This window comes from Callorhinus ursinus, unplaced genomic scaffold (assembly GCF_003265705.2).
Source record: "Callorhinus ursinus isolate GAN/ISIS: 27379988/994484 unplaced genomic scaffold, GSC_fseal_2.0 scaffold47, whole genome shotgun sequence".
Taxonomy (NCBI): domain Eukaryota; kingdom Metazoa; phylum Chordata; class Mammalia; order Carnivora; family Otariidae; genus Callorhinus; species Callorhinus ursinus.
Window position 1 is genome coordinate 1,363,337 of NW_027397109.1, and position 58,656 is coordinate 1,421,992.

The window sequence follows — 58,656 nt, forward strand, 5'->3', positions numbered from 1 at the left end:
CACATATCCTGTAAAATGCTTTCTATTTGGGAAAACTCCTATAATTATTATCCAATGATCTATAGAAGATATGTACTCAGAGTAGTAACTGTAAGATTGCCATATTAACTTACTCCATCCCTATGCATAAAAGAAAACCAGCTTCTCTCTTTTACTTTAAAATCAAGCATTTAATTTTTCCTGTAAGTCTTCAAAATATTTTTTGAGCGTTCCCAATAAAATTAAATTTCATGAAAACATGTATTCATTTTAGTCATAGGGTGATTATTTTTTTTCGTTTCTTTTTTTTTCTTTTCTTCTTCTTCTTCTTCTTCTTCTTCTTCTTCTTCTTCTTCTTCTTCTTTAATTAGAATAAAGGGAGGAGAAATACTCTTCAAGAATTCAAGCCGGGTATTTTAAACCCATCCATCATAAAATCATTGGCATACAGCGGTCAACTGGAAAAAGGATACCTTTTAACCTCAACTGGGCATAAATGTGTATATTTATTTTTAAGGAGTGGAATATAAACAGACATGCTGAGAGCCAAGTGTTTTATGAATAAAAAAAGATTCCACACACACACACACACACACACACACACACACACACACAACTTTCCCCAATGGGCCACCGAGGATTTATGTGGATGTGAACTCTATTTACTGTTAGTATTAAGGAAATAGTGGCTTTTTAACAAGTTACTCATGCCTGGAAAAAATCCCAGCTTTGCAACTTATCCAAGATCCTTTGCCAACTGTCCGTGGGAATCACAGGGATGGGAAAAGTTCAAATTTGTTTTAAAAGGACTTGCTTAATGGAAAATTAAAAAAAAAAAAAAAGTAGAAGAAAACCAGCAACCCACTGTGCTAATCTTTTGGTTAAATAAGAGAATCAAGCATGACTTGGTTGCTTTGTTTTTCTTTAGTATTATTTTAAGAAAGAAAAAAAAATTAAAATTTTCCATTTTTATGTTACCCATAAAGTCACTTTTAGGGCTTTTATTAAGTTTGCCAAGGGCATGATGACTTGCTGGCTTTGGTGAGCCTAAAATTGTATCAAAAGGGGCAGGAAGGTCATTGGTCAGTGTCATTAAATGAGAGATTTGGCTCCTTATCTTCTGTCATTTTCTTAAAGCTCTTTTATTTTCTATTCCACTCAAACAGCAAAGTCTGGTTACATTGTTGCTGTCAATTTCAAAACTGCAAAGGGGCTAAAAAAGCCAACCTTAGAAGCTATGGGATGCACAGTTAAAAATGGCAACAATTCTATTTTTTCTAGCGCCTAAGGGGTGCCAGTCCCTGTTCCAAGCGCTCTTAAATCTTTAGAACCTTATCAAATAGGCAACTTTTTTTTTTATTCTTTTTCAGATGTGGAAACTGAGGCCCAGGGAGATTAAATAACTTTCCTGCATCCACAGATTCTAAGAGCAAAGCTGGGGTGGGAACTCAGAAGGCTGAGATTTTTTTTTTTTTTTAAGATTTTATTTATTTGAAGGAGAGAGAGGAAGTGAGCACAAGCAGGGGGAGAGGCAGAGGGAGAGGGAGAAGCTGACTCCCCACTGAGCAGGGAGCCCAATGTGGGGCTCCATCCCAGGACCCTGGGATCATAACCTGAACTGAAGACAAATGCTTAACCACTGAGCTACCCAGGCGCCCCCAGGCTGGGGTTCTTGCTTCTTACCTTTAAGTTGTGCTGCCTCAGAGAAAGTACATTTCATGAATTCTTTTACCAAGAGATTTTACTAGAATGTGTCACAAATTAATGTGGCTCTCTTCTGATAGGACAGAACCTGCTTTCCATACAACAGGGAATGAGAAAACGAAAACTTTGCTTTTCCATTTGTGATAAAACAGTTGTGAAAGTTACCTTAGAGCCCCCCACCCAAGACGTGTGCTTATTCTCGTTTTAGTCTTCAAAAAGACACTGGGCGAAAGCATCAGAGGATCATATCTAGAGATAGTTCTTATCTAAGAAACAAACAAAAGGCCAACCCTTATTCCAATCAAAATAAACCTAGATAGTTTACTGTCTAGAAAAGTAAGGTGGTAAAAGGAAAACTCTAGGTACTTTCTAATTCAACCAAATTATTAATAATTCTTAAGGAAATTGGTTCTTCCGGGTAGACGTTTGATTAAAAAAAGTGTTTTACTGTCTTAATACTTATATCTTTAAATAGGACTAGTTGAGGATGTTCTAGAGATTCTGCCCATCATTTTTTTTTATTTTTAATATTCGCACTCATAGAAAAATAGTACTTCAGTTTCCTTTTCCCCCCTGCATTTATATTCCTTGATTTTTTTTCAGAATTTAATATCGAGGTGATTGCTTTTACTTGGCACGACTGGGAAACACTACCAGTCCAGATCCAAATATTTTCACATACAACAACAACAACAAAATTGTGCTCTGCTAAGCTCCGTTGATTTATAGAGCTTCAAAAAATGGATTTCAGATGCGATTTTGCCAAGTTGTAAACCAAGAAGTCTTAATTTAAATTTTTTCCTGACAGGAGTGCTAATTCTTCATCTGAGATAAAGTATTTTAGTGTTTTCACACTCATAAAATAAGGTTTATAAATTGCATTCAAGCTGGATTATTCGTACTATGGCTTTTTTTAATACCTTGATATGCGACATAAGCATACAATATTTTCACTGGGTAGAGTCCCATCGGAATGACTAGGACAAAGTTTATGTCACTGATTCTAGTTATAATTTTTATAGTAAAAATACTAGTCAGCATTATTTTATGTTAGAGTTGAGGATGCAACTTTAAGTTATAAAAGGAAGCTGAACTTTCTAATTGCTTTCAAGGAACATCTGTAAGGACTATCCAATTCACGGAAGTAGCAAGCATGTACTTATATTTTTAAAATGTGAAATTAACAATAATGTCTCCTACAGTCAAGAAGGATCTCATGTATGACACTTGATTGCTTTGCAGACTGCTATTAAAATACACATGATAAAGGAGACATTTCCAATCAAATGAGAAAGATCGGATTATTTGCTAAATCCTTTTAAACTGAAAGTCTCTCACTGGGCAAAAAATAAAGTTAGATTTCTCCTTTGCATCATTTACCAAAATACATCCCAGACATATTAAAACTTAAATGAAAGGAAGAGAAAGCAAAGAAGAAATAAATCAATAATTATTTTCACTCCATTAATATGTAAGGCCTCAGTAAATGGTTTAGTTACAATTATCACAACAGTTAAGTCCTTTCTAAGCAGGACACCAAAGGAACAATGATTGATAGAGATCATTACATTAGAAAACAAAATGTCTTGCATTAAATGATCACTATAAGCAAATGTAAAGCAAACAAAAACCTGAGAATAATATTCAAAATATTTGACTTGTCAAAAAATAATATTTTTTATAAATGGAATGTTCTTACAATCCAGTAAGAAAATGACCAGTACCTTGATAGAAAAATTGGTCAGTACATTTATGAGTAGAGATACAATTTTACAGGTTAAAACAGTGTGAATTTATATAATTTGTTACAGTTTTCATTTTCTGAGATTGGCATTACTTAGTGTAGTGAGTGATACATTGTGTGTGGTGGTACAGAGTGATATAGGCCCTTTGGAGGACAATATCCTTGGATCTAGAAATTTCACTTTTCGGAATTTATCCTGTGGGGAAAAAATTAGGGATATCCACTAAAACATTAGTAGCCATTGCAATAGCATTTTTAGTAGCAAAAGTCTGAAAACAGCCTAGACTTATAGAAATATTAGATGATTTGAAGAAAACATTCGAATGTTGAATATAAAATAGCCACACATAAAAAGTATATGTAAAAAAGTCCACTCAGTGGCATGAAGAGTTATTCATGTTACAACATTAAGTGAAGGTCCTCGTTGCAAAACAATATAAATAATGTGATTTCACATTTGTGTGTCTATGCGTTGTGTATAAAGGTATCATTCTCCTCACATGCATACAAACTGGCAAGAAACAAAATTGAATCCTTGAATTTTTTCTCTTCTCTTCATTTCTGTCACTTTTTTGAATTTTCTATTTTTCCTCATATGATCACATCCTGCCTTCGTAATTTTGAAAGATTTTAATGTAATTGTTCGTTATTTCTTTAGAATTAAAGACAAGTGCCTAAATCCTGTGAAAGATCAATAGGGATTTTCATTTTTGATCTTATCTCTTGATGAAATTTCAGTAGACTCATGGGAACTTCATTGTGTCCTACACACTGTTATTTTTCTATCTTCAGTAAAAGTCTTACATAATTTTATATCATATAAATAACAATTTGAGGTACACCCAAGTGAACGGCAAGAGTCTACTCTTGCTTCTGAGCTCTGGGAAATTAGAAGCAATGATACTTTTAATGACGGAAGTGACATTTTTATGAAAACCCAGGACAATCATTAAATTATCAACTACTTCTTTTTGGGGTTTTTCTTTAGAAGGTCACAATATTATTTTAAGCAAGGTTAGCTTTTTTTCCCTAGCTTTATATTGTTGGTGTGGAAAGTAATTTAAACTTTATGGTCCATTTGAAGCAAGATTATTTACATCTGTGTGGCAATGTCTGTGTGTGTGCATGTGATTTATACCCCACTGCTTTTACTTCTGAAATGCCTCCTCCTTGCTTGAATTTATTTCCATTGTAAACTTGCTACTTTTCACTTCGGTTAGTTAGAAATTCGAAAACATCTTTTAAACGCTTTCTAACTAAGGACTAACAGAAGTTTTAAGTGTATGTTTGTTTTGTGCTGTGCTTTTTCCTTCGTGTTTTCAATGTTTGAAACGTAGTGTTTTGTAGGTGGGAAAAGAACCACCCCACAGTGAGTACTACAACATTGGGTAGTTTCTAATTAACTTACTTAAACATCCGTTTAGAAAATCCTAGCAAAAATATGATTACAGAAGATGCATTGGCAAAGCATTCCTTTGAAAAGAAAAAGTATATTTTTAATTAATAAGGCAGCCAAATATTTAGAACCGAAATGAGAGCTTCATATCTCTAGTACATATTGGAAGCCCTTCACATTAATTTTAATTCTAGAACCTTGACTTCTAGAATTCAGCTTATCCTACTATATAACAAGGGGAAATTTTCCCTGAGGGGTTAAAATTGCATGCTGAACCAGAGTCATATTCCCAAACCTAACACCATTGAAAGATCCCTGATTCGATTTGAGAAAAGGGATGTCTATGACAGCCTGTTCACTGGGCTCCCTGCATCCTGTCTTCATGTCTCCTGACAAAAAAACTGTGTGTCATTTCCTGTGAGCTGATGTGTGTAACCATGAAAGATTTTTTGAAAATGCTTTCCACTTTAGCGTCTGTGATTACACAATACGGTTGTCTGAGGAAGAATTTTAAATGAGAACTTAGGGTCTTTAGGGATTCACGGTATGATCGAAAAACCTCCCCACCCTTCCGTCCTATCACATCATGAGTTTCTATATCGCCACACGATGACCTCAATTGAGGAGGTGTGAGTATCGATTGTAGTAGGTCTTTACTTCTTTAATTTTCACATTCTTAATTTTTTTTCCAAAATTGTAAAATGTCCTAATACTCTGTTCTTCCAAGTTCTTCCGGGATCATGACTAAGATTCCAATTTTACCCAATCATGAAATTTCCCTTGCAAGTGCTCTCTTTACCTTTCTTTTTGTTCTTTAAAAGAAACAGAGGGGGGAAAGGGCTAACCGTTCAAAACGGAAGTCGAGGTAAATCCTAATACTCAAAGAAATTTGGGGACAACAACCAAAAAGAATAAAAGGCTTGTCGCTCTTCTCCCACCAGAACTCTTCAAGAAAAGAGAATTAATCAAAGTTGTGGTGATCCCCATCTGAGGTCATCTTGCTTTCCATTTGGAAGGAGAAGATGAAGTGGAGTGGCTTATACAGAAGAATAACCAAGAGCCGGGGCACGGGGTGGGGGGCTTGGTGAAAAACAACCTCTGCAGAAATAATAAATGATGTTTGGTTTTAGCTGTTGTTTGTTTTTTGCTGTTTGGTTTTAGGCAAAATTCATTCTGGAAGAAATCTCTCTTTTATTCTTCTAAGTGGCACCTGATCCAGGTAAGAGGACACCTTAATCTCAATAAGCTTGGTGCAGTGGCACAAATTACTGGCCTTTGTTTCGTCATAAATGTATGAGACTCACAGCATTACGTGGTTGGTTGTTATAGACAACTGAGTCAGGTGGAATTTCTGCAGAAAAGGTGAAAAACGAAATAGAACAGAGTCCTTAAGACAGTGAACATCCATTGTTCTGTTGTAGAGAAGCCATGTCTTATACATTCTTGTAGGGGCCGGAGAGTGTATTTTATATAAACACTCCGGGTTCCGTTGCCATCTTGGGCTCTGAATCAGAATTTTTCTCCCCAACTGATTCAAACCCTCGACTGCATTGGTCATTGTTAATTTTTATAAAAAGCCGAGGGGCGCCTGGGTGGCTCAGTTGGTTAAGCAACTGCCTTCTGCTCGGGTCATGATCCTGGAGTCCCGGGATCGAATCCCGTATCGGGCTCCCTGCTGGGTGGGGAGTCTGCTTCTCCCTCTGACCTTTCCCCTCTCATTCTCTCTCCCTCTCACATAACTAAATAAAATCTTTAGAAATAAATAAATAAATAATAAAAAATAAATAAAAAGCCGAACAATTGTTCTTGCCTCCTCCCTGTTACTTAGAACTATGCAGTCACATTTCCATGGGAGGATTTCACAAATGAAACCATCTAGCATGCTGTTTTCTGGAATAAGTTCTAACGGCCGTTTCATTATTTGGGAGAGAGAGAGGTTCCCAAAATCAATGCAGTGGGGCAGGGTGAGGGGAGGAGGGGAGAAGCTCTCACTCTACAAATGCATTTGCAAGACATTGCGATTAAAATTGATATAATGCCTCTATATATCCACTTGGCACCTGTTGAATTGTTGTACTTGCCCATTAGCACTCCATTTAATACCAGAAGGCAGTTAATAAATTCTTCCTTCCTGTGCAGGAAATTGACTAAAAGACACAAAATTAGCTTTTAAATTTTAAAGAACTGAGATCTATACAGCTTTTTCCTTTATTCAGTTACCTTGAGAAGGAGCTCTGGACCTTGTTCTTTATACAGCTAGACCCTGTTAGATCCTCAGACCTCAGGCTTTGCTCCTAAAAGACGCAATATCTGTCTTTTCTCAGATCTTCCCTGCAGCGGTTCTCAGGAAAGATCGCAGGCTGGATGATTGTCTAGGCCTCAGGCCCCAGAGGCCGGAGAGGTCAGGCTTTTGTCCTGGGATGTTGCCTGGACTTCTTTACATTCTTTGTCTGATAAAAGATAGTTTTGGCATTTTGCACCATCCATACTCCACCCCCAACTGTATGCACAAAGGCATACCATCCCAAAAGGGGATAAACCAAAGAGGGACATCTTTATGGCTTCCATGGAGATTTTATATGGCTATTTTGAATTTAAGAAACAAAAAGGCAAATTGTCCAGGAAACATAATGTGAGGATTTTGATTCCTTGCAACAAAATCCCAATGTGAGAAAACTATGTGTATGGAAAGATAAAAATAGAACCTCTGCATTGATAAAACTCAAAAAAGAAGAACTTATGAAACTTTTTAATAAGATTCACTTTATGCATGTTCACTAGACTATTGTGGTCTACATCTATGTCAGTTATATCTCAATTAAAAAAAGAATCAGTTTAATTTTAACTTGGTGCTTCAAATGTTGAGTACAGAGGAAAAAATCTGAAATAAAATATATCAAAACATTTTTTAAAAATAAAATAAAAAATAAGACCCAGAGAAGTCTTTTGAATTGATGTTATGGACACTAATGAAAAACTGGCAGTGTCTTGAAGGATGATGCTTGGATGGTAGTGGGCTTTCATTGCTTGTTTGTTTGTTGTTGTATAACAGTTTAAGCATACATTTATTTATGATGCCTATTTAGTTCACAAGGAGAGAGAAATATTTATTATTCTTGTAGGATTCAAAGGAAGGTCTGAATTCTTTGTCTTCCCTATCACGTCCTTCCCCCAAACTTTGGTAAAGCACGCGTCTGATTAGAAAATCCAACATAACACATCGTTGTTGTTGTTGTTTGTCCAGCATCATCTTCTCATCACCTTCTCTCATCCCTTCAGTGGTTGTGGAAATCTACAAATAAACCCACATCTACTTTAGAACAAGAGGATTTATACCTCCTGAACAAGAATGTCCCATTATCATCAGAGACACCCATAAATTGTGGAAATGCCACAAAAAAGAAGGGCAGGTGTTTACTTTAAGCTCTCCTCAAGGCAGCCTTTGTCCATCTGTTGAGTATTTGTGTATTCAGCTTCTGAAAATTAAAGAAAAAAAAGAGAGAGAGAATAGATGTAGGATGGAAGTTAAAAAAAAATAAGAAATTAAATTAAATTAAAAACATGCATTTTCATTTTAGCCCCATCCATTTCTACTGTATCATCTTAAGCCTTTTAGTGGAAAAATAACTGTCCCCAGAAATTAATGATTTCCACCCCCACCACCCTGAGGATATTTCCTTTGACATCATAGTCATGCATACATAAGAAAATTAAATTTCTCTTTAGTAGAAAAAACAGATTTTTCAAATATTTAAGAATAATCCATTACCATCCATTGTCCCCAAATCCTTGACCTCATTGCACTACACAGTTCCAGCATGGAGTCATATTTTTGTATCTTATTTCTTTGGTTTGGTTTTTCAATTCCATTTGTTCAAACTGATTTTTTTTTTTTTTTAATGAAGTAGTGGGAAGTGCTACTTTCCAAAGCTGGAACCACTTATTAAGCTTCCAATAAGCCCAGAATTCTAAGAATTTTTCTTAAGTTATGGAGAAATTTACCAAGGTGCCCATTCCCTTGGGCCACATTTCTCAGGTAATTATTACCTAGGCAGGAAAGATACTGGCAGGGTAAGACCAGATCGTTGAGAGTGATCCTCCAAAGGATGGTGCAAAGACTTCTCAGTTGCCACAAATACTTGGTATTTGCCATTAACATTGAGCCCTCTGTAGACTTTGTATCTGATGCTTTAAAGTAAATCAAGTGTCCAGGACTGAACCATTGCCTTTAACTGGCACCAAGTACAGCCAGTGAGTTATCACATGATATAGACGGTGTCTTCTCAAGGAAATTCTGGTCTCAGTAACAGAGTGCCTTTTGGGCGAGAACCTAGATGTTTCTGCAGGCATGCTCACAACTGTTCATGTGCATCCATCATCTGGGTTTCCAATGCGCCATGACACTTCTGCCCTGGCCCGAGGACCATCAGCCATTCATCCATCCAACAGGCATACTGAATTCCTACTTTATTCCAGGTACTGTGTTAAATAATGGGACTATAGTGCTTAGCCAAAATCCATATATTTATTCCACCAATAAATAATCAAAGAGTAACAACCATATGCCTTGCACTACGATAAGGAGATATAAGATAAAAAAATTCCTCTGCCTTTGTGGATGTTAGCCTGGTTGAGAAAAAAAAAATGTTCATATTCAAAATTATTATATAACAATATAGTACAGTATTCTTTCCCCCATTCTGCAAAACTTTTCTCCCTTTCCTTAAGTTAAAAGAAAAATCTATCAAATGTCTATGAAATTAAACACTTCTAGGATGATCCAGGGAGGGAAAGTCTCTCAGATCCAGAGAGCTTTCCAGAATATTCTTTTTTCCATTATCGTTGTGCTTCCCTGTGCAGCTGAAAGCAGAAAGTCTGCTCTTACTCTGGCTGGTTTAAGTTTCCTAAATGTCAAGCCTAAACTGTAAACCAACATCCCCATAACCAATGATTGCATTTTAATGTCCTTTTAAATGTGCTTCTAAAAAGCACAGTTTTTGTGGGTTGAACATGTTTTGGAGAAGTCATGGAGACTCAGATTAGCTTGGTTTTCTGGCCCAAACAGTAGGGGTTCCGTTCTGTGAGGTGAGTACTGACATGCCTTTGAAATAGAGGCGAGATTTGTGTCTTTCTGAAATGTTTTATTTTGTCCATAGATTTAACAGGTATACTATTCCTGAGCTTGTCTTTGACCTGTTTTCATTGTCTCCTCAGAAACATCTCTGACTTTCACCTGTGCATCTCACATGAAGAAGTTCAATATTCCATTCAATTCTGTCTCACTCGGAAGTCGAATTTTGGCTCATTTTGCAATGAAAGGCTGGAAGACTTGACCACCACGACCTCTTCCAGTTAAAGTGGATTGCACAAGATTATTCTACCCCATCATTGTTTTCCTGGAGGCAGGGGACAGGAGCAGGGGAATGTCTTGTGGCTGTTGTGTACTCAGACAGCGATTTCTTGCTCTCTTGTTTTTAACCACTCAAGTGCTGCCCACAGTCCACTCTGAGACTGGAGATAAATCTGAATCCAGAAAGCATTGGTTTCATCACTGCCATGTTGTTGAAATCATAAAACTACATAACCAGAGTGCAGAAAGCCAAATTTTATAAACACCCTAATGTATGGCACATGACTAAGTGATAAATCTTGACAAGTTTACCAAACAAAGTGAAAATCTTCATTTGTCTTAGGGAAAGAGAAGTGCTCCCATGTGTTTGGACATCTGCACAGTCCACATGTGGCAATTATTGTGCGAAAAATAAGATCACTGTAACTGCTGTTGCAAATTACGGCCTCATTGATTAGTATCTTATTCCCCCCCCCCCCCCCCGCCCAACTCTCCACCTCATCACAAATAAGGAGACACACAGTCTCCAAGCCTTTGAAGAGATTTCCCCAAAACCACGTTAGAATAGATTGGCTCCCAGCAAGCTCCCAGCTTCACCATCACCCAGTCTTTGCTTTTTGTTTAAGGAGATCTTGAGTTTTTCTTACACACCCTTAGTGTATATTTACTTAAGCACTAAAATTAAATACACATAATGAAGCCATCTGTGGCAAACAGAATTAATAAGTGGAATACCATATTGCTGTGAAGATGTGTATTCAACAAACATGTAACGCACACCGTTCTCTGCGGAACTTGGCATTTTTCATGTGTTGCTGAGAATATTTGAATAAGTCCCAAGTTATTTTGGTGTCTGAGGATTGCATACTGAGGCTGGAAACCTCACCAATAAGTTCACCCCATAAAATGTTTCCAATTCCTTGTACTAGAGATTTTTCATCATGAAACTGTAATGCAATATGCACATGTTATGAAGTCTGAGAAACTGATCGAATGAGGATTATGAAATGCCAATTGTACTTACTCCGAAGATGACGCTTCTTAGATTTCCATTCTGTTTTCCTTCCACATTAACCAGACCTGATTTAGGCTTGATTATTTTTCAAGAAATATGGGAGGGACATTCCCCCATGATGTCAGACTGCCCCAGTCCATCTATCAGAATTTCTTGGAAAAGCAAAGAAATAAAGTATGCAGCAATCATCCATGAGCTGCACCTGGCTTCTATATAAATATATGAAGGATTGATTATTTATGCCATTTCTGTCAAGCCGTGTTTGTCTTTATTTCACAAGCAAACTTCATATTATGCTGAGGATACTACAAAGCCTGCCTAAGGTAAAAAAAATGGAATTTAGCCTTTGAACCTGCTGCAGAGGAGAGGTAAACTGAAGTTCAGATTCATTTCCTTCATGCAGCCCTTAGATAAAAGAGGGCATAAGCTGATATGTGTGCAGCACAGCTCCTAGTCTTAGAAAAAAAGAATGGCCCTACAGAAGGGGGGGTGTACCATATGGACCGGCTCTGGATAAACAAACTCCAGGGTAACCAGAGCTGATTTTCTTCCTGCTTGCAGGGTATAGCTGTCCTAGCAGGGTGGCTCCACCGGAGGTTTTGGTTGGGCATCACTAGGACTATTTGTCATTCTCATGTAAATTTCACCACCAAGACATCCTTTGCTACAGCAATAGATTCTGTAAAAAGCACACAAAGGGGAAATCCTGCAGCCACTCACTAGCCAGTTTGTCCAGAATCTGGCACACCCATTTTTCAGATTTCATAAGCATGTAGTCTGAATTTCAATATTTCTTTGAACCAAGGCTTCAGGCTACATTTTTGTGTGTCTATCCTCCTTCAGACACCTGGATGAAAATTCTATCCTCTGGCTCTCTTGCTTTTTCCACCCACAGAAAAATTCCCATGGACACAACAGGTTATACTAATTAAAAGGGGAGCCTGCTCTGGTAACCAGCCTCATCACCTCCCACTGTTTTTTGTTTTTTTTAAAGATTTTATTTATTTATTTGACAGAGAGAGACACAGTGAGAGAGGGAACACAAGCAGGGGGAGTGGGAGAGGGAGAAGCAGGCTCTCCGCTGAGCAGGGAGCCCGATGCAGGACTCGATCCCAGGACCCTGGGATCATGACCTGAGCTGAAGGCAGATGCTTAACGACTGAGCCACCCAGGTGCCCCAACCTCCCACTGTTGAAATCTCTGCCCAGTTGGGCTAGTCCTGATCAGATCTCCCAATTTCTGGTTATTGATGCGTGCCTCATTATAGGGAACACCGTAAATGTTTTTTTCTCTGGAGACGTTGGCTTATGTGAAGAATTTAACATCTTTATACTTGTAAGATCTTATTAGAGAATGGAAAGTAATCGCCTGAGGGGTTCAGTCGGTTAAGCACCTGACTCTTGATTTCAGCTCAGGTCATGATCTAAGCATCGTGAGATCAAACCCTACCCCCCCTTTCGGGCTCCGTGCTGGGCATGGAGCCGGCTTAGGATTCTCTCTCTCCCTCTCCCTCTGCCCTTCCCGCCTCTCTAAAAATAAATAAATAAATAAATAAAAATAATGGGAAGAGAGAGTAGAAAGCAGACACTTGATGAGCACTCAGCACATGTTGCCCTAGGCTGAGCTCTGACACAGACTTCCGAATTTAATCCCTCAGAACACCTTCAAAGACAATGTTTATTAACAGATGATGAAAACGAGGCTCCTAAAGACAGCCAGTGGTAGACCCTGAACTTGAATCTATGTGTGTTTAAGTTCAAAGCTTTTTCTTTCCTTCAAACGGCTTCTAATTGTTTTTAGTGATTCTTTTTAATAGTCATGCCTATAGCTCATCATTGGAGAGTCTCCCCTGTATAGTTGAAGGCTAATTATGTAGCAAATCTGCTGCAATATGATAGAATGTTCCAATGCCAGAAGTGATGCTGGCAGTCAGCATACTGGGTGGAAGATCAAACTAGCTGGTGAAGAGCTATATAAATTGATCCATAAATGTCCTTCTCTGTGGCTTGCTGCTTGTTGTGTGATCTAAATGTAAGAAACTGTATATAGGGCTCAGCTCAGTGCTTGGCACCCAGAAAAATACTTCCCTGTAGTTAGAGTCCCAGATGTAGCCAATAAAAATACAAGACACCTAGTTAAATTTGAATTTCAGGTAAATAAATGAAAAACTTTTTTAATGTAAATATGTCCCATGTAATATTTGGGATATATTTATACTAAAATGTAATTTTTTTAAATCCAAAATTCAAATTTAATTGGATATCCTGTATTTTACTGTCTAAGTGAGCCACTAGCCCAATGTGGTCTTCATACTTTCTACAGAAAGGCAGCTTAGTATCTTAACAGATTAGTTGTACCTACTTCATAAGTGGCCAGGAAGGTTGTAGGTGATTGTGCCTGTAAAGCACTTATATATGAGAGGGAGTGCACACAGAAAATGAAAATGTTTATTTCTCATTTGTTTAATCAGTTTAAGTCCTGCCAGCTTTCCATTCTCTCACCCCTTATCCTGGGCCGCTACTGGAACTTCCCACTTTCCTGCTTGACTTGTGTCCAGTGGTCTCTCACCTTGGCCAGTGATCATCCAAACTACCCAGAGAACTGTTGGAATCCTGGCCTCACCTCAGACTGATAAATTGGAATTTCCAGGATTGGGTTGAAGCAGGTATTACTATTCAAAAGCAAAAGCAAAATAAACAAAACCACACACAATCTCCCCTCTTCCCCCAAAATACCTCTTTAGGGATGTAGACTCTGTACTCTACAGAGTAGAGTTTCAGTTAAATGTACTGATGTTCTACTCTAATAATAGCTCTCCTGCTATCCGTCCTTGGAAACTTGAAGACCATTTTTCCCTCCATGGGATGTTTACCTCTGATGCCTGCTTGTTCTTCTGACTGTCCAAAGACAAAGGAATATAAAGAGATAGAATGCTCTCTCAACTCAAAATCTGGGGGAATGGGAAGAAGATAGAAAGGGAGAAGGGGCGATACAGAAATGCTCACTATGGATACTCCATTTGCTCCCCACATTTCCTCAGACTCTCTTCGTGTTGAGGGCCACTAAATTCTGGCCAATAGTTTGTCAGGAAACATGACCAGTGTCACTTCTAATTCAAGGTTTCTAAGTGAGGACATGAATTCTTTATGCTCTTTCTTCTACCACAGAGACCAAGAAAGAGGTGAATCTCAGAAATTATACGTACCAGATGGAAAGAGCACGAGCTGAGGATTTTGAGGAAACAAGAAATCATCTTTTGTGTGACAAGCCACCGAAATTTGGAGTTTATTACCACAAAGTAGTCTTTCTTATCTGGGTCAGTATAGGAATTGGTGAGGCTTTATCATAACCAAAGTACAAAATACATGCCTTTGGCTTAGCAGCGGGGCTGTAGAGGGGAGAGAACGAGTACTGTAGGCTGGCGACACGGAGATGCTCACCACGCAAAGAAACTACATGAGACGACTGCTGTGTGGGTTCATTTGGAAGATGGACTCCCTTTACTGAACGAAGAGAAAAAGCTGGAAAACGGAATGTGTGGTGGCCATTAATTGAGTTTGGTAAGATATTAAAAGAACGAGATGAGCTCAAGGAAGAAAGTTGTCAGTTTGCAGGCAGAGATGAAAAGAAACAGGTTGATTACAGATATTCCAGGCATTGTGAGGCTAGACAATAAGAGGGCTTCTAGAAATAGGGTTAACAAGGCTTTGAGGGACAAATGCCAGGTATACAGTTAGGTTGATTAAAAAATTTCCAAGACAAAGGTCAAACATAAGGCATAACAGGCGCCTGGGGGTGGCTCAGTTGGTTAAGTGACCGACTCTTGCTTTCAACTCAGGTCATGATTTTGGGGTCATGGGATCGAGCTATGCATCAAGCTTAGTGCCTGGCACAGAGTCTGCTTGAAATTGTCTCTCTCTCTCCTTCTCATTCTGTCTCTTCCCCACTCACTCTCTCTAAAATAAATAAATAAATCTTAAAAATAAAAAGGGTATGAAACCTTTGTGGAACCTTGTCAGGTCATCAAAGTACCCCAGGGAGAAGACTTCATTATATCTGGAACTTCTCCAGTGAAATTCGAGGGCACCACCCAGCTACCATGGAATTGAAAGGAAGGCCTGAGAAAGGCAGATGAACAAGCAAGAACTCAAGACTTGAGAACATTTGGGAGAAAACTTGAGGTATGGTTTGGACACATAAAACTTACAGAGAGCAGCGAAGACACTCCAGATGCCTTGGCAGGCTTGGAACACAGCAGTGGAGAGACAAGGTCAACGAAAACACAGCCCTGACCTTCAGACTCGGGATCTCCTAGGACATGGAAAGGGAATATTAATCACCACTGTTTATTATGGGCTTACTAAGTGCCAGTGTCTGAACTAAAGGTACATATCTTTGTGAAGTGAGCATCATTATTCTCATTTTATGAGTGGACAAAATGAAGGCTTAGGAAAGCGAATTTGCTAAGGACCACTTAACTATTAAGTAACAGATCTGGGAATCTACCACTGTTAAAAAGAAAGTTCCCTGGACACCTGGTAAAGGTGCCAAGACAGATTTTGTTTGGACTGCTGCAAGAAGGGAGAGAGACTCCAGTAGAAATAGAACTCAAGTTCAAGTTGGACAAAGATAATTTTTTAAAGGCAGAACAGACAGGGAACTAAAAGGGATTATGGGGAGGTGATAAAGGGGATACAAAAAAGGGGTGTGGTGGGCAATAGGGAAATGGAAAACTACAGAAGGGGGGTAAATAGAGACTTCCTGAAAATGGGTTGGCAAAGTGTGTAGGGACAATGTGTGTTCTGTGGTTTGGCAGTATAGTGTTTTCATGAGCAAAGATTCAGTGTCACCTTTAAGGGCATGGCCTAGTGCAGGTGGAAGCCAGGCTGAAGTGTCATCAGGTTTCTAAACACAATGTTTGGGCAAGTTCTTTGTGTTGCTTGGGAGTTAACAGTTCACACGCTAGCCTGGCTGACTCTAAAGACCTTGCATTTAATCCTGTTTGTATACTATGGACAAATGGATACTTGCCACACCATTTGAAAATTGATCCAGTGCCACATTAAAGTAATACTGGTTTGTCAGATGAGTAGGCGTGGAAGTAGAATTTAAAAAGTACATAGGGAATGTCAAATGGTTTAATATGAAGTAAGTTTGGGATGAAATGCAGAAACCAGGCAAAGCTAGTTGAAAGTCAAGCCAAGGCATTTAGGTTCTCTCCTGAAGGTTATGGGATCTGTTGTTGGATTTTGATGATGGGAATAATATGATCAGATTTGCATTTTGAAAAGTCACTTTGTCATGGAGATGTCTTTGTATCATTCCACCCTTGTTGTGGATTAAAATATTGGCTTCAGTACAGACTGTGTGATTTGGAATGAATCATTTAACCACAGCACTTTTTATTTACCTTTAGAAGGCAGTGATCATTCCTACTGTAAAGGACACTATTGGCTCCCATTGCATCCATTGTACCTCTTCCTAACTGGTAGTCGCCATCAGTTTGGTGGGACTGACTCAAGGATTCAGCCCCATTCTAGTCTGAATTAGCCCACTACAATCAGCCTAATCTTGTCTACCTTGACACCCTTATGGGTTCAGGGCTGAGATATTGATTCAGTTACAAGGAAGCCTAAGATATCACATAAGAATAGGGCAAAGATTCCACTTTTTCTGGATGGTTCCATGCCTGGATGTGAATTCTGAAACTCTGCAGCCATTTCTCCATTAGTGGAGCTGAGGGCCTATGGGCCAAGCCAATGGGCAGAGGAGGCACAGTATAGAGATTCTCTGAGAAATGGAGGTGAGCTTGGGATCAAACCTCCCCTCCCCATACCCCAGGACTTTCTATTTGCACAAGGCAATACATTCCACTTACTGTTCATAGCAGGTTGATTGGACTTGTATCCCTTGCAGCCTAAATCATCAAAAGTTATCTGTAGATAACTTTTGTAGAAGAGCTCAATAAATGTGTTTTGCCCTCAAATTGTATTATGCCTCCATAGTACCCCCCGGAAGTAGATATGTCTCATTCTTCCAATCCAAAGTAGGACTCTCTACCTCATCAAACCTGGTCTGATATACATGCCGTGCCTTCTCTCTGCTGTTCTTTAAAATCCACAAGAATTAATTAATTACATCAACTAATGTTTGGTCGCCGCGTCGATCTGTCTAAAATTACCTTCCAAAGTATAAATGCCATGACCAGAGGCCATGAAGATCTCTCACTGCTTTCACAGTCTTAGGTAACTGTACTGGTAAATGAAGCAAGAAGGATTCTGCTCAAGAGGATTGGACACACCTCAAATGACTTGCCTATAAATCCCACCTCTACACTTCGGGCTGGACAGTAATTACTGCTTTAGCTCCATTCATTAGACCAATTAATCTTTTCAAAAAGAAAGTGAGATGGATCATTTTTGTCCCTTTGTATCAGTTCCAGAGGTTGGCCTCCATTTTACTCCTCAGGCCACCCATCAAGTGAGAAAGGAAGCTGGAGTCAAAACACTGCCAATCTCCTGATTCTAACCTCTATCCTGAGACCACCAGGCGAGGCTGCCTCTCCCTCCAAGAGCTATTTTAACCAGGGAAGGCCAAGCCTCAAAAAGTTGCTGGTTCTGTTTTTTTATGAAGTTCCCAAAATTGTGGATGCTTATCTGAATGCTATCTGAACTATTCATGTCTCTGGGGAGAGTGTAATTGGGCTGCAAATTTCCTGAAAACAAACTTTCTTGTAAATGCTTCAGGCTGGCCTGCTTTGGTTCAGGAGAGAAATATTCTTTCTATATCCCTCTGGCTTGATTTCTACACCTCTGCTGATGATGTCAGGTAAGACAGTAGGAGTAAGTCCCTAGAGGAAAATGACAAGGTTGTTTCAACACACCCCCAAAAGTTTGATGCTGGGTCCCACCAAGATCTGGATGTTTTCCCATCATCTGAAAACAGGAGTTGTGGGTCCTCTGGGCACCTCTCCAGGTGACCTCATTAGTGGAAAATTAAATAAAAGCATTCTCTTACTTTTCCCCATAGAAAATAATGATATTTTAATAATGCTATGCCATCACTTTTTTAGGACAACAACCAGAGAGAATAGCGAGGGACATCAAGCCTGGAAAACTGCCCAGGATATAGCCTTATATATCTTATAAGATATATAGAGATATATCTATAGATATATATATCATATACCTGATGACAGGTGACAGCAGGAGCCAAAGAAGCAAGGCAAAAGCTGAGAAATTCGTCGACCGAAAAGGAAGGAGAACATGAACAACTATGTGTAGGTCACACTGTGACATCATCATTTCTTAATGTTCAAAGCTCGATGAAATGACTGGTGTTTGACTCTCACAAACTCGAGATACTTCACTTCTTTTTCTGCAACAAGAAAGCGCAGAGAGAGAGAAATGGCTTCTCAGGCAAGTCATTCTCCCTTTCAAATGTAGATGTCAATTTTCCTTCTATAGGAGGTTTATTGATCACTTTCCAAACAAATATAATTCAGTGAAAATTGAGACAGCCTCGTTTTGCTCACAGTTGGTACTTTCTTTTAGGCCGTGGCATATAGCTGAAAAATGTGTGGAGGTAGGAATTGTCGCATTATTGTATCTGACTGTTGAGTGAAGTCTGGTGGGATTGTGGGTGATTTGTGACAAGCTGAGGAATTCCTTTTGCAGCCCACAGTAAGCGCAAAGCACATTATTTAAAACCTACCTAGATCATTGATATATTGTCATCTTATGCTTTTAAGAGGGCCCTTTTCCCCCTAACATATAATTTCCTGTATGACCTTTAGCTTTTTTGTTTCAGATCTTACTCTTTGATGTGATGTTGCTTTTATCAAGATAAAGAACCATTGGAAATAGTTATCCATTTATTAATTTGATTATAGATTTTTTTGGCTTTTCATTATTTTCTAATTTATTTCAGTAAACATTTATTTAACTTCCATAATCAAAGTAATAAATACGTAATCATCGTAAATGACTCATTTACCATTTACAGCGGAAGCCTTCTCCTGAAAACGTGGCTCACATGGATTCTGTTCTTCTCTGATCCTCTGCCGGCTTTAATTGTGTTTTCTTTGGGCCATTTTACATGGTGGCCACGCATCTCCACTGATCCCCTCAATGGCCCTGCTTTCCATTATTCGTGGCCTTGTGCAGTCTCTTCCCTCCCCAGATCGCTGCTGGGCTGTCCCTGGTGTCAGCCAGCAGACCGCAGCATTGCCCACTCTGACTCTGAAGTGGACAAGGCCAGACAGAGTCACCTTTGCGCCCCGGGGAAACTGGAACCACTGTGTAGCTATTCCCACTAACCTGTGGATGTTTTAAACCCCTACCGTTTAGGAATTGTTGTTTATGTGGCAACTGATACATCTCTAGATCCTGAACTTCCTTTTCTTTATGTTTTATCTGGAGGTCAGGGACCTATAGAGTCTGTTTCTTTGGTATCTGAGCACATAACTGAATGCCACACACACAATGTCAAATGAACGAACAAATGAACGAATGAACGAGAGCATAGATGATTTGATATTGCTGAAAGAAAAATTAAGCACGGATTGACAAGATGTTTTAGCTGACATATCTGAACCCATCATTCAAGTTTTACTTTTATTTTGCCGTCGTGGACCCAATCCAATAAGAATGATGTATCTTTTACCTATTAACTTAATTACCTATCAATTTATTACCTATCAGTTCACTTATCGATCTAAACTCTTGTTACTCAGACCGTGGTGAGGGATAGGAAGCCTCAGTGTCACCTGGGAACTCACAAAAAGTGCAGGGTCTCCGGCACTCTCTAGGTCTCCCGAATCAGAATCTGCATTTTAATAAGATCCCAGGTGGCCGTGCACACACGTTACAGTCTGAGAAGTGTGGCTCTAAGCCACATGTCTTTCTTTGTTCTTTGTGAGCATACCAAATGAACACGCCTCATAAATGCTTAAAAATATATGACAATAAATCAGATTCTTTGAGAAAGATATTATTTGTGATTGACTGTGTTTCACAAACAAGTGCATTCTGATGTCAACAACGTCCCCATTCTCTAAAGACTCCCCGACTCAGCCCCAGTGTCACCCAGCTGTGACAGCCTGAGTGATTTCAAACACCACTGATTGACATCTTAAACGTTGCCTGGAAATGCCGCGCTCTGCAAAATCCTTCATCACAAGAACACATCTGCCTTAAAGTCGGCTGTCCAAATGGAGGGGCATTTCCTCCAGAAAGCAAAACACCAGGCTTTCATCTCTTCAAAGCAAACCCACGGGTTTTGAGGTTTTTTTTTTTTTTTTTTGGTACAAAGAGGAGTTTTCCCGCCTCTTCCCAGCTCCTCAAGTGCCCCTCCTGGGTGAGCAGAAGCCCTCAGCTTTGGGCCCTGTCCTGAGAACAGCCTGGTGGAAGGATTATACAGATGATAAACCTCCGTGCTACCAAGCAGTTGCCATATATCCCAGGATCAAGTTGTGTGAGTGGCTGACAGGAAAAGCCCAGGAGGATTGGGTTACAGGAAAGGGCTGCCATTTATTTATTTATTTTTCTCCTTCTGTAACTAATTCCAAAAACAGACCCTTGCTTGAGAGCCGGAGTACCAGAGAACAAGAGGAACTCTGCAAAATTCTAATTGGGGAACAGTTGACTTAATTGGTGTCCATTTGGCAGACAATGGGAAAGACTCCCCAGCTGGGCTGAGAAAGGACCCAGGGGGAATATAGGCTTGCAAGAAGCTGGAACACTCTGGAGACCGATTGTTTCCTGAGGTAAAACCTGGAGACCAGGGCTTAGATTAACTCTACAACTGTCAAGCTCCATTAGGGGCAATCAGAGGAGACAGAGCATGGGTTAAACACAGGAAACAGAGCTGACAATAGAGACATATGTCTCCAAGAGCCGGGAAGGGAGACAGGCATGTATATGTCTAATAACAAACATAAACATTTTTCTTTCAGGTTCAGATGTAGCACTGATGGGTCAAAGATAGTCCTCAGTATGAGGTGTTAAATGTCAAATATTAGGAACCTAAGTGGTTCAGTTGCACACGCTTGTTTTGTGCAATTCGATGGTGTTGAAGACATTTCCTGAGCGTCTCAAATCTGCAGAGAATAAAGCGGTGGCTGAAAATCAAGAGCTGAGGGCCGGATGGGCTGGGACCCAGGAGGACCCTGTTCTGTTCCCTGTTCGGCCGTTAACCAATTGGCTGCCACTGGACCGCCTTCCTGAGATCTCTAGAGCCCTGTTAAGTCATTTGTAAAATAGGGGGTTGTTGTTGATCATTTCTGGGGGCCCTGTTAGCACTAACATTCCACTAGCTTATATCTTACTTGAGTTTGAAACACACAGAATCTTTTTCTCTTTGTGTGTGGCCGTGCATGCACGGTGTGGAACATGGTATGCTGTATATTTGTAATATAGCACAAAATCTGGTGTGATGTAATTTTGTGATATTTTGAAATATTAAAAATGAGGTACAGAACATGCGACCCCAACGTTCGGCACCTTGGCATATTGAATCCTTTAAGCTGAAGGAGTTGGAGAAAACAGAAGTCATTCTGCCCTTGCCCTTCTTCCCTGAAACAGGGTCATAGAATCCTCAAGTGAGTCAAATGGGAGGTGTCCTCCTTATACCAGAGGAAAGGAACATCCTTATCTTTGAGGATAAAGGGACACCAAGAAGAATCTGGACATGCCTTGTTTAGTTTCAATCAGTTTACTACACTTACCTCATGCTCTCTGGCCTACCTATTTTTCCATGACTGTCCACTCTTCATCAAATCTAGCATAAAAAATACTCAAGTTTAACCATTTCTTTGTGTCTCTATTTCCTAATGAAGGCAGTCATGTTGCATACAATTTATATTAAATAAATGTATATGCTCTTCTGTTCATCTGTCTCTGTCAATTTAATTTTTAGACCCACCTGTGGACCCTAAGAAGGCTGAGGAAACGTTTTGCTTCCTTATATTACACACATATCTCAAAATACCACAAAATATATCACTGTAATATATGATCTTTTTCTATTACTATTTACAACATCATAACAGTAAAACTCCTATTATATGCCAGTGTAGAGAGAGCATTTATAAAACAATTAGGCCAAATTTTAAAACTACCCTCAAGTGGATGTGCTTAGAGTCTATTCATATGCACATGAGATTAAGTTGGCCAAGGGGTATCTCAGGTCACAAGAGAATACTTCACTGTTTGACGGACCTTTAAAGATCTCCAAGAACAGACTGCAGAGCGAGTGAGTGGTCTGACAGATGAAAGCAGGTAGGTGTAAGTCTCATCCTCCCGAAAGAGGAGGGCAGAAACATTCAAAACAATTGACCCCAATGGGCTGAAGCAATGTAGGCTGGAGGACAAGGTTATCTCACGTCATTTTTTCCAGAGTGGTCCAAGAGTCATAAATTCAGAAATCAAACATCCTTCCTCTACCTCGAGAAGAATGGCACACATGACAGGAAGTCACTTTGTTGTCCTCATGCAGGCGTCCTCTGCAGGCATTGGTAGTCCCAGGGTGAGCAAAGGAAGAATTCAAGAACTCTTTTCCTTTTGTTCATGGGCACTTCCCCCAATGCTGGAAATGAAGAAGGGAGCTTGAGACTAAAAACACAACACAAGTCTGCCAACAACCTTGACCTTTAAAATGGAAGGTTGGCAAAATCCATTTTGATCTGAGTTCACCTGTCTGCCTTGCCTCCTCTTCTGAAATGTCAATCTTACAGAAGAATTTGGTTTTGTGAGATATGAAGAATCTTTATAGGCAAAACAGATATTTAAATGCAACCTTTTTCCCCTCTCCTGTTAGGCTGTTTGACCAGCAAAGGAGAGCTGTGAGTTTTGGGTTTTGGGTTTTTTGTTTTTGTTTTTGTTTTTCTCTTTTACTCTACAAGTTTAACTTTGAATTAAGGGAAGTACCTTCACTTTCCCCGAGAGGAGTAATTAATTCAAAAGGGGCTTTTCTTATTCGGGTCAAGATATTTTTAAAACAGGTGAGCTGCTACTGGTGACAGTAAGAGATTAAGGAAAAAGGAGAAAAGCTTTGTGACTGAAAGTGGATTAAACTGACAAATACAAAAAAGCAATAGTAGTAAGAATGAGTATTCTCTGGCCTAATTAGACCTCAATTATGCAATACAGTCATTGTTTTGTTTTGTTTTGTTTTGTTTTGTTTTTTGTTTCTCCTAAGATGTTAGTAAAAGGTGTTATTCTCTCCAGATCAGATTGTTTGTCTTGGTGGTGGCTGTTTGTTTGTTGTGCATTCTGAGTAGATCCTTCTGCCTCTCCCACCTCATCCGATTGCTATTTCTTCTGTTGACATCAATTCTCCCTGTCTCTGCATACCTGTAGTGCACCTTTATCTTTGTTCTCTGCATCTCCTAGACCAAGCCCACTCAGCCCCAGGGCTTGTCAATTTTATGATTCATGGGCATATTTTTCCTGGCCTCCTACAAAGAAGGTCTTGGAGTAATTTAAAACGGTTACTTCCATTGGCAAGCTGGATTGGAAGAAAAGTCCCTTATTGACTGGCCTCATCTTTTATCATATAATCTAATAGTAAGACCTGTTCTCAGAGGAAATATTCAGTAGGTATTATAGTGTTAAAGCAGATTTTGCATAGCATGCTTGAATACATTAAATATAACAGAACTGTCCACTTAGTCTCTATGTGCCAAGCCACTCAAAAAGAAAGGATATGATAATATTCCCGAAGTCTGAGGTGGTCCCTCCCCGTGGTAACATTCCGCAAGTCTATGAGCCTATGATTTGCATTCGCTTTAGACATACCTGTAGATAATAATTAAATGGCCACTCATTTGTAGAGTTCTTTGCAGTTTTTCAGGTAATTAAATGAAGAATAACAACTCAGTTTACTTATAACAGGTGGATAAGAGCTGCTTCCCTCTCATGCCAATAAGTTCTATCATCAACTATAATTTTCTGAGTGCTTACATGGGGAAAATCGCTGCACATGCATGATTTCCTTCAACCATGTAACTGTGTGAACTGGTACCTTGCTTATCTCCATGGTACTGGGAGTCATAGAAAGGAAAGGAGGTGGTGATAGCAGTTACATGGTTAAGGAGCAAGGCTCAGATAGAATCCATGCGGTCAAGCTCCATTCCTGTGTGCTCTTAACTTCACAATACTGCTCCAAACCTTGGATCGTCAGTCTTTCATTAATTTCCAAATGTGATTATTTTATCTTAGAAATAGTACTTGAAACGACAAGAGAGGAAGGGGACAAGAAGTTGTATTAGCTGAATATACACCCTATGCCTGATTTTGCTCAGCTCTTTATGTATCTAAAATTACCTTTTTGTTTAATTCATACACAAAAGAAGTCTTATTTTATGTATTTTACAAGCAAGGAAACTGAGGCTTAGAATGTGAAGGAACTTGCTGGAAATCAGTCTTGTTTCTGTGCTGTGAGACTTAAACCTAAGTATGTTTGTCCCTAAAGGTCATATTCTTCCCACTAGATCCTCACGTTGTCCTCTTGCCCTCCTGGGAATATACCCTCTGATTTCATTTCATGAAAAAAATCCTTCTTGTTTATGAGGATATCATCTCTAGGCTAGCAGTTTTTGCACTCCCGTGGTCAATATTCTTAATTGGCTTTCCTCATTTCATCCCTTCTGTCATTCATTCAGCAGGTCTTTGGGTGATTCACTTACTCTGAACCAAAACACCTTTGTCAAAACATAGATGGTGGCCATTTTCAGAAATCCAAGAAAAGGATGCTATGTTGTTGAAGTAAAAGGAGACTATTCTGAGTTCATTATCTCCTGCTGTACCAAAGGTCAATTAGTCCATAAGTAATTGTCGAGAGTCGATTGTGTGTGAGATCCTGTGCATAGACTTTGCATTAGTTGTAAGGGGAAGTTATTAACTTCACAGACTTACACTTTTTCTAGACCCTGTGTGCCTGCCATAATGATTCTAAAGAAGTTTCAAAAAGCTGATGGTGACTTGTGTCAGAGGGCCTATGGTATTCCTCTGCCCAGTCTTACAAAGAACACAATGCCGGACACCTGGATAACTACTCAAAAAACGCAGAACTTAACTTATTTTCCCAGACTCTCAGTCTAGAAACCTCCAAGTCCTTAAATCCTGAAACTTTAAACTATCTTTTCCCAAGCTTTTGTCATTAAGTCCTAGCAAGTTTTCCTTCTAGAAAGTTTGAGTAGATCTGTGCATTCTTTTACTTTCTTTATACCACAGTTTAGTCTCTATCATTGCTCAGTTAGCACTCTGACTTTCTATCTTCTGCTGAAAGAGGCATGATCCATCATCCATCCTTCCAGATTGATCTAGCTGTACCACATGATATTTTATCCAAGAAGCCACAATTCTTCATTGTGAAACTTGCTCAAATACGTTCATTTTCCCACAATAGGAAATGGGAAATGGTATTCATACAATGGTGTTCACTGAAGAATCATTTAGGATTGTAAAATGTTGTAAATAAATCTTAGTATGCAACCATAGGAGATATTTAGATCAATTATGTGCATTCATACAATGAAATGCCACTGCAGCAATTAAAAAGAATGAGGCAGTATTATAAATGGAGAATTTTCAAGATTTCTTATCTGAAGAAAATAAGGAGCCCTAGCGTCTGAGTTAAGAAAAAAACAAAAAGAAAGGCTTGCATAGATGCTTATATATTTATGTGAGACTCTCTTGGAAGACTCTACCAAAAACTGATAATAATATCTGCCTCCAGTGACTAAAGAAATAGGAAGGGAGACTAAGTTTTACAATGAACCCTGTGGAAAAATTTGTATTATCATTTGCATATATTACTTCTTCAAAGATACAACTTTTTTTTTTAAATACTTTGCCGTGCTTTGAAAGTTTCCCTTGCTTTGTCCCTATCCTAACTTGTCCCTTCCAAAAAATATATATTTTAGGAAATCCTTTATAAGACCATACATTTCATAAACTGAAAATCAGTTATCTTTTTTATTGTGCTAAACGTACATAATGTCATTTACCATTTTAACCCTTTTTAGGTGTACAGTTCAGTGGCATTTAGTACATTCATGTTGTTGTACAACCATCATCATCCTCCGGCTCAAGAAGTGTTCCATTTCCTCTACCTGAAAGCTACCTATTAAATAATAGCTCGCCAGGGCGCCTGGGTGGCTCAGTTGGTTAAGCGACTGCCTTCGGCTCAGGTCATGATCCTGGAGTCCCGGGATCGAGTCCCACATCGGGCTCCCTGCTCAGCGGGGAGTCTGCTTCTCCCTCTGACCCTCCCCCGTCTCATGCTCTCTTTCTATCTCATTCTCTCTCTCAAATAAATAAATAAAATCTTTAAAAATAAATAAATAAATAAATAAATAAATAAATAAATAAATAAATAATAGCTCCCCATTCCCCTCTCCTTCCATCCCCTGGAAACCACCATTCTACTTTTTGTCTCTATGCATTTGACGCTTCTAAGTACCTCATCTATGTGGAGGCATATAGTATTTGTTTTTTTGTGTCTGGCTTGTTTCACTTAGCATAATGTCCTCAAAGTTCATCCAAGTTGTAGCATGTGTTAGAATCTCCTTCCTTTTTAGGGCTGAATAATATTCCATTGTATGTACATACCGTATTTTGTTTATCCATTCTGCATCACTGAATATGTGGGTTGAAGATCAATTTTGCCATAGAGAATATTTTTGATTAGCCATGTTTCTAGGAGGTCTCCTTTATGAATTTTTGAAGGTGGTGATATCCAGATGTCATCAATGGGTTGTACTGCTAAGGCTTTGCCCGGCTGCATCCACAACATCTATTAGTATCTTGTGGGTGAACATGATTTTTTTTAATTATTCATAATTAATGTAATCAAATTAAGAAATCCTTCCTCCAAATGAACACTGCTTACTATACGTATATGTGTGTGTGTGTGTGTATATATATGTATATATATATAAACAAACTATATATATATAAACTGAAAATCAATATATATACATATGTAATATATATTTAATATTTGGTTAATATTGTTTAACACAAAATATGGAATATACTTTAGCAGTTCCTTAAATTAATAATACAGATATCTTTAAGGGCCTTATTAAGCAGAAATATCTTCACTTGAGAAATATTTAAATGTTCATCTTAATATCTTAACAGCATTTTTAACACGAAAGAGCAGAGCCTCCCACATAAACATATCTTTATTAAATTGTAGTCTAAAATTGACAAAATTTAGTTATTGTTTTTTATAAATTTACTGTGCATAGAAAAATTAGACCATTATTTTAATTGAAGCCTGTTTTAGAAATGTACTTTTTTCATTATCATCATTATTATTATAATTATACATATTTTATCTGGAGTAATCCTGACATACCTAACATATTTGGGTCATAAATCTGTAAAGAGTCTTACAATTGAAAAACAGTATTTGGAGATGGAGTGAGTTACAGAATGGCTGGATGTCTGAAAGAATCTGAGAATCCAGGATTGGGCCAGACATTCCTTTTGGAAATAATACAAATGAAGAATTCTTTGGCTCCCCTGTTTCTCTACCGAGATCTTTTACTCATTTTGGGTTTGCATTTATCACTCCTTGCTTTAACAATCGGTTCTATTACATATGCATGGGGTGCCATATATCTAGTTTCTTAAATAGGACATCCATTGGGTTATTTTATATTTTAAATTGCTGCATGTGTTAAAAAAAAGTCAACCTTACGTGGGATCTTGGTATGGCAGAAAGAGCATGAGCTTTGAGTCAGAGAAATTAGTGTTTGAAATACAGCTCTAATTCTTATCAGCTTGTCCTTGGGAAAATTACATAAGCTCTGAATCTCTGTGAGCTGGGGAATAAAATAAGAAAATTTAAAATGAATCCATAAAGAATTGTTGTGAAAATCAAATGAGATGAAGCCTATGAATGCTGAGGACCGTGACATCAAGAACATAGTAGGCATTCAGCAAACGTTGGTTCTCTTTACTCTTTTCATGTTGTTATTGTGTAATTCTCTGGTGGGTTCCCTTAAAGAGTTATTTTTATTAAGATATAAGATATTTAAAAACCCACAAGCACTCCTGATGTCACCAAACTCAGTTCTTTGCAGTGAAAGTTCCTAAAATTTTCTACATTGATTTATAACCTTTGAGGGGAAAAAACATTTCTTAATTCTCCATGGTTTCTGATCACTTAGGCTTTTCTGGACTGGGGTAACACAGCATGCCACATGTTTTCCTAACAAATTGCATTCGGACACTTTCCGACACTTTCATTATTTTAACTCAGGTAATAATTAGTCACTGTCAGAGGAAGGACTTAGGTTGTGCAAATCAGAATAAATTTACCTTGCCGTAGCAGCAGTCACAAATGAAGCAATAAATTAGAAATAGCAAATTGTTACGGACTTAAGAGATCACAAATCAAAATCACTCCCTGAAATCCAGGAAAAGGTAGAGGACTGCCAAGATTTCTTTGAGAGCTTAATTTTTCCAGAAAACTTTTGAGTTGAATCAGTTTGTGACAAATCCCAGAGATGTTACAGACACTGATCACAAAGATGACATTCTGGGACTTCACTCCTGTCATGGAAGCTTTTGCACAATGCTTCTTATTAAAAAGGAAATGAATTTTCTTCTTAAGATAGCTGGGAACTCCTAAATCTTTTATGTACACACACACACACCCACACACAAGCATGCACATGCACATACAGAACCACCCACCCACCGACTTCCCGTCACCCACAGAAAATTAAGAACTCTTCTGAAAAGTCTCATTGAGTATACAAAGCCTTCCCTGGTATTCCAGTGATCAAAATGGTAAAATCTGAGATCATCAGCAGGTTCTGGACTTAGGTCATATTCCCAGAAGTGGGCAATTAAGTTAATTAATGTGGAAAGGGGGAGATGTTTCTAGAAATATGTCATGGCCCCCCTTGCACAGCCTCATCTAGTTCCATGTTTTTTTCTGGGATCAGAAAGATGATATGGAAGGCATGTTCCACAAATTTTCTTCAACTAACCCAGAAAGGATCTTGAACACAATGAGTGAAAGAATGTGATTCTGAGTGAACCGTGGCCAAAACACATAGTGAAGTGGAAAAGAATGGAAGGTCCCACACATTCCTCCAAAGACATAAAAGGCCTGAAATTATTGGATGAGAAACCCATGGCTTAATCAAAGCCTCTTTGGAAAAGATTAGTGGCTTCGACTGTGAAAAAGAGCAATATGTGTTAACTGTGTGATGTGACACCTAGTAAGCTGACACAGCATTGCCTTTGATTACGGAAGTAGAGGCAGTGTATCGAAAGAGACAACCATCCTACTTAAGCGCTGATCAGGTAACAACAGGAGAGGTGTATTCATTTTTGTGTGCAACATCCTAAGTAATACACGGAAACATTGGAACAAGACCCTGTGAGAAAACATTAGTCCCTACCATAAGAAGAGTGTAAGTTGGCTTCACTCAGAGGAGAGAGCCTCTGGATCAGGGTGGATGTTCATGAAAGTTGCCTTCCATTACTGACAGAATTACCATGCAGAGGAAAGAATAGATGTGTTCTCTGTGGAACGAAGATAAAGAATAGACTTTGGTTGCCAAAGATGTAACTAAAACCAGTAGGTGTATTTCCGGTTAAATGACCACTTGGTGGTGAGTATCTAATTTTCCTGCCACCCCGGGTGTCCAGCAAGGTTATCCATAAAATTATCAAAATTTCTGTTACTCAGGAAAAGTCTGTGTCATCCATGCAAACAGAGACCGGTGTGGCAGAAACAAATTTGCTGTGTATGACACAGGTATGAAAACAGACCGAAGGGAGACTTTGAGAGTCGTGATTCTTCTTCTGGAGAGAGTAACACAGCCTCATAATCAGAGAAGCCCTCACAGAACCCCACGAACATTTCTGATTTGTAGGAGGTGGGCCAGTGGACTGCCAGCAGCTGGTATCCACTCAGGAGTTTCCCTGAGCACTGATGCCCTTACAAGCCTAGATGTCAGTCTGTGGCTACAGAAGGAAAGTGGGTGGGTTCACAGCCTTCAGTCAGTTGGGTTGTGATATATGGATCTTTCTTGGTGCTGTGGGAATCCACACCAGGGAGAAAGCCCCCATATCCATATTGGTATCGAGAGGAGGTTTGTAGGAAAGGTGGCTGTGTTTTCTGTTCCTCAGGTGCCATTTTACCAAAGAAGATGTTCTAGGATTTCCCAGAGTTCTGGCTCTCAACACATTCCTCCCAGCCTCCTGGATCAGGTCGCAAGTAGTGTTACATAACATCAACCCGCCTGCTGGTCTTCAGTCTCATAGGATCATCCTAGTTGAAATGCTTGAGCATTATAAAAAAGGGAATGAGCATAATGGAACAGCAGCAACAACAACAACAACAAAAATGCAATCATAGAACTGAAATTTTCCCTAGGCCAAGAAAATTGATCCGGAGGTGGAATTCTCACTCAGAATGCAGAGGAAAATATGAAGATTTTAAAATGTGTGCAAGAGGTCAACAGAGACCCAATTCCTTAACAATGGGCATTTATAAAAATGAGGCCAGAGAAATGGAATTGAAACAACAAGCAAAGAAACATAACATAGAAATAGTAGAAATACTAATAGAAAACAATGTTGAGGGACTGAGGAAAGCCCTATGGATTCCAATAGCATCTTGTGTACAGAGAACTTGATCAGAAGACATCCATCGCTACATAACTTGGTTAAAATGTTTGTGTGCAAGAATAAAAGCAGAATCCTATGAAATAACCAGGAAGAAGATATCAGTTATGTATTTTTTTAAGATTTTATTTATTTAAGAGAGAGAATGACTGAGGGAGAAAACACAAGCAGCGGGGAGGAGCAGAAGGAGAGGGAGGATCAGACTCCCCACTGAGCAGGGAGCCCGATGTGGGACTCGATCCCAGGACCCCGGGATCATGACCTGAGCCAAAGGCAGATGCCCCACCGACTGAGCCACCCAGGCGCCCCTCAATTATGTATTTTTGTCAGTCACCCCAAAAATCAGCTTGGTATTGTACTTCTCCTTTACAGTTCTAAGAGCCAGGTATAGTTTAGAAGATGTGCAAATAAAACTTCTGCCATAAGAACCCTATAGTCAAGTTGTCATTCCTTATAGGAGGCAAAACAGACATTGCCTGTGCATGAAAAACACTCAGAAAATTTACCACTCACTTTGCTTTTCTGATTTGTCACTTAAACATAGGTTCTAATTAACATGAATGGTAAAACTGTGGAAGAAAATAACTAGCAAAACAGATTAAACAATGTCTAACTATGATTTAAAAGGAAATTGGTGAAGGTACTAATGATTCGCAAAGGTGAAGTTTTCTGAGATAAATATTTTTTTCTTTAAGATTTACTTATTCGTTCTAGACAGAGAAAGAGAGAGAGAGAGCACATGAGCCAGGGGAGGGGCAGAAGGAGAGAGAGAATCTGATTCCCCACTGAGTGTGGAGCCCGACCTGGGTCTCAATCCCAGGACCCGAGATCATGACCTGAGCCGTAACCAAGAGTTGGATGCTCAACCAACCGATACACCCCGGTGCCCCTACAATTTTCTAATTCATAGTAAATAGGACCTAGGGCAACACTTTATATTTTTAGACACAGTGAGTTCTTTTTGCTTTTAGGAGTTCACAAACAGTTCCTTGTGAGGTCAGAGCCATGCCAATCTTTTCAAGGATATGATGATTTCTTTCTCTCGACCACCATAAAACTGCATTTTAAAACTTCTTATTCAGCAATTAATGTGTTTTGGCTTATGTTTATTCCATTTGCTCACAGTCTTTCTTACAACTTTAACAAAGATTTAAGCCCCAGGAGAGTAAAGTCTCTATTCTGTTATGTTTTGGCATTCACACCCCCCAATCCAGCATTTATATGGGCCTAACCCTAGAAATTACTGAATAAATATTCAGTGATTTGCATTCTATTATGGAAATAATGAATATCTAGCACTCTGCCCCTTGCAGGAATGCAAGTTCCTTTAGAAGATTTAGGAAAACCCATGAGGTAATGAAAAAACACCATAAAATCATACAACAGGAAACAATCAATTGCATAGGGGCACCTGTGTGGCTCAGTTGGTTAAGCGGCTGCCTTCAGCTCAGGTCATGACCCCAGGGTCCTGGGATCGAGCCCCGCATCAGGCTCCCTGCTTGGCGGGAAGCCTGCTTCTCCCTCTCCCACTCCCCCTGCTTGTGTTCTTTCTCTAGCTGTCTCTCTCTGTCAGTTAAATAAATAAATAAAATATTTAAAAAATAATAATAATCAATTGCATAAAGATGACTGCCTTGACGTAGGGAAAAGCTATCCCAGAAAATGGTTGCTATCGGAGAGTTGGTGTGGGAAGATATGGTGGCTGGCTGGAGCTTCGACAGAATGCTTCAACGGAGGAGTGAAACGAGATAAGATCCAAAGAGTTTGTACAGTTTTAATGACAAAGACATGTGAGCGGGATCTTTTAAGTGAGGGCTTTAAAACCTGAAGAATCTCAAGAGGAGAGAAAAAGTTCAACTTCCTGGCCATGAACCGTAATAAAACTACAAATATGAGAAAAGGGAAGAAAAGTTCAAGCAGCAAGAAGTAGGTGGGACTAGAAGCCCTACTCTGGGGGACAAGGCACAGCCATGAGCCATTAGTAGAGACAGGAGAACTCTCTGCCATTCTCCTCTCCTTTTTTTTTTTTTTTTTTTGAAAGAGAACTTTCCACTCTGTCTCCCTCCTACTTATGTCAGCCTGGTTTACTGAGAGTCCTTCTGGACATCCTTCATCCCAGAAGTTTCCTTTTATAAATGGTATCTCTACAAATCTCCATGTTAATCACAAAGTCACACTTAGCCACATCACATATCCTTAAATAATCTTTGTTGGTTCCTTGGGTGCATAGCCATTGCTGTATTTTTCTTTTTTGATATACTTTATATTTAATTAACACCCACACTTCAAATATCCCTTCATTCTGAGTTTAGGCTGTCACGATGTCCGCCATAGATTTTCTGCTGTAACCTCCATCTCTTGGAGCCCATCCATCCAGTCTTTCTTACACATCAATGCTAGATTAGTTTGTTTCTTCTAAGACATACTTTAAGACATAATAATTGAATTTTAAAGCTGGCAAAGATCTTGGACACCTACTCAATTATTTTTTAAATGGTCTTCCTTAGAATACTGGTTGCTATAAATATTCTGCACAAAAATGTACCCCCAAAAAGCTTGGGACTTGCTTCAATCAAGAACTTCCCTTTGAGATTCACAATTGGTATTTGCACACTAATGGCCAACAAGTCCTCCAGTAAAGAAGCCAGCTGAACTTTGTATAATTCAAAGTGACTCCCAAATATGCTGGCTCACATTCTGTGGAGGATATTGCTTGAGTCCCATCACCTCATTTTCCAGATATTCTCAGACCAGGTGAGCTTAAGAAGCTCAACGTAGCCTTTCCTGACCAGGCCCATTACAGAAAAGTGTGAGGTCCCTTTTCATATACTTTCTCACAGCTCCTAGTGTTTGTCCCTTGGACCACCTTTTCACTTTAAATTATTTACTCAATCACTTAAAATAATTCATTCTACATTTGCTCTCCCTGGTGAAGTCCAATCTATTATGAGGGCAGAGGCCATACTTCTTTTATCCACTACTCTCTTTAGTGCTTAACATACATCTGGCACATAGTAGGTGCTCTGTAATTTTGACTGACTGTGTGATCAATGGTATTCTGATGAGTTTGTGGGCAGGGTCTGTGTTATACTCAGCGGCTCCTCCAAATTTGTATAATTATGGCATAACCTTCTTCATCCAATTTGGATGGATTAGTTTTAGGAGGTGACCTTTCATGTTCTGAGTGCTACATAAGCTGATAGAGTACTCAGCCTGAAGAAGCCTTGTGAAACAGGGACGCCTGGGTGGCTCAGTTAAGCATTCGACTCTTGATCTCAGCTCAGATCTTGATCTCTGGGTCATGAATTTGAGCCTCAGATTTGAGCTCCATGCCCACGTCCCTGCTTAAAAAAAAAAGAAGAAGAAGAAGAAGAAGAAGTAGTAAAAGAAGATATCGTGTGAAATGGCCATATTAGTTATGGGGAGACAGAGCCACATCACATACAGGCTGGGAGGAGACCATGGCTGAATTCTTATGTCCTCATAAGATTGTCTAATAAACAAAGGAATGCACAAGGCAACAAAGACCCATGAACCACCCCCAGCTCCACCTGACTTGGTAGTGACTCCAAGAGGTCATGTTGAAGAATAAGTATAATTTGTACTGAGTGCATTTTTATTCTCCTGTTGAACCTCCTGTTAGATCACAGTGTTCCAATTGTACACCTCACCTGGCACAATATTGTCAGCCTTCCAAGATTTTAGATAGATGTCTGACTCTTCCCATTCTTTTTTTTTACCTCCACTTCCCCAAATCCATAACCCTGAGTCCTATTCACTTCTTGCCCTTGTGGTCCCCTTCAGTTCATTCCTTTTAGCTATGGGAGCAATGGCATTTGTGGTATAACAGGAAGATCCCGGGACCTAGAGTCTAAGAAAACAAACAAACAAACAAACAAAAAAAAAAACAGTAGGAGTCCAGAAGTCTCAGTTCTTCCTCTTAGAAACCTTGTGGGAGTGAACAAGGCATCTGCAATTCTGAGCAGCTGCTTCTTTTTACTAACATGTTCATGGTGAAATCTGCCTTGCACAAATCTTAAAACTCTTGAGGGAAAGTGCTTTGTTAACCCCAAAGCCCTCTGTGTATCAGAGTTTTACAAAATTGTCCCTTAAAACTATAATCTGTGGCCCAATATATTTGAGAAAAAACAGATACTATATCCTTCTTGCAGATATTGATAGTGCCCATAAAGAATTAGAGGCTGAGGGGCACCTGGGTAGCTCAGCCGGTTAAGCGTCTGCCTTCAGCTCAGGTCATGATCCCAGGATCCTGGGATCAAGTCCCACATTGGGCTCCCTGTTCAGTGGGGAGTCTGCTTCTCCCTCTCCTTCTGCTACTCCCCCCGCTTGTGCTCTCTCTTTCTGTCAAATAAATAAAATCTTTAAAAAAAAAGAATTAGAGACTGAAAATTCTTGCAGCAAATAAATCTGCTTGATCCAGAGATTCCCCCAAGAAATCTTATTACAAATCCTTTCTGTTTGTTTGTTAATATAATCACATCAACAACTGACGCACACTAGTGTTCCACACAACACACTTTGGAAAATGTTGCCCGAGGCCAGTGTAAGGTGATATCATTGATAATGGGCTATGCTTCCCAGAAACCTGTTTTTGTTTTGTTTTATTTTATTTTAAGGGACCCTTACTTCTTGAACTAATTTGAGTGAGATGCAGTGGGATTATCAGGTACTTTGGCAAAGGAGGAATTTGGGATCAGAGAACCTTCTGGCAACAGGAGAAGGAAGACAGCTGATGCTTTGTCTTGCATGAAAAGCCAGTCCTGTGGAGGCCAACACAAGTCTGTTGGCTCCTTTCCATCACCACCGTGCAGTTCAGGCTCTCATTCTCTCTCCCACAGACTAATTTAACAGCCTCCTAACCAGCCTGTGTCATCTATCTTACTGTTGGCTGTTGCAGGCCATCCTTACAAAACATATCTTTACCATAACAATCCAGAAATCCCACCTTTGAGTCTTTATCCAAAAGAATTGAAATCAGGATCTCAAGGAGATGTTTTCACTCCCACATTCATTGCAGAATTTTTAACAATAGCTACAATGGGGTGCCTGGGTGGCTCAGTCGGTTGAGCTTCTGACTCTTGATTTCAGCTCAGGTCATGATCTCAGGGTTGTGAGATCGGTCCCCATGTCTGGCTCTGCACTTAGCCGAGTCTGCTTCTCTCCCTCTGTCCCTCCCCGTGCTGTTTTCCTCTCTCTCAAATAAATAAATAAATCTTAAAACAAACAAAACAATAGCTACAATGTGGAAACAACCTAAATGCCCACCAACAGGTGAATGGATAAAATAAATGTTGTGTGTATGTACAGGAAATATTATTCAACCTTAAAAAGGAAGAGAATTCTGCTGTTTGTAACAACATGGATGAACTTGAGAACATACTGTCAAGCAAAATAAGCCGGTCACAGAAGGACAAATATTGCTTGATTCCACTTGTATGAGGTATCTAAAATAATCAAACACACAAAAACAGAAATAGAATGATGGTTACCTGGGGCTGCAGGGAGAGGGAAATGGGAAGTTGCTCTTCAACAGGTATAAAATTTCAGGTATGCAAGAGGATCAAGTTCTAGAGATCTGCTGTATGACTTTGCGCCTTTAGTTCAAACTACAGTACTTATATTTAAACATTTGTTAAAAGGGTAGATCTCATGTTAAATATTCTTACCATAATAAAAAGAAAATCAGCCTTGGCCCTTGTTTGCATGAGAATCCAATTTGGCTTTTCTTGTTTTTGTTTTTATTTTTGTTTTGTTTTATTTTAATGAGATGAAGTCTAAACTCCTTAGCAAAGAATCCTTGACCTTTCACCATCTGATTGTAACCCATCTTACCAACTTCATCTCTGATCTGATCAAGACTATACCTTACCTATTCTGAACATTGACAGTTCCCTGAATGTGACACACCTGTCCACGTTGCCAGACCTTTGCACACATCTGCCCAGAATGCACTACATCAAGTTTTTTTTTTGGCACATGCCTTCAAAACCTGTTGTCAATATTCACTCATCTGTGACTGCTCCAGGCCGTTAACTTCTCTCTTTGTAGTCATTAGGCTTATTACTACATTGACTATAGGTGATGTTATATATCAACCCTTAGCATTGAGATGTTGATTCACTTTAGAGTTCGTCTTCGTCTGCTCAGGCTGCCATAACAAAATGTCATAGATGGAGTGGCTTAATTGACAGAGATTTATTTTCTCACAGATCTGGAAGTCCCCAATCATGGAGTCAGTATGGTCAGGTTCTTAGTGAGGGCCATCTTCCTGGCCTGCAGACCCCTGACTTCTTTCTGTGTCTCCACATAGTGGAGAAAAGAAGCTTTGGTGTCTCTTTCTCTTCTTATAATATCACTAATCCCATCAGGAGGGCTCCTCCACCAAGACCTCATCTAAACCCAGTTACCTCTCACAGACCCCACCTCATGACACCATCCCATTGGGGGTTAGGCCTATAACATCTAAATCTGGGGGAGACACAAACATTCAGTCCATAACAGAGTTAGTCGTTTGTGTTTCCTAAGTGTGCGGCAGACAGCAAGTAGATGACATGTGTTAGGCACTTAGTAAATTTTCATGGATAAATACATGGCCAAGCCAACCAACCAACCTAATTCTAATGAAGAAGGGGAAGTGGTGAATTACTTCAAGAGAGTCACACAGAGAAGATGAAGTTGTCTCTATCAGCCCAGGAGACAGAAGCAAGAAGTATTAAGTTAGCAAAGAAACCCATCTAGGGGTCTGGAGCAGAAGGAAGTCAGAGCAGAAATGTGTCTCTCCTAAGTGCCAGAAGCAAATGACACAAAATGACTTTACTGGACATCTTGGATTTATCTGTTCTGTGTGGTTAATATATCATTTTTGCCTTTATATACTTTTGGAATCTCAGTGTAAATATGTTTGGCCTTCTCTGACTTAAAAGGAAAAATAAAAGGATGTTAGGCAGCTGGGCAACAACGTTTTCAAAGAAAATTCCCTAGCATTTCAGTCTTGGGACTACAATATGCTAAGTTTATCTAATTGATTAATTCTGTTAAAAGAGTCCTTTGGGTTTGATAATTTCAAAAGAAACAAGAAATATATTCCTTTAAAATCATTGCACATAGGCGCCTGGGTGGCTCAGTTATTAAGCGTCTGCCTTCGGCTCAGGTCATGATCCCAGAGTCCTGGGATCGAGCCCCGCATCAGGCTCCCTGCTCCACGGGAAGCCTGCTTCTCCTTCTCTCACTCCCCCTGCTTGTATTCCCTCTCTTGCTGTCTCTCTCTCTGTGTCAAATAAATAATTAAAAATGTTTAAAATCATTGCACAAATTGCATCTCCTCAGGTCACTATGGGATACGGGTTCAATCCTGTTCATTTAATACATGTTAGTTGAGTGTCTACAATATGGCACGCTCATAGGTACTGGGTTCAGGGCAATGAGCAAAGTCAATGCTAAAGAATGAGCTGTTTGTCTCTGGGCAACTCAGGAGATAGTCTCTACCAATTAAAGAGGCTGATGCCTATTTGTTACTTCCTTAAATGGCTGAAGGAGCTGTTGACTGCTGGCTGCTTTGCTCAGGAAACCACCATATTTGCAAATACGAATGCATATTTACATTCTGATGAATAATGAAGGTTATTTATTGCATGTGTTTGAAATAATGGTTGATTTTGGAGTGTTGTTCATAAAACCTGCATCAAAAAGTGTGTTATGGCCTGACGTTTTCATTGCAGTTCAAGTAAAATAGTCCTTGGAAATTGTCTTTCTACCAAATTGCAATCATAAAGGCAAGGGTTCAGACTGGGAGAATCACTTCATATTGTGAACTTCTGGATAATATATAACATAAAGAGTTTAATTGAATCATTCACTTGGGTTTTTGCCCAGAAAAGTGGGAATTTAAATGCTGATACAGCTTCAGCTTCCAATGACACCAGTCAGCACTCCTTAGATTAGATGTAAATAATCCTATTTGTGGATACGCAATACGATAGGAGTATGCTTGTCTGTAAACTTGCTAGCAAAGGTAATTAAATAATTCCATCATGTCTTAATACATGCGAAAAAAAGTCACTGACCTCAAAGTAAGATTTGATATGTATTTTCCTCTGGCTACTAGAAGAAAACACTGAATTTTTAGCAACCTTTATCTTACTTTGGAACTGCAGAAGCAAGATAAAAAGCACATGCGCTCCTGAGTGTGCACGCACACGCGAACACACACACACACACACACACACACACACACACACACAGAGCTCAGAAGTTACCATGGCAACATTAATATCTGCTCCTGACCCATGTTTGGAGAAGTTTGTCACAAACACAGTCCAACCTGACTGGACCTTGTGATTCTTCTTTCCTGGGATTAGAAACTTGAATTTGGTTCAAATTCTACATTTTAAAGTTCATCTTGATTTAAATTCTGAATTTCTCAAGTCCTGTTCCTGAGCCCCAGCCTTATCTCAGTGTTCATAGGAAAATAAATCAGCTACAGTGTCACTTAGAACGTTGTAATCCAGTGAACACACAACAGGAATGAAATGCATCTCAAAATAGAGGTTGTTCCAACAAAGTTGCTTTGGGGGGGAGCTTGTTTAGAAAGAACTCTCCTCGATATGTATAAAATAGGGCCTTGTTCATGTGGTTAGAAATGGAATCAATTTATAGACAAAATATTTTATGGAAAGAAAGGAAGATGTTGATTGGAGCACTCTTTCTCCGGAAATCCATTTCCCTGGATCATAAGGACAGTGATATTAATCAGTGTATTTTGGCATCAATTTAGATCCTCATTCTTGATTCTTCACCTTCATTATGATTATTCCTTCTCAGCCTCTGTTTTTGCTTCCTCATTCATTCATTGTTTGAATGTTGGGGATACCAAGGGCACCATCCCTGGTCTGTTTCCCCCCTTAATGGGTGTTCTTATCCCAAGTGATATTAGTCACTGAAAAGCCTACAATCTGCAACCATCCACATCACTCATAACTGTGTCTCCAGCAAGACCTCCTTTCAAACTTCACTCTGTTTCTAAGTTTATTGTCTCCATCTGATTTTTTAACCAGCACTCACCATTGCTTTCCTCAAGTCAACTTCTCCATGTCAGTCAGTTGCTCCTCATTCTTTTTGATATTTAGACTTCCATATTTAAAGTTATATGACTCATTCTCTTCACCTCCAGGTTTTCCTTTTCGTGCAGTATCAGTCTTTTTTGTCCTACTTCACTAACATGTCTAGAAATGTCACCCCTTCCATGTCCTCGATGCTGCCTTTAGTCTTTCCCTCATCATCACTCTCAGGGGCTTTTTCAAAGGATTTCTTTTTCTTTCTTTTTTTTTAAGATTTTTATTTGTTTATTTGTCAGAGAGAGAGAGAGAGCACAAGCAGGAGCAGTGGCAAGCAGAAGAAGAAGCAGGCTCCCCACTGAGCAAGAAGCCCGAAGCAGGACTTGATCCCAGGACCCTAGGATCATGACCTGAGCCAAAGACACACTTAACTGACTGAGGCACCCAGGCGTCCCTCAGAGGATTTCTGAGATGGATTTCCTGCTCCCTCCCCCATACCGTTCTCTACACTGGCCCAAATAATCTCTAGAATAAAATTTGTACTATGCTGAGAATTTTTCCATGACCCTCCCATTGTGGGCACCACGAGGGCCATTGCCTTGGTCATTTTGCCGTTTCTTAACTCTCCCCTACTCTGGGCCATGTGCTTCTCCTGCGCCCTTCCTTTCTCCATGTCTTAGATCAGGAGTCTTGAATTGCAGTGTCTCCTGGGTACTTAAGCAGGTGTAGGCTGATATGAAGTCATGGGGGAATATGATAAGCTAGAGACTGTGTGTGCAATCCCAAACAATTAAATATCATTTTAAAAACACTGCTAGGCATCAAACTCCTCTGTGGGCTAGATGCTGTCTTTGGGAGGCTGTCATAACCTCTGCTTGTGCTCTGGCCACACTCAAAGGTTTACATCCTGTGAATGAACTAGGCTCTCTGGAAGCTCTGGGCATTTTCATGCACATTCTTTGCTGGATATCTATAAAGGTGAAATCTTCCTCCTGAAGAAGGCTATCTCTCTCTCCATTTCCTGTAACTAATTTCATCAATGAAGGAGGCCACCCAATCTCTTCCCCACCTAGTGCTTCTAAGTCCATCTGTGTCCTGCCTCTCTGGGGCTTTAACTTTGCTGGAATAGATGGGCCAAAGTGGTTAAGGTGGTGTACAGTCTCTTTCTAAACTTGCAAATAACAACAATCAAGTTTAACATTTGTATGGCGCGTGATGTCTTCCTAAGCACCGTCACACATTCTTCTGGAAAGAAGAACTTTAAGAGGCATGAAGAGAGCAAGAGGGAAGTGAAGAAAACATTTGCAGGCAGTGGGCAGAGGACTGTGCTGTTGGTATAACAATAGCAAAAAAAGAACAAATTAAACCATCATTTTATCTTATAGAGGTCTCTAGAATCACTTCCAACTTTCAAAAATGTGAATGATCACCCAGAATCTACTTTATGGATTGACTACAGGTACAATGTGCCCTAAATTTGTTTTTCAAAAGCACATACCAAGTTTTTTTTTTTTAATTATAGCCATATCATGCTTCTATGAAGGTTTCATATTTGAATTTATGGAATTGTTATATTGAAATGGAATTGTGTTACACCTTTAAATCTCAAGTGGCTACTAATATTTTATTAAATACAGCTGCCACTAGGCAATAAAAATCTCCAAGGGGCCAAAAAAAAAAAAAAGTGCGGTGTTTTTCATATCTGCTTTCTTCTTGCAGAAGCCATATGCTAGTAATACGTATATGCTGTCTGGCGTTCAATATACACTCCAGCTCTGTATATAGTTAGCCTAGAGCATTACACACCACCTGCATAATTTCAAAACACTGAACACTAGATGTCACAAAACAAAACCCTGTGCTGTGCTCTCGAGCACAAATGCATTTACAGTTGGTTAATGAGATATACAGAAAGCTGCTGGAAAGCCAAAGAAGTTAATTTCATTATACAAGTTTAGGAAATAATGGTGGACTTTTGAGGACAGATATTCTGCAGCCATAATTAGCTTTAAGATAAATCCATTTGGTATGCATTTGGTTTTTCATTAGGACATGCATTTTTCCTCCCATGTGCAGTGTTTGAAAGGTTTACATTACATAAAATTAGGGTTGTATAAACTGTGTGCTTCATCTCTTTTTCTAATGTGATTGTGCCTTCCCCAGAACACAGTAGCCTAAATGAGAGCCCCCATTGTATGCCATGCACGTCAATAAATACAGAACATGAATGTGAATCAATATTGTGTTAGTATTGGGATTAAGCAAGCTATTTTCTCCTCCTATTTTTTTTTCTTTGGGGGAGATGAATATGAGTAAATAAAATGAGTGTTTGTCTGAAACTGTGTTGGGGGATTAGGCTTTGTGTTTTCCTTTGGAGGAGCAGCATGCCAACTGGCAGGCCCTGGCTAGCTACCTGGGCCAAGCCTAGAAAACGAGATGCTCACCCTTGTAGCAGCCAGGACTGCTGCTTTGAAGGACGCAGGGAGGCGGGCCTCGTCCAGCCCAGAAAAACCAGGTGCTTCTTCTGTAGCAGCAAAGGTTATGCTTCATAGGACTTTGTTTTCTCTCCGCAAATTAAAGGACAATTTATGAGTGTCTAGACAGGAATTAATCGGAATAATATTGGCTGCTTTTGACCCGAGAGTGCTATTACAATAAAGCATATACAACACAAATATAGGACAAAATCATTTATATAGCCTATTATCATGCCAGCATCCAGAGGCACCTTACAATAATAAAATGATTTACAAAAGAAAACACTAACAAAAACATATCTCTGATGATGAATGGCTTTGAAAAGCAAACTTAATCTGTTCCTGAAGTTATAGTTAGAGAGAGAGTCTCTGTAAGTGCTTACAAGATAAGGAGATTTTAAATGATGGCAAAATAATAAAACAGATTGGTGGGGGAGGGGGGCTGCGGATCTAGGACAGAACGAGTTTCTACGATTTATACGAAGTCAGTATGTGAGACTCTTCCAAAATCCCTGGAAGTACTAAACCAAGAGAAAATATGTTCAAATCTAAATGTATTAAATGCCCGTGAAATAGAAACAGAAATTTTGTGCACATACAAAGAGAGAAGAAAAATGCAAGCTTTTTCCATGAAAAAAAATGTTATAAAGTTCAGATATGGAAAAAGTATACAAATGTCTTATTTCTCAGGAAATTAAAAAGAAAACAAACAAAAAACAATGTTCTTGAATTTGCCAGGTAAGGGTAGAAAATATTTGAAGAATTAAACAATTCATAAAAAAAAATTCAATATGTTACCATTCTCCTCTGCCAAAAACAACCTCAGTTGTGATGAATACACCACAACCTGACTTAGTTGTCTACTTTCTGAATTTAGATAGTTTACTGAATGAAAATGAATTTTTAAATTTAATCTGTTTTTCGATTGAATGCAACTTTTTTTCTAAACATGAAGAAAATATGATGTACTGTTTATCATTATTTCTTAAGGAACACCACCTTATTCTACAAAGCTTGGAAAATACAGAATAGTATCAAAAAGAAAGCAAGATTCATACATGATCTCCAATTCCAGAAATAACCACTGCTAATATGTTGATGCATTTTTTTCTTTCCAAAATGGAATTTTTTTCAAAATTAACTCGAAATTAATTCCAGCTTAATTTCAAGCTGGAAGAATGAACTACTCCTATAAAAACTCCTGCCACATCAAGGAGAGGTGAGAACTATGGTATTGGGGCAATTGATTTCCCTTCAATATTTTTTCCTATCCTGATAATTGTTGCGAAACTATTTTAATTGAATTATCTTAGTTTCAATGCTGTCATTTCATTTAGGAAAGAGAGACAAAGCTATCTTTTTTAAAACTCAATTTTAATATTTATATTTATATAAAATTATTAGCTTCAAGGTGTACAATATTTTTCCATTTACATTCTTTTTTTTCTAAAGTAATGTTAACTAATAAATTTAATCACTTATGTACACACACCATATATACTGGTATATATTACTGATATATATATATATATATATACATAATTTATCTTCTTCCTACTTTCCAACTTTAAGAATAGAAACGTTTCTACTCTTCTCTATCTGCTTGCACAAAAAAATTTAAAAAAAAATGGGGCAGGACACAAGAGGTTATATTTCTGGTTTTGTTCTAGCAGCCCAGCCCTGAATGAGCTTAATCAGCTGAGAACATGACTGTAAAGGGTGGGCTCCTGTGTCTAACTCTACTGAGCGATGGCTTTCTGTGACCTGGGGAGTGACACCCTCTGTCTTACTTCAATATGAATTATTTCAGAGGGGTTTGATTGTGAATTGCTAACGGGTTCTAGGGAGAGAAAGATCAAGGCCAAAATCTTCACAAAGAAGATACAATGCAAATAATAATGTGAATACTGTCAGACAAAAGGCTCTTAATTTGGATTTTTCTAAATCATTTGCTGCCTCTTTGCCTCTTAAATTTGTAAATCACACTTAAAGATGGGAGAAAAACTCACCTCTCCACCCACAACACAACTTACCCTCTTCTCACTTATTATGTGATTGCCAAAATCAATTCCACGGGCCCTCTGAATCATCTCGCTTTTTCTTTTCCTATCCCCCCAAAGACATAGACCCAGTTTTAAGGGCAATCGTACTTTATCATATATTTGCTTTTTCTGTGTATTTCTTTACTTATTTTGCCAATCCATGGCTTTTGATGGTGGTGATTACCCACTTGGTCAACTACTTCCTTTTAAGAAAATGAAATAGAAAATGAGCATTCGTATTAGAGATCAGAGGGACAGACTGATCTATCGACTCTCATCATCATCTAAATCTTGATCTGGCCTTTTGAGGACTTTAGGATTACAGATATAAACTCAATGCCAACAGATTGTTGTGGTTTGCTGCTACTCTCAAGAGTCGTGTCAACTGAATTGACTTCCACTACCTCCTACTAACTTGGAAATCCTTTGCTTCTTCTTCCTGCAAACTTGACTAAACTACCTTTCTTAAGTTTCTCAATTATGTTGTGTTCTTTGTTACAGCAGCTTAATCCTACCCTAATACATTTAGGAAATAGACCAGCTTCACAGGGACCCCAAAGAGTAAGGTGAGAAGATAGTCCTAGTGAGAAGCTCTTGGAACTGAACTCCAGTGGGAGCCTGCAATATCTCAAAACTAAAAGGATTTGTCATTCTTTTCTCCCAAAATGGTTCTTTATCTATGATGATTTTTTAAAACATAAGTGTTCATATTTCCCATTCTATGTAATGATTTACTTGGAAGAATTCTGTGTTTGCTTGTTCCTTCTAATGAACTATAAAATATTAGGGTTTCATTTGTTTTCTTTCAACAACAACAAAATGTCCTTTGTAGCTCATCGTAATGAGTTCTCATTCCCTAATATGTCCTGGTGGAGAGAGGAGTTCCTGCCCACCTCAGGCACTTTGTACACTTGCCTGGGATACACTCTAAAGAGGTTCCCAAGAGCACCACAGGGGGTTGAAGAAATCATTCCAGAGCTCACAGCAACCTGGAACTCTTTAGAGGCAACACTGCATAGTGGTTAATGGGTTGGACCCTAGAGTCAGATAGCCTCAAGGTGAATCTTTGGCATTCAATATATCAGCTGTGTGAGCTTGGGCACAGAGTTTAAATGTCTGTGCCTTGGTCTAAAATGGAGATAAGAGATAGCAGCAAATATTGTTAAGATAATTTATCTATACCTAAAGAATTTAGAATTGTGCCTGACCCGGATCTTGGTGCTCAAAAAAATGCTAGCTCTTATTAGTAATTGCACCCCACCTCATACTGGTCTAATTCTTTCTGAGCCACTTTTGAAATGTTTTTTCTTTCTTTTTTTTTTCTTTTGTACAAAGACTGTTCCATCATTTGGAGAAATAAACTCTTTTAGATAAAAGTAACCTGGAATGAGGGGTGCCTGGGTCGCTCAGTTTGTTGAGCATCTGACTCTGGATTTCTACTCAGGTCGTGATCTCAGGGTCCTGAGATACAGCCTCTGTGCTCAGTGGGGAGTCTGCCTGAGATTCTCTCCTTCTTCCTCTGCCCCTTCCCCTGCTCATACTCTCTCTCCCTCTTTGTCTCCCTCTCTCTCAAATGAATAAATAAATCTTAAAAAATAATAATCTGGAATTATTGTCAGACCTACTTAAATTGGGATTTCTGCCCTTTATCCAACATGTGACCTTGAACCCAGGAATTTAGCTCTTGGAATGGAGATTTTCTTATCTTTTCTTATCTGTGGCTCTCTCTCCAAGATTTTCTGAGAAAAAATGAGACAATATACAAAAAGCACCTAGCACTAAATAAATGTTGACTTGAACAAAAATCTGTTTTATCCTTCCCCACGTATGTAAAGTTGGAATGCTGTACTTGTTACATGCACACTTTTTTGAAGTTTGTTCTTGTGTTGGCCTGGGAAATCAACCAAGCGCTACCTACTCAAATTATCTCTAAATTATTGTGATAGACATTACTAGTTGCTCACTCAACAGCCAATACCCACTTCCTCTCCAGCTCATTTTTTCCAGTGCAGTGATATACCCAACCCCAAGCCACTAATAACTGCTTAACTTGATCACAACAATCTTGGTGAATTATCTGGTGTCACTTGCAGCTGGAGGTAGGCAATTACACAGAAAAAAAAAATTGTTAGAGGGCTCCAGGAAAAGATTTTACTCACTGATAAAAGAAAAGGCTCCTTCTGTACTTGGCCTTCACTTTCTGTCTTGAATGCATTTGGGGAGGGTTGAGCCACCTGGATGTGTGGTAGGCATCTTGTAATCAAGAGGCAATACTAGGGGCGCCTGGGTGACTCAGTTGGTTAAGCATCTGACTCTTGATCTCAGCTCAGGTCTTGATCTCAGAGTCGTGAGTTCAAGGCCCACATGGGCTCCATGCTGGGTGTGGAGCTTACTTAAAAAAAAAAAAAAAAAAAAAACGAGGCAATACTGAAGAAGGTAGAGCAAAGTGTTGGAAAGTCCTTAATGTCATTGTGTAGCTGCTGCACTGACTGTGGAACCAGCCCTGTTTCTGAATAGGAAGATAATTAAACTGCTTTAGCCACCATTAACCCATTAACTGGATATGCCGTTAGTTTCAGTTGATACAATTATCTATCTCTAAAGCTCTTATTTGCTCAGTTTTGCTCTCTGGCTTCTTTTATCTGCTGGATAAGTGATGTGTCATGGTATTAGATAGAAAGATAGATGATAGATAGATAGATAGATAGATAGATAGATAAAGAATTCAAAGGAATAAAGAAATGTCAAGATGTTTCCAGAGTCAGATGAGAGACTACATTTCTATAAATAAACCTTAGGCTTCCTAGAGAAAGAGTAAAAAAATTAATAATGGTATCACAATAAAAGCTATCAGTGAGGGGTGCCTGGGTGGCTCAGTCAGTTAAGTGTCTGCCTTCAGCTCAGGTCATGATCCCAAGGTCCTGGGATCGAGTCCTGCATTGGGCTCCTTGCTCAGTGGGGAGTCTGTTTCTCCCTCTCCCTCTGCCCCTCCATCCTGCTCATGCTCACTCTCTCTGTCTCAAATAAATGAATAAAATCTTTAAAACAAAAAAAGCTGTCAGTGATTCCACTTTCTTTCTTGCTAGGCTTGTGACTAAGCCTTTACCTGTATTATTTGTCTTAATCCTTACAACAACTGTAGAGGGAGACATTTTCTGTTCCCACTTGACAGATGAGGAACCTGAGATTTAAAAAATCTAGGTTTCCCAGCCTGTCCTCCAGATTTCACATATCCCCCTTTACCCCTTCATCTTTTTCCGTGTTAGTCCCACCAATCCCTACCTATCCTGCAGTACTGAAGTGAAACATCACTTACTTTCATGACCCCAGGCTAGATCATATTCTTTGTGACCATGAGCTGTGAGCAACTTCGGTATCTCCTTCACGGTCTTCCACACATTTGCTGTCATTTAATTTGCTTGTAATTATCCCCACCTGTTTCTTGGGAGGATTCACCATGTCTACCCTGCTCACTGTAGCCACAGGGTTTGGCTCTAGCCTTGCTTATGACACTAGTCATTCACAACTTTCTTGTGTCCTCAGCACTGTTTAGAATTCTAGAACTTTTGGGGTACCTGTGTGACTCAGTTACGCATCTGATTCTTGATTTCAGCTCCGGTCATGATCTCAGAGTAATGAGATCGAGCCCCACAGTGGGTTCCCTGCTCAGTGGGGAGTCTGCTTGAGTTCTCTCTCTCCCTCTCCCTCTGCCCCCTCCATTTTCTCTCTCTCTCAAATAAATAAATAAATCTTTAAAAAAAAAAGAATTCTAGAATTTTTCACAGCAAGTGAAAAGGAAATTTGAAGGTTCAGACTACCTTGAGAGTGCCTATAACGCTCGATCATTATCCCTCTGGTCACTTGTGTATGCTTCCACACTGTGTCTCTAGCTGTGTCAGTAGGCCACCATGGCTCTATTCTGGGATTCAGTAAGCCAGGTTCTAGTACCCTTCTGAGACACAGCTTCTAACTTGAAGCGATTGCACTCACTGTACCTTAAAAGCCTGGGAGCTCTTCAGATCAGCAGTTCTCCCTACAGAGTTGTGGGGAAGGCTGCAAAATGTTATCCAGTCACCCTTCTGTCCTTCTTTTTAGTAACAGAGTCTCCCTTCCTGAGCTTTAGGTAGCAAATGGCCACCCAGCTAACAACTACATTTCTCAGACTTACCGGTACCTTGTTGTGGCCATGTGCCTGTTCTTGCCAATTGAATGTAAGCAAAATATGATGCACATAGTTCTCTCTTTACCTCCTTGTCCCCACCACTTCACTTGCCTTCTCCCTGTGGGTTGTAACAAAGTCACAGAACTTGTTAGCCAGGTTTTCCAAGCAGTAAGATAGTATTGAAGATGAGCCCAGGATTCTTCAACTCCCTGCAGCACCCACACTGCCTAGTTGCCTCTGAACTACTCTATGAGAGATACCACTTTTTAGCTTGTTGGAGTCATGGTGTTTTTGCTTCTTTTTATTATCCAACTTAAGCCTATAGACCAACTAAGGCAGATAAATATATGTAGTTGCAACAGAGAGAAACTTTACACATCAATAGACATTTGATGGAACTTCTGGGGAGTTTATAGAACATCAGTGCCAAGTGTTGTGGCCCATGGGTCTAGAGCTGACACTCTGCATTACCTAGAATGACTGGATACATTGACTTTATCAACTACCCCCAGCACAGTAACTCTCAAGTGAGTTTCCAACAGCTGTCCTTGACCTTCCTAGGTAGCTGCACAGGGAAGCAACATACTTGAGCAAAGAGAGGTGAGGTACTCCATCTAGTATCAGGAGGCTTAAATGTTGGTAATGATCGATGGACTTAACTATCAGTTTTTCACTGGTGTTCATATTAGCTTCTGTCCTGTCTTTTCAACAGATTCTGCCAAGTTCTGGGGGAAGGTGGTAGTATTGGAGTGGTGGGGTGTGGGAAGGATGGTGTGACTGGGTGATAGACCTGGGGGATGCTATGTGCTATGGTGAGAGCTGTGAATTGTGTAAGACTATTGAATCACAGACCTGTACCTCTGAAACAAATAATACAGTATATGTCAAAAAAAAAAAAAGAAGATAGTAGGGAGGGAAAAATGAAGGGGGGGGAATCGGAGGGGGACACGAACCATGGGAGACGATGGACTCTGAGAAACAAACTGAGGGTTCTAGAGGGGAGGGGGGTGGGGGATGGGTTAGCCCGGTGATGGGTATTAAAGAGGGCACGTACTGCATGGAGCACTGGGTGTTATACGCAAACAGTGAATCACGGAACACTACATCAAAAACTAATGATGTAATGTATGGTGACTAGCATAACATAATAAAATAAAATTTAAAAAAAATAGTTAAGTAAGTCTGTTGTAAAGAAACTGAAAGACAAGGTCCCTAATTTTCCTGCCTAAGTAATGGCTGCCTAACAGTAATGTAGCGATGGTTAAATGCCGATTCTGATTCTCATTCTTCCCTATCACGATGGTCATGGCTGCATGGGTGACCAGGTATGCGTAGATGATGTAGGAAGGGAATGACCCCATGAAGACCATGACAAAACTTAGGTTCAACCATGCCATCAGGAGAAACCAGTACCAATGGGATACATGTGGGAGGGCAAAGTGGAGACGTTTGAGGACAAATGTGGCCCCTAGAAATGGCAGCGGGAAGAGCAGAGCTAACTTGTAATAAAAGAAAGATTTCAATCATCATGGTTAAGGATGCTGAATTTGGTTCAGCCTCTGCCAGAATCAAGGAAGTGCTTAAATTAAGGATGAGAAGTGCAGGCATTTTGCTCATGGGAGGCTTTCATGGCTGTTTTTATTGTTATCCTCACACCATTTGGTTATATCCCCTCCAGGATGGCATGAGCTGAGAAACCTGGACCACATTTATAATATATAAATATCTACATGTAAAGCAAATCTTCATTATTTATCATAGAGGTCTGCCTGGGAATCATAATAAACAATTATATAGTGAGCAGTGGGACAGGCATAAGAGTGAACTGAACACGTCCCCATTCAGCAATAAAGAAAAACATTCTGGGGTCAGGCCAAGATCCTCTGGGGATCTTTTTCACAATAACAAACTAGACAGACATGTTTTAGTCTCAATGTGCATTTCAGAATGATGGTCCAAGTCAATTTTAGGGATTTTAAGTTGATATAAACATACTGATACTTGTGTTCTCAACCTAGCATATGCAGAACATCAAGAATTGGATGTTCACCAAATAAATAATTCAAATTTGTGGACAAAAAATAATCAGGAAATAAGTTCCTGAATATGTGAAGCTATTAACAAAATCTGAGTGTGAGGCAAATATAAGTCAATTAGCCTAAGAACTTGGAGAGATAGGAACAGCCAATCAAAATGTTCATACAAGAGGCAAATTGAGTGAGTAATATACATAAATGATTGATTTTTTTAAATATAAGAAACAATGGAGTATATCCATTTATTTTTTGTGTTTACTTACGGCTCTATGAATGTTTTCTCTATCTAACTATCTTATCAGTTCCTTGGGAACTTAGACTTTATTTATAGGGCCTGGCCACCAGGAAGCGAAGCAACATCTCCAGATGAGATGGATATGACTTAGAGGATTGTGTGGGATGGAAATCAGTGTATCGGTCCCAGAGCAGAATGAAATAAGCCTGAAGGGTTGGAGATGAGGGCCAATCATGGGAGGCCCAGTAGCATTTATTTTATGATTTTCTCAGTTTATAGTCATAGGATAAGTTCACCACTTCAAAATTCTAAATATATTGGTATCTGTGATCACTATTTCTTAAATATTCACCAACTGAGGTCTTGGTTGCTAATTAGGTGGGTGGATTTTCCATAAAATTATGAAAAACATAGCTACGAAGAATAGAGTAAGTATATGTATAGTTTGTTGTGTATCAGGGACTCCATAAATACTGATGAAGATAACCTGAAGCCTTGGAATCTAGTGGGTCTAACCTTATAGAACATTTATGCAAGTTTTCTCCTTTAGTCCTCACAGTTAAGTTTGGACATAAAAGCTACGATTATCCCTCTGTTGCAAGTGAGGAAACCTGTATACAGCACTGATTGCATGGATGGTTTTGCCAGTCTTCTGAAATTCTAGTAATCTTTGAACACAAATGATGAATAAGTAATTTAAATTTGCAGAAAGACCAACATTCAAATAACAATATTACAAATAGTGTCTATTTATTTGGAAAGGATCTCTATTTTTATATCTGAAGACAGAGACTCGAGCCATCTTTTTAAATTTATCATGAAATTACAATAAATTTTGGTTTCATGTAATATAAGACATTGAATTCCTAAAAGAAATCCAGAGTCTTGGACTAATGTCCATGGTTTATAACTGTTATAGGAAGGTTGAACTAGGGCTTAGTCTACCAGCTGATCTTAACTTGAAGGTGTAAAGAAAACACATCATTCAAACTCACAGTGCATGAATTAATGTCTTTCTGTCACCAACTTCTTTTTTTCCCCTACTCACTGGGTCAAGGGCCCCATGGCCTCTCCTTTCCTCTCTGGGGAACTTTGGAAAATACTTTTTCAAAAAACATGGCTTTTGAGTTGCTAGCACCTGTATTTTGTCTCAATCAAGAAGGGTCTGCTTGTTCAGAAAATATTTCTTTAAGAAGTTGAGAATGATTTTGGTGCCCACCAGTTGAGAATATAAACTTGCCCACTTTAATCTTGGTCATGAGAAAGGTGACCATATAATTTACTGTCCAAACCTAGACACCTTTGGGAGAAAGGGCTAGGAATAAGAATTACACTGGGACAAAAGGTAGATATTTGTCACAGCAATAGAGGGGCGGGTATACGAGTTTTGTGAATCAAATTAGGGATGGTTTTCCTTATCCTCAAATACTGGGAAGTGACCAAAATTTCTAAATAAAGTAAAATAGCCAAATGTATGTTTTGAAAAGATGGATCACACACAGATCACGACACTGTACACAGGCCAAAAGTGACTGCAGATTTTTAAAAAAAAAATGGCTAAGAAATATGATGGTAGCCAAGACTATGATGGGGCAATGGACATGAATAGTATTCAAAGTATTCAGATCTGAAAAGTCTACTGAGGATAAAAAACACAACTGAACATGCAGATGGTTTAGATGGGGTTAGCAGATAAGGGAGAGGGAAGAGCAAAGGATGACTCCTTTATGACTCATCTAACTGTATTGGATGGTGATGCCATTTATTGGGAATTGGCAGAGAGCTAAGATGGTGGGTGGGGTAGTGAAAAGTGGAGATCTTGAGTTCAATATTAAACACATATGTTAAAAAATTAGAGACATTCCAGATGATATTTGTATTAGACAGGGTTCTACAGAGAAACAGGATATATACATATATGTATAAGAATATTTTTAAAAAATATATATATAGACATTTATTACAAGAAATTGGTCATGTAGTTATGAAGGCTGACAAGTCCCAAGATCTGCAGGGTGAAGCTGGAGACTCAGGAGAGCCAATGGTGAAGTTCTAGTCCCAAGAGCAGTAGGCTCAAGACCCAGGAACAGCTGATGTCTCAGTTCAAGTCCAAAGGCAGGAAAAAAGCCAACAGCCCAGTTCAAAGGAGGAATTTCTTACTTGCAGGAGAGTTAGCAACTAAGTTCTATTCAGACCTTCAACTATTGGATGAGGCCTACCCACACGAAGGAGGGAGTTCTGCTTTACTAAGTCTACCAAGAAATCTAAAGATGTTACTCTCATCTAAAAATACCCTCTGAGGAATACACAGAATAAGGTTTGACCAAATATCTGGATATCCACCGCCCAGTGAAGTTGACATATAAAATTAACCATCACAATGTTTCAATAGAATATACAGATTTGAACTCAAAGAATTGATAATTGAAAATATTACCCATGCAAAGATGGTAACTAAACACCAGACCTTGATAAAATTGTCCCTGGAAGAGATGAGAGTTTAATTTAATTTAATTTCCTGAACTCCCCAATCATCATCATCATCATCACCATCACCATCCCTCATAAGATATAAAGCATATTCCTCCCCAAGTTATAAATCTTTGCCTAGATTAGTCTAAGAGCCTACTCTCTGGGCTCCCTGCTTTCACCCTAGGCCATCTTCAGTCTCTTCCTAATACAAAAACACAGAGCCCTTTACACAAAGTTTCATCATGAAGCTCTTCTGCTCAGAATACTCCAATGGCTTGTCATCTCACTCCCAGTTAGACCCAGAGTCCTTCCAGTGACTCACAAAGCCTTAGTCCCTCTGGACTCATCTTCCTCTCCTTTCCTATTTGCTAATTCCCATTCTGGCGTACTGGCCTTCTTGCTGTTCTTCAAACAGTATCAGTGATGCTCCTGTCTTTTTTGTTCCTCTTTACTTGATTGGCTCTTCTCCCAGGAATCTGCAAGATTTGCTCCCTTACCTTCTTCAGATCTTTATGCAAAAGGCATCTTTATAGGACATCTTCCCCTGACACTTTTTGAAAATCTTTCCACCTCCCCTACCTTCTCCCACCCCCACTCTCCCACATTCCCCATCCCCTTCTTTGTTTTATTTTTTTCTTCAACACTCATCATCCAGCACTTTCTACACACGTGCAGACACCCATGCGTGTCTATATACATTCATTGACATTGACTTGCTTTACTTATTTATCTTGCTTCTTTTCCTTATTTCTCACTGGAACATAACCTCCATATGAAGGAGTTTTATCATTCCTCCTGGCTGTAACGGGATGCTTAGAACTGTGCCTTTGCATATAGTAGGAGCCTAATAAATATTTAGTAAATGAAAAACTGGAATTAATCAATAATCAACTAAATTAAACTCTGCATTACCATGTCTGTTATTCCAGGTATTTATGTAACATGGCTTTATGTTAAAAATGAGCCTGTTTATTATTTCCAGATTGAGGGGTGGGCAGGGGAAGGTGCTATAAATCAAACTTTCAGGTCAACCATGTGGTATGGCTAAGAACAGATGTTGGATTCTCTAGAACAGTCCTCTTGCGTTCACTGTGGTTCCCCAATAAGCTTCACAGAGGTCCTTGGCCACTTGATGCAAGAGGGGATCTTGCTCTCTCCACCCTGCCTGTCCTGTCCATGTCTGGACACCTGTCTTGTGTTTTAATTCAAGTTGCTATAACAAAAATACCAGAGCCTGAGTGGTTAAAACAGCACATTAAGTTCTCACAGTTTTGGAGGCTGGGAAGTCCAGAATCAGTATCTAGGGAGGATCTGCTTCCTGGTTCACTAATGGTCTTCTCATTGTACCCTTGCAAAGCAAGAAGGGGCAAGGGAGTTCTCTGGGGTCTCTTTTATAAGGGACTATCCTTTATAAAGAATATCCTTTATAAAGAATAATCCTGGGCGCCTGGGTGGCTCAGTTGGTTAGGCGACTGCCTTCGGCTCAGGTCATGGTCCTGGAGTCCCGGGATCGAGTCCCGCATCGGGCTCCCCGCTCGGCGGGGAGTCTGCTCCTCCCTCTGACTCCCCCCTCTCGTGCTCTCTCTATCTATCTCATTCTCTCTCTCAAATGAATAAATAAAATCTTTAAAAAAAAAAAAAGAATAATCCTATTCATGAGGGCTCCAACCTCATGACCTCCCAAAGTCCCCATCTCCTAACACAATCACATTGGGGATTAGGTTTCAACATATGTTTTTGGGGGAGGGGAGGGCACATTCAGTCTATGGCACTTTTTATCTCCATCTCTCTCCTGGGCTCAGTCCCTCTTTTGACCACCACCCATAGATGTCATTTGGACATGCAGCAGGCAGTGGACATCCTCTAAAGACACACTTTAACCCATCAAGAGCAGAATTAGAGGAAAAAAAAGGGAGAAAACGCAGGGACCATGACTACTGATTGTTTATGATCAAAAGAGAGAAGAAGGAGGATGGAAATGAGAAGAGTGGAAGCAGCTTCTTGCCCCCGGTCTCTCCTCCAGAGAGTATCATAAACCTCTGTGGTTTCCATAATTCCCCACGAAACCCAATAGGAGTCTCCCATGGGGCCGTTTTCCCCACGTGACTGTCTCTTGATGTTTTCAGCTACACCACTTCAATGGCAGATGTATTTAAGGGCCTGGGTTCCATCCATGTATCTATTTATTTACAATTTTAAAAATATTTATGGAGCCCATATTATATGCTTGCTCTCTGCAAGGGATGGAGGATTCAGCAGTGAAAAATCTGCACATGATGTCATTTCCTTAGAAGTCATGGAAGTTTACAGAGGACAACCAAGGAAGATGCCATCCTTTTGGACAAGACCCCAGTGCTCCTTATCTGATAGTCCCTAACCAGCCCAGCCTCTTCAATTTAAAGCAAAGAGAGTTCCCCTGCTCGTTTTTTGGGGGATCCCATTACTTCTATGACTAAACAAAGCATCTACCCATTAGGAACACCAATGTTGCAAAGACCCCCACCCTTACACACACACACACACAAACACATTACTCAAGACAGCAGCCCAGCCAGAGCATCATTTCAAACTTGTTTGAAAGGGCACAAACCCTTTTAAGCCGCTCAGGATTTTATCTCTTTCCCTTAAGTGGTAACCAGGTGACCTGAGAAGGCACATTGAGCTTCCAAAAGGTGCTTAACAAAGAATGAGGGAGGTTCTTTGGCCCCAGAAACTCTGGATCATTAAATAACAATTGCCTTAAATGCACCAATAAAACACTGCACATTAAGAGTTGGCAATCAGAGGGATGAGCCCAAAGATGGCTTCTTAAATTCCTTTTAGAGGAATTGGAACGGAGGCTCACTTTGCTCATCTTTCTATCGCAGAGGGTGATTTCCCCAAAGACTCTACTGGCAGCGAAGTTCTGCCAAAAGTGCTCACTGTCCACACTGCTCCAGCCTCCCCTCCTGAGAACCACAGTCCCGTGAGAAAGCACGTTCGCACGGCTCTGCTGTGGGAAACACCAGGAGAAAGACTTTTCCCAAATCTGTTCAAATTGAGCAACTGGAAGCCACACTCACAAGCTTCCTTGTTTATGTTATTCTCTGTAAAAATATTGGAAACCCAAAACAAGTCAGAAGCGTGTTGGCACTGAATTATGTCAGGACAAACATTCAATTCAAGAGAATCGCTGGATTTATTTTAATAGCGGAGAAACCTGGAGACATGTGCAGTCTATTCTGGCTGTCAATTTATGATCTTTAAAAACATTTTTTAAATTGACTGGTCCTTAAATACATCCCACCTCATCTTGTCGAGCCAAGTTTTACAGATGCCGTCTTAAAAATCAATTCAAAGAGCAGCCATAAACTCGAAAGCTTCCTCCTTGAAGTGTATATGGCAGAATGCAATTTTGTTTAATTTTAATTGACAGAGATGTCAGCCTAAGAGAATATTTTAGAATATTAGAAGGAACAGTAAACTTGTGCCTTGACATTTTTATGGTATAATGGTATAATTCCCTGGAAAAAAATCTCCACTGTCAGGATTTACACTAAAGCAATACATGTGTTACTTTTTTTTTTTTTTCCCACCCAGTAAAGGAGTGACAAATGTATTACTAATTACACAATTGCTTTATTATGTGGAGCTGTAACTAAAATCTTTTCTGGATTTTCCAGCAAAATTGAGCTTCTTCTGAAACGATTAATTCTAGTAAATGGACTGGGGTAGAAAAAATTGATTCCAGCTGAGGGAAAACTAGCTCCCTGCCCCCTTCAATTGGAGATCTGGCACGAGGAATATAAAAACTACTTATGACAGACTTCCAGGACTGAAATATATTGAATTTTACCAGTGTAGGAGTTTTCCAACAAGAGATGTGAGAAGCTAAATGATGAATTCTCCTAACTGTAGAAATAAATGTAGATCAAAACCTAGGCTAAAAGTCCAAGGGTCATAGAAACTAGGATTACTTGGAGTTTCTAAACCTTCCTGTTAGGGCAAATGCCTCTTTTTAAGCATACATTAGTCCCCAGGGCATCCTCCAGCCTTAGAACTTATTTACATTTTGTTGAAATAATGCCTTTGTCTACATGTCTTGACCATTAGAGTACACTGGGATGTCATAATTAACTTTATATCCATGATGTTTTACCTAAGTCTTGGCACATAATAGGTACTCAAGAGAGACGAGTTGAACTGAAGTGGTAATTTTAACTCAATGACTATAAGCCACTTGGGATAAAACAGAAAATGGTACTTTCTTCCCAAAAAATGTTTCCTGCAACTTTAGGCATAACCTTGGGTCCTCAAAAGGAACGTGGCATGCTGGAGCATGAGGTATTCTCCATCACCTTCTCATGGTTTCTCAGGTCTGAAAGAGTGTCCCCAAGAGCAACAACAAAACATCAATGAACATAGTAAGCCAATGCAGGACATCTTTAGGGCATGGACCAGGGCAGAAAAAGCTTGGAAAGTTGGTATACTTTCATCTGTGACATTTAGCCACTCGATTGTAGAAGAATCCCTTGACGTCAGTAAATTTCACTAGGCCCCCTTCATTTTTAAGGAGATAGTGATTTGATGGGAGTAAGGGTAGGGTGTATGCGGGGAGACAGATAGGTACTTTTCACTCACCATGGCATAGATTCCATATTAATGAGATCATAGACACAAACAGCCCTGGGACTGGCTCAGAATAAATGCTTAAGAAATGGGAATTAAAAGGGTGCCTGGGTGGCTCAGATGGTTGGGTGTCTGCCTTCGGCTCGGGTCATGATCCTGGGGTCCTGGGATTGAGTCCCATGTCAGGCTCCCTGCTCAGCGGGGAGCCTGCCTCTCCCTCTGCCTCCACCTCTCTCTCTCTGTCTCTCATGAATAAATAAATAAAATATTAAAAAAAAGAAATGGGAATTAAAAGAATAATAAGATCTACGTATAAGATGAGGAAATGCGTGCCCAAAAGCAGTGGCAGGTACAGATTTCTGGAAGAACCAGAGGAAAAGATTAGTTATAAGAAGGTCAAAGGAGTCTTCCTTGAATTTGATATGGTTTTTTTGCAGGTGAATGGCATTTAAAAGAGTGGCCATCAGGATGAAGAGGTTTTTAGGAGAAAGCATTTTGTGAGCCAATACAGGGAGATAGGGAAGCATGTGGCGGGTTTAGAGAGTGGGGAGAAGTTTGACATTACTAAAATTTAGCTTGATCAATGTGTAATGGGTGATCTAATTTAAATGGTCTATTGGGGATTCCACATGGTAGGCTACGAATGTTATAATAACTTATAAGAGGTTAAGCCAAAAAGTTAACGGATGCATCATCTCCAC

The 58,656-nt window shown here is 39.4% G+C and overlaps 1 long non-coding RNA gene across 2 annotated transcripts; it reads right to left on the reverse strand.

The window, feature by feature from the left end:
- Positions 1-7,919: 7,919 nt before the first annotated feature.
- LOC141370839 (uncharacterized) lies at positions 7,920-47,928 on the reverse strand. Of its 2 annotated transcripts, none has more exons than XR_012375271.1 (4): positions 47,755-47,928; positions 42,368-42,486; positions 8,242-8,299; positions 7,920-8,115 (listed from the first exon to the last, which is right to left on the reverse strand). It is a non-coding gene; the product is annotated as an uncharacterized lncRNA (long non-coding RNA). The 2 variants fall into 2 exon arrangements; XR_012375270.1 differs by lacking the exons at positions 7,920-8,115; positions 8,242-8,299 and adding exons at positions 15,412-15,499; positions 18,377-18,565.
- Positions 47,929-58,656: the final 10,728 nt, after the last annotated feature.